At 43.2% G+C, this 72,089-nt stretch overlaps 2 protein-coding genes across 2 annotated transcripts; one reads left to right on the top strand and one right to left on the bottom strand.

The window, feature by feature from the left end:
- Positions 1 to 17,531: 17,531 nt before the first annotated feature.
- On the bottom strand, positions 17,532 to 56,507 carry DIPK2A (divergent protein kinase domain 2A). The gene is made up of 3 exons (XM_083178001.1): positions 55,614 to 56,507; positions 21,228 to 21,531; positions 17,532 to 18,718 (listed from the first exon to the last, which is right to left on the bottom strand). Exons 1-3 carry the CDS (start codon positions 56,265 to 56,267, stop codon positions 18,387 to 18,389), a joined length of 1,290 nt encoding a protein of 429 aa, XP_083034127.1. The 5' UTR covers positions 56,268 to 56,507; the 3' UTR covers positions 17,532 to 18,386.
- A 6,820-nt stretch (positions 56,508 to 63,327) lies between these two features.
- LOC146062716 (uncharacterized) lies at positions 63,328 to 66,211 on the top strand. Its single transcript, XM_083174766.1, has 2 exons — positions 63,328 to 64,463; positions 65,316 to 66,211. The coding sequence occupies exons 1-2, from the start codon at positions 64,047 to 64,049 to the stop codon at positions 65,886 to 65,888; spliced, it is 990 nt and encodes a 329-aa protein (XP_083030892.1). The 5' UTR covers positions 63,328 to 64,046; the 3' UTR covers positions 65,889 to 66,211.
- Positions 66,212 to 72,089: the final 5,878 nt, after the last annotated feature.

The raw sequence follows: 72,089 nt of genomic DNA, 5'->3' as shown, positions 1-72,089 counted from the left end.
ACCATTACACCCAGTAATTAAAGCTCCTGGCTGCAATTTGACAATCCTTGTAATCTGTACCTGCAGTCAACCCTGTGCTTCCTGTTCCTACATGGTTAATAAACCACCCACTGATTAAGTCATCTGCTGTGTGGGCTAATCTTTTGCATACCGCTGCCACCAACCACCAGTGTCTGCCGATCAGTGTGGCCTCTCCTCGGCTTCATCATGTTACGTTTTCCATGCTGCCTTCCTCCACCACATACTGCCACTACTCTGCTCCATCCTGCCACCTTGTCTATGCTGCCTTCCCCCCACTACATTCTCTCACCCCATTTCTGTGGTGCTGTCCCCCAATTTATGCCTTTCATCAAGGTATGTGCATTCAATAGTATCCATATAGGCAGTGTGGTCAATCAGGCATCGGCAGAGGGGAGGCATTGCAAGGCCCATTCTGCTCATTCACAGAACGGGCTTGTGCAACCACAGATTACCATTAATCAGGAATCTGTGTATCAGCTTCTAACCTAGCCTTTAAGCCATTACATTTAAACATTAAGGGATGTATTCAATGTGGGGTCCCATTCTCGGTCCGCTTGACCGAGAAATCACAGACGGGATTCAATGTCCCGTCTGCAGCAGGACGAGAAGGGGTGTGGCCTCGAGCTGCGGCCAGGAAGAGAGGAGCTGCAGCTGGGAGCTCGTTACTTCCCGGCTGTTCTCGGCAGAGCGAGCCCGACTGCTTGTGAAGTCGGGCTCGCTCTGCGAGATCCCCTATTCAATGCTGTTGGGGAAGACAGCATTGAATAGGGCCTTGCAGCCATCTCCCCAGTCAGGAGATGGCTGCGGGTGATTGAATACCCCCCTAAGAATAAAATCCAATATCACTGACCAGCTTTGTGTGGTCACATGTTTAGTCCTATGAAAGCAATGCTTATATAATTTTATTTCCAGAACAAACCAAGTGGCAGAAACTCAGTGAGCAAAACCTGCATGCGAAAAATCCCCAAAACGTATTTTTCTAAGTTTTTCTTTATTATTGTTCAATGTCAAATAACGATAATGAAAAGAACATTCCAAATATTTGAGACCACAGCAATTCAGTGAGCATTACAGCAAGGTTAGGCAGATGGCATGCTGCTGGAAAGATGATGCGCTCGAAAGTTCATAGTTACACAAAAAGAAAGAGAACATGCTAGTAAGTTAGAGCGGAATTGGCCAGATGGCATTTCTAAAGAAACTGATTGCATGCCAAGGCCAATTAACAGAGCAATCTCTTTACCAAAAAAGGCTGTGTACATTCATCACAACCGTAAATGCTAACGAGAAAATAAGACTACTGCTTCTATGCCAGACATTGTATTTTATATACAAGAATAAAATAGTAATTAGCCTAATGTAGAACAAATCACAAAAGTGTCTATATAGACAAAGGGTCACCAGTCATTACCAATGATAATTGTAGTACATTTTTTAGAAAGATATACATAGCAATTTTGGGGGGAGATGCGTTGGAGATGGGCGTTATCAGTGCTTTGTCCTATTTAACAAGAGGGATAACACAGAGAAAACATTGCTTTGCTGTCTTCCAGCTTTCTCTTCTTGTCCACAATGTAAGTGCAATTGATTTGGGAATGCGATGCTTTATGTAGTTTGTGTACAAAAAGAAAATCCCATAGCGCCACCTGAATCTGGTACCAGGAGGCCTACAGAGAGGAGATACAGCGGAGTATACTCATGTCTTCCTGCTTCCTCCATGGTATACTATGAGTCTATCTCCTCTCTGTCATTGCCAGCTTTGAATAGCAGAAGTGTGCACTTAAGAAGATGCGAAAAGTTTTATTGTTCCTCAGTGAGAAAAACAAAATAGCAATCTAGCAAATATGATACCTTTTAATGGCTAACAAAAATAAATGTTGTTAACAAAATTTATTTTTGTTAGCCATTAAAAGGTATCATATTTGCTAGATTGCTATTTTGTTTTTCTCACTGAGGAACAATAAAACTTTTCTTATCAACTGGCTAACACGGTACCAAACTTTTTTCTTTTGACTTAAGAAGATGCAGCATGGACACCTTATACTGTACATCCTTTCTGTAAAGCTTTACACTAGCAACATAAGCCAATTTCAGGCTTTGTATAAATCCCCCAGTCCTCAGTGTTAATAAATCCTGGCAGTACAACATCCCAAATACAGTTGCAATTAATGCAAAAGAGAATGTTAAGTACCACTGTCGACAGGTTCATGTTGATTAACAGATTTTTCAGACATAAATTACCTATTACAGTATTTGGGATACGGTCATTAGGTCTACAACAACTAGGGCAACGAGCATGGGTTGACACCACTAGGTCGACATGGGTTAAGGTCGACATGGGTCAATAACACAAGCATTAGGTCGACATGGGCTAGGTCGACAGTCAAAAGGTGTGCCGAGAGTAGCAAGGCACCGTGCCCGAAGCATCGCGAGCGATTTACACAGTCATCACTGATGCTGGATTTTTAACCCAAGCAAAAATTTGGCACATGGAATGAATGAGGTGAATTGAATTTGCCCTAAAAATGGGCAAAAAGTGCTGACGTTTGGCCAGGATTGAATACCCCCACAGTCCTAAAATACACAAGGACTTTATTCTATATTGGGGAAATTTCATTTTTTGCCATAATTCTATCCAAGCATTTAACATTGTTTTGATTTTGTATTGGTGCTCAAAATCGCCTTTTACCATCATTAATAATGAGTAATGTATTCAATTTATTTATATATCCTACATTAAGGATGTAGTTCTTAATTATATAATGATCTATAATTGTCCCTGACTTTTCTCACATTTAGATGAAAATAATGACCTAATTATTGTCTTCCATAGCGCTATGGAATGATATTTGTATTTGCTTACTGACATTGCACACAGTAAATGCATTGGGTTTGGTCAGATGAAATGATGTTTAGAAAAGCAATTGTTTAGCTTGGTTATATTATCTTAATAAGGTCATAACAGGGGTGCGTGTAATTGGCTAGGACTGTACAACACTTTGCATGCAGGCTATCACATCCGGTTGGCATTCTATAATTGGTTTTGAACAATCTGTAACAACAGTGGACATGTCTTTTGTGGAAATGAACAAGACCTTTTTGACCATGACCTCTGAACGCAATAAGTACAGGAATGGCTCATTTATCTTTTGCATTATCAGTTTTTGACAGCTGAATTGATTAGACACAGATATATCCCTGTCAGTGCTGAATCCAGGGTTCCAAGCAGCAATTTATTAGGGGCTCCTCACCCTTACACAAGACATTTTTCATGATTTATTCCAGAAGCATTAGTAACTTCAGCTGCACTGCAGACCACAGGTGTGATACCAATCGCAGACAACGTCAAGGTTAACATAAGTTTTTTATTCAAGTTTTCACGTCAATGAGTGACAGCTGAGCGCATGGCCTGCTTCACAGTGAACTGTCTCTGCCCGGGAGCCTACACTCTTTCCCGACCCCCACAGAGCTGTCTCTGCATCTCCCAATCCCCTTTCAAACACCACCCACTGGACCTTTCACCTCCACACCCAGCGGCCTCTCCTCACTCTTCCGTTTGGCGGTGCAGTCAAGGCCGTTTTTGCAGGGGGATATGCAGTGCTGCAGCACACGATGCCGCACGGCTTGTCCAACTGTTACTAGGCTTGCCAGAGAATAGGGACCGCCTCCTAATATAATAAGTCACCCGCCTGTGGTGCTGGGCTTAAGCAGGACCCGGCGGTGTGACTATTGGATGTGCTGCAGTGCTTGGGCATGCTCTTTACTACACCTCCCAGCAGCTGGGCCTGGCATACTCGCTGTTTCTCCTGGTTGGCTACATGCTGTGCTGCTGCAGACCCTGCAGTCCGACTTGCAATGGTGGTGGTGGTGCCATGTAAGTCCTCCTCCTGCGGCTGTAGGAGTAGTGTAGTATAGTGGGGTGTAGTGGGATATGTTGTAGAGTAGCAGAATATAGTTGTGTAGGGAGCTGTAGTGTAGTGTAAACTCCCCCCATAAGCCACCATGAAAGCCCCTGCTGCCATCCCTCACTCTCACCGTCCCTGATGTCACGCGCCCTGTCTCTGTCCCTACTTTCACTCTCCCTGTCTGTATCATTCCGTGTGCAATAATGTGTAAGGGGCACTAGTACTTGATAGTATCAGGATCCTACTATTGTGGTGTAGGAGGGGTATATGTACCATATACCCCTCCTACACCACAATAGTAGGATCCCGATAAGACACGCCTCATTTTCTAAAGCGCACACACAGAAATACATAACTAACTTCTCCATACCCCCACTTTAAAATTTCCACTTAGACCACTGCCTGAAAGGTAGAAAAACATTAAGATACTGTTGAAAAGAGAATGTTGTGCATTAGCTCTTAAATAATTGCAACTGGTTTACATAGTTGCTATTCCAAATGTTACTTCGAGCGACATTGTCGGTATCTAAAAAGGTTTTTACCTGCAAATATTGTAAATTTTTTAAACATAATAAGCAGCCCACGAGCCTTCCTAAAGTAGCAGCAACACAATTCTACTTGCAAATATATAAAAAAAGCTAAGGTACTAAATGACACTTATTTAACACTTTACTGTTAAACTGTCTGGTATTTGTTTCTGCCCCACTGTGGCTTTTAAACGGAATAAAGAAGTATTGCTTTTTACTTGGAATCTGGAGTTTTATATAAAAGATACCTTTATGGGGAGTACAAAACACCTATCTTATGTAAGTATACATGTGAGCACTTTTGACTTATGTGCATGAGTGAGGTGACCCCATAAGAATATCTTGGATCGTTTGGAAATTCTGGGAAATACCCTTTTCCATTTTTGCCTCTCACTCAAATGGGAGAATAGAATACATAGAATCTAGTAAATTTTTGTTATTCCTTTTATTCCCCCCCCCCATATATATACAAACGTGGGAGAGAAAGAATTGGAGTTCTGAGTGACGCACAGGAACATTGTTCATTTTTGGACTTTGAGCACGTGAGACTTTTCCATTTTTTTCTTTGACTATGCACACTGTCCATCTGCATATTAGATCTCAGGCATACGTATCGGTCAGGTAAGAGGGATGACTGGGAGAGGGGTATATACTGGAGTCATTTCGGGAGGATTTGCAGTTTTATAATAACAAATAGTGCTCACCACTTAGTAGGAGTGAACAAAATCAGAAGTACGCACTATTGCATGTGGCGTTCTGACATCCCTGCTGCACAACCATCCAGACTAAAATGCATGCGACCTGGTGTATGCTATGAAGTAACAGTGATTGTTCCATCCTTCATTAAATCGTTCTGGTGTGTACAGACACTCAGGCACAAGGGAATCCATCCTTTAAACAGTATGATTTCCCCATGCTTCAGTGTGTACCCAGTTTAGCGCATATCTCTAAAAGATTCACAGGTGGAGCTAATTATTTCACTTGAATTTGTGAGGAGACCTGCAAAATATGCAATGTGTGGGGTCCTGAGGACTGACTTTGAGCACCTGTGCTCTAGATCAATGTGATAAATGACCACCAGAATGGAGGTTGTTTCTTCATCGACTGCAACAGCTCAGATGTTAATACTGCTCTGCATTATTGTTTACTGCATCTGGTCAATAAAAGACGGGGCAGATTTAATGGAACAAAATGTCAAGAAGTCATTCAATTTAATGAGGTGTAGGACCAAACCACCAAGGGCATCCATAATCACCTTTGCATCATACAGTAACCATGCACTCCCATTGGTGTGGAGAAAATCGCATACTTGGGTAAATGTTTATACAGTTGAGGGTACACTACATTTAATTAAATTGACCACAGGAATTTGGTACTCACTGAGAATTCCATTTCTCCGATTCCACAGGGGACACTGCAGTCTTCATACATTTGAGGAGACAGTGGTGATAGGAGTCGGCACTTTAAAATTCTTACAGTGCAACAGGCTCCTTCCCCTCCCAGACATCACTCTAAAGCTGTGTACACACGGTGCAATATCGCTCATGATTTGTTTGCGCTGCAGTGATATTTTGCCGGGTGCGCACTCTCGTGTTCTGCCTCCTAATGGTCGCTGGTCACAGGAGCTTGCTCCTGTGATCAGCTGTTTCCCTCTGCGGCTTCTCCATCAGAGACCATCTCTGGTTGCTGATGAAAACTGGATCCTAGCAATATATTGCACCGTGTGTACACAGCTTTAAAAAAACTGTGCCTTATAGGAGAAGTGAGACCATGAGTAGGAGGAGCAGGAGAAGACAGTACAGGATCAAGCTAGAAGAAGCATAGAGACACAACACAAAAGGCATTCAGGACAAACCAGAAAGAGCAATGATGGATGGAAATCTGAGAAATGAAATTATCAGCAAGTACCAAAGTGGTGCACCAAAATTGTCTCATCTACAATTTGACACTGGAGAAATATACCAGTTGTTTCTATTTGAAAATTCTAATTTTTTTTATCGATCCCATACATGTAATTTTATATTCATGTATATATTTGTGTATATTTTATCTAATTCATCATTTGTAAGCAAAACCCAAGCGCTGTATATCTTTCATTCTCTAACCAAGGTGTTAACTGACTTTACTGGAGGCTCTAGCCCAGTGGTTCCCAACCCTGGTCCTCAAGTACCCCCAACAGTGCACATTTTCCAGGTCACTCGGCAGGTGCACTCATTATTCAGGCACACAGCGTATATTTCCTCAGCAGCATACCCAGGAGGCAGCACAGGGGACCTGACTCACTAAACATGATCCACAGAAAGCAGCACCTTTAGTATGTAGAGTAAACTGCACTGCTTGCAAGGAACAACTTCTAAGTGGAAGATGTACCTTTTGTCATTCTCACCCCATGGTCAGTCACACTCACTAATAGTGGGTACATACAGTGAGATTTTGCTTGCGATTCGATTGGAACGCAAAATGCATTCAATTTGACTATGTAGTACGGATCTGTACTATATAGTCTTGCCTGACAAGAATAGTTTTCTATTCAATTTACACTACATGAGAGCACACGTTGGGATTAAATCTGCATCGAGTGTAGAAAAACCATTTAGTGCCCATCTCACCCTTTGTATCCTCTATAGCTGGGGTAGCCAACCCTAGTCCTCGAGAGCTACCAACAGTGCATGTTTTGCAGGTCTCCTCACAGAATCACAAGTGAGCTAATTAGCTCCATCTGTGTATCTTTTAAAATGTGTCAGTAATTAATGAGTGCAGCTGTGCAGCAGCTAGGTTGTCTGGAAAATGTGAACTGTTGGTAGCTCTCGAGGGCTAGGGTTGGCTACCACTGCTCTGTAAGATATTCAAGGTGGATAGAGAAACAACACAATAAGGGGAGAGGAGCCACCAAACCCCGAATTGACACCCACAATATCTATATTGTCATACACCCCACCACAATGCAGTACAACTCACTGTCCTGTGAGAGAAAGTAAAGCTAAGGAGAAGCACTGAGACTGTGCATGTCAGCAGGGATCACGCCACAAACAGTTTCTGGAGTCTGTATGATGACTCCAGCTCTGCAGGGAGGAAGATGCTGGGTAGCAGCGCGTGCGCTCTGTACAGCAGCCTTACAGACTCCTCTGCCTGGCCAAACTGAACTGGCTGGGATACCACATGGCGCATTTGCGCCCTTCCCTGAGACCAGGACCCCTGGCACTGTGATATGGGCCACGGACCAGCAACATAAGCCGGGAGCAGCAGCAGGTCCCCGATGTGAGGCACACTGCAGGCAGTGATGACCCAACCATCCCCAGGGGTTCCACGTCACAGGCAGACAGTTGGCTTTCTCGGTCTGCATGTCCTCATTGTAAAATATTAATTAATATAAAGAAAAGTATTAAAAATGTAGTCCCCTAAGGAGACAAAGCCCAGTGATCTATCTCCAGGCACTTTTGGAGCCTGCCACACTAAGAATTTTAAAGTGCTGACTCCGATCACTACTCAATGTACCCAATGTATGAAGACTGCAGTGTCCCCTGGTGGATGAAGGAGAAATATAAAGTAATATATAGAAGAGTATTTGTAAACATTAAATGTTAAACTTGTCATTGAGCCTAGTTGAGACCAGGTTCAAACATGGGACCAACATAGAAATACCTTGGTGTGAAATTTGCAACCCAGGATATTTTACCACGGTCATGTCACCAAGCTGCTCATTGGAGGGTCAGTAGTGCATTGAGAGAACATCAGCCAGACATAGGTGCAGTATGAAAGTGGAAATCCAGGTCCAACATCAATTTGATTGAACCATCTGACAATCTTAAAACCTGGACCATAACCACACGTCGTAGTGCAGGGGTCCTCAAACTATTTTGCTCTGGGACCCCATCATACAATAAAATTAATTACAGGACCCCAGCAAGTTACTGCAGAAGGTCATCACATCACATATGTAGTCAGCAGACAGCACATACATGGCAGCATTATGGGGGCACAAAAGGATGGGAGGAGTCTAAAATAACAGACAATTCAACAGATTTCTCAGACTCTTTGAATCACTGACTGAGATCAGAAGTCATCAGCCTGATGTCAGCAACATGGAGTCACGACCCCATGCTGAGAAGGTTGGGACCCACAGTTTCAGAACTACTGTCTTAATGTATAAGCACATGGGGCAGCTGCATGGGGGCCCCATGCTTATTGGAGAAAGCGAGCTGGCATCAGACAATGAATGGCCATTAATATTCCTATTGATGGATGGTTGGAACTATGCACCAGAGTGCTGGAAGTCATTCACTGTATGGAAGAATGTGGAGATAAGGCATGGAACCACAGGAGTGCTAAAGAGTGTTTGGGTCATTGCTTTAGCCAGGGCCTAAATTTCTGTTAAGGCAGGGTTTGGGAAAATCTGAATGAGAAGGTTTTATATGACACAGTCTGTGCTATTTACTAAAAATAAATTATTCATGCATTCCAGTTAGGCATTTTAATCACAATCAAAATTACAGTATATGAAAAAAAAACCTCACCAAAACGGATTGAAATATGAATGCAGATTTGTACAGAAAATGGGGAGCCCAGTGCCTCTGCTGTGCCCAAGCTGTCCTTGAGTAGAACCACTTAGAACTCCAGTCACTTAAGGCCGGTTTCACACATTCCGGCTCCTGCCGGACGGTGAAATCCTGCACGGCCAGGGAGCCGTGCCGTGTCCATTCACACGGGACGGCCACAACCCGGCCGCACGGTTGCAGCCGGATCCCGCCACTGGAAGGGACGGCTGCCAGGCTGTGGCCATCCCTTCCATGATAAACTAGTGTGTGCTCCCTGGCCGTGCAGGATTTCACAGTCCGGCAGGAGCCGGAGTGTGTGAAACCGGCCTAACGCTCATACGTTAATAAAATGAGCAGGAATAGGACATATGTTAGACCTGAATTATACATACCATTCCCAACACTGCGATTTCATAGTGGTGAACAGAATAGATAATGCACATGCAGAGGACACTCCATGAAAAACATATGCCTAAGCAGCCACTAGGCTATTGGAGTAAGGCGATGATCACAATGCAGCTTTGACAGGAAAACTAGCACTTTGCACCTATATTTCTGGCACCAGATGTTCTCCTTGCAATTGCTTAACACACCTATCCTATCTGAAAAGTATAAATCCTAATTTGTCACTGTATAATACTTACCATTATCCCACTGCCCAGTTATTGCTCTCTTTACACCTTTGTAAGCGCGGAGCTGCATTATGCACTGTGATTAGAGGTTTATGAGACGCTAGCTACTTACCCACAATATTCAAGTTTTTAGGCCTCCCTACTAAGTGTTGTTGTCAAAACCAACACATTAGTGGCCATTTGGAACTCGTGTGCAATGGTATGGACTTATCCGTTCAGTTCCCTGGTTAGTACTTTCCAATCCCTAGATTGAAGTATCAAGCGAGTTCCATGGTGAGTTGCATTAATGCAATGACCGCTACACACATCAGTGACAAAAGATAAAGTGGATTTAGGGACCATCTGAAACACTGCAATGCTTATCAAACTCATACCTCCGGCTGGGCAGTCTATGATAATAAACTTTTTAAACTGTTAGTTCTTTCCAGCAAAATATTGGTTCCAGTGTGCTTCTAACCATTTTATACATTCAAACACGTCTACTGCAGGCGCAGGTGCCGGATGACGTGCCAACAGTCCAGATTCAGACAGTCAGTATACAGACATCAGAACCCCAACTGTCAGGGGTTATTCTCCCGTGTGGTGATCCATGACCACCACAGAGGGAGAATAGAACCAGCGGCAAGCCAGGAGCGTGGTCAGTGCAGCAAGCCTGCAAGGGCCATCTTAGCAATTGCCCCTGTTAAAGTACCGGCGGTCGGGATTCTGAAGTCCAAATCCCAACTGTCAGAGTATCATACCACACCCACAGGAGCACACCATTTCACTTGCACAGGGGTGTCCAATAACTTTTCTATGCATAGTCTACTAGCTTGTGCAAACATAAATGGAACCTTTCATGAAGACCTAAGTTGCTAACGATCACTCTAGATATTTACCAAGTATTACACCCCTTTATCCAAAGACTGATTTACATCATAGATTTGGATTGACAATAAATAAATAACTGAACACCCTTTGACTTCGTTTGATTACTGTATTGACAGTTGCCACCTTAGACCATTTACATAAGATATTAGAAAACAGAAGCAGGTTCCAAATGTGTTGGAATTGTAAGGCTACAAATTACTTGTAACACAATGTAATAATAACTCGTAAGTGTGAAATGTAATTGCAATTGATTTTCAGATGCCTTGGGAAAGTAGCTGATAAAACTTACAACTGGCGGTGCTGTCACTTTCAGACCTTCCAGCACAAACTGAACACAGAATAGTCGCCAACATTTTATAAATTAAATGGACAAGAAAAGAAAGAAATTAATCAAAGTGTTCTTTATTAATCAATTGCATTAAAAGCTGTAGAAATGGTTCTTATAATGTAAAGGCACAGAAGACCATTCTGATGAAATATTAAAATCAAATGGTAATTTACAAAAACAATGTCTGCACATACAAACCTTTTAAAATCGGTCAATCGGAAATATTCCACAGAAATTCTTAAACAATGTGAAGCTACTACAATTATGAAACCAGATCTTGCGTTGGAACAATTAACAATGTATTTATCTGGTACAAAGTGAAAAAAAAAATAAAATAAAATATATTGCTTTTTACAGACTCCCTGTAGGCATATATTACTGCCTGGAATTGCTTGCAGAAGCATTATAAGAATATGTGAATGTCTTCTATGCATACACATTGAATTTAGCTGAATGCCTAGCAGTAATAAACCTGCTTTGAGTAGTAATGAGAGTTGGCAGTATTTTCTCTTCTGTGGTTAGCAATCACACAAAATGTTCAAACCAGTTCATCAGAAAGAGAGCACATTTAATTTTCAATAAGCTGGCCATAAAACAAGGTTTCCGAGATATACTCTTATTGCTGGGTAAGGAGAACTCTCACATTATGAGCATATCAGGGCACCCACTTCGAGGGAAAAAATGCAGTTTCGCTCCGACAGCGATGATGGGGAAAATCGCTCAGTGCATACACACCGAGCACTTTTTGCCCATCTGAGCATTTTAGCAGGAGGCTATGGAAAGTTATCCACCACGTCGCTTATCCGTTGGTGATCCTAACAGATGAGTGTCAGCAGCTGGCGATGATGCGGGAGCGCACATCAGCGTAAACACTGAGCAGCTTTTGAGCTGAAGGCAGCTCTAACGACAAAACTGAGCTGCTTTCAGCTCAAAATCACCCAGTGTGTATGGGCCTTAACTGAAACAAATACACCAGCATAAGGAAAAAAAAATTCTAGCAACCAAATTTTAAATTAAGATTTTCAAGACTAATTAAGCTCATTAAATAGCAAAATAATTTGAGATCTCTGGCATATAAATACATTGGCATTTTGCTGGATATCTTTCCCCTAAGGTAATTTTCCCTCTTCCACACAACCGCGATGCACACCAAACAAATATACTCCAGTTCAGCTTACAAAATGTAACTATTTGTTTGTGGTTGTATTGGTTGTATATGAAAGACTGATTCAACACATGATCAATGCTTAAGGGGCATACACACAGAGCAATTTTGTGCTGTTTTCTAAGCAATCTGGCTAGATTGCTTAGAAAGTAAGCACAGATCTGTGTGTACGCCTCTGAGACAGGTTGATGAGCTTGTTAACCAAGTCGGTGCATGCAGTAAAATTGTTTAGCAGGTGAGTGTACAGAATGAGATACTGATCACAATCTCTCATTCTGAACCACTACCCTCAGCAAAATCACTTAGCACAAATGTCTGCATGTGTATGTGCTCTCCATGGAAGATCTGGACAAAGGGAAAGTCGCCTACCCTAAAGGGGTCTACACACATGCCGATATTAAGGCATTTTCTAAGTGATTTTGCTTAGTTTGGCAAAGTAGCTGAGAAAACGCCCCTACATCTTTGTGTGTAGGGGTTATAGCGACAACGATGCGCGTCGCTATCGCTGGCCGAGATTGATGAGCAGTGTCCATCAATCTCGCTGGTCGCCAGTGTTCTCCCCTGGAGAACACTGGCGCTGTCAGCTCGCTCAGCACACAGAGCTGACAGCTCGCTGTGTGTGTGTGTGTGTGTGGGCTGTCAGCTCTGTGTGCTGAGCAACAGATGTAGAACTGCCCGACTTAGCATAGCTTAAGTCGCTGGCAGAAATCGCCATGTGTGTAGGCCCCTTAAATAGCTTAGCAGAATTGCTTAGCACGCATCTTTAGAACATTACATAAGAAGCAGATGTTGGTCTGTGTTTTGAAAACACTATAGAAAGATGCAGCTCTATACATTGTACGTATAACGTTTTGGATTTTTCATATAATTACTGTACTTACAACTCTACTAAGTCCTAACAATAGAAAACTCCATGTGGTGACTACATGACCATGTATGGTCATGTACAGACCCTTCTGCCGTTTGTCCTAGAAGGACTCAGTCATGTATTTTACAGTCAAGGAAAAACTCTACTCTGAACACTTATTTATGTAGAAATAAAAAATAAAAAAAATTATATATATTTTTTTTTTTTCAAAATATGTTTCATTGATCCTCATAAATCACAAAGTGTATAGATGAAAAGGACATAAAACAATAGTATTAAGTGAGGAGCAATCCACCATTTTCAAATTTTCCAAACATGTAGAAATATTTGTAATAATATTACTAATTTTGTAAAGTTGAACAGAGATGAATGCTTTGAAAAAGTTGCAGGATGAGATATATAGGGCAACAAAGGAAGAAGATTCGAGGGACAAACTAAAAGCTCAGTTCTGTACACTCCACCATGTAAACTACTGATCTTCTGCATTTAACTCTGCTCCTGTAACTACATCTTTCCCTTTTCAGCTCCCTTGCCAGAGCAACTAAAGGCCCCCACACACAGCACAATTTTCAGGCATTTTCTGAGCGATTTTACTAAATCGCTCAGAAAATGCCTGAAAATGCATGTAAATCGCTGTGTATATAGCCCCCACAGCGATTTACATGCGCGCACCCGCCGTTCTGAATCTGTCAAAGATTCAGAACGGACGGGCTGTACAATTGAGAACAGTCGCTCAGAAAGCTCCTGCTCCTCTCCCATGTGTGTGGCCACGGGCAGATGAGCAGGGCTGTTCTGAGCGAACACTGAGCTGCCCGAAGCCTGCAATCACCCTACACTGCTGGGTTACCTGGTCAGTCACCCGGAGTAGTACTGCCCCCAGGTATGCTTCGCTTCTCTGAAGCGCTGCTGTCTGTGAGCTGCTGGGCTGATGCTTGACAGGCTGCCGCAAGGTGAAGGGGTGATTGGCGCCGCTATACGCTGGCTGGCTGCTGCTGGGAACACCAGAGACGCTGCGCGGGAGACCACGCAGCTCGAGCCTAGCCCCAAAGTGCAGAGACTCTGTCTGCAACTGCCTGGGGTTGATGAGCAGGAGACCCGGTGGCGCTGTGCAGGAGACCTTGCTGCTGCCTGCCGCTGATGAGCGGGAGACACAGCATCCAGCAGCGCTGCAGGAGACCTATCTGCGTCCGGGAGAACCAGTGCCTCCAGAGCCGGTAAATGCAGGGGGTGGGGGGATTAACATTCTCATCACCAGCGCGCTTCTGTCTGATCAGCTATTACTATTATTAACATTTATGTATATGGCCCCAGCAATGCTTTCAAGTGGGTAAGCAAACAAAGTAATAAACCAAGGCTGAGTCAGCCAGCTGACAGAGCCCTGAGAGCAAGCTTATATAAGGAGAATAGGAGGTTATGGAGGAGGGGGGGGGATTAGAAGGGACAAAATAATTAATATCAGAAACCTTTGAAACTTTTGCTTTCCACACCCCATCCCATCCCTCTATAACCCTCCCATCACCCCCTCTCTCTTAATCTCACCCCACCCACCCCATTTTTCCCCTTTCAGACATTTATTTTTCATTTTTAAATATTGTCACCCATGACAGTGGCTGCCCTGCCATCCTGTGCCCTACTTCAGCACCGATGAGCAGGAAAATCTGGTGCATTCATTGCCAGAACTACCCTGCAGAAGTGTACAGATTTGGGCATCTATGAATGTACATTTGTGCTGCAGATTTTGAAAGTTGTGTGCTCATGGGTCAAGTTTTGATAACCAGGTACTCAGTGGACAGTTCTGCATCCCAGCATTAATGATGGCTGTTTTTAATGAGAAGCCGTATTTCTGTGCAGTAGTGACAGATTTGAGATCTCCCGTGCTGAATCTCCCATTATGAATCTCTGACACTAATCTCTCTGTATGTGGCTCATTGTCTGAAATGAGTCACAAGAGTGAAATCTCTTGTGCTGAATCTCCTGTTATGTATCTCTGGCACACATCTCTGCGTATGTAGGGCCCATAAGTATGGAGCCCAATTTATTAACTAACAAATTATCTATTCACTAGTAAAGCCAATTATGTGATAAAATAGGAGTCGTGGTTCTATTTCGTATAAACTCTGCATTAGATTTTCTGCCACTGCTTAAAGCAAAATAAATGCATCTTTGCACAATCTATGCCCTATAAAATGGCAGCAGAGAAAGTGTATCCACGGTGCGATTTACGCTTCCGATATGGACTATATAGTCATAATCGGAAGAAAAGTTAGCACATACTACACTGTATACAGCTTGAGATGCAGATGCTCGGCCCCATAGGATCTGCATCGCAAGAGAAAAAAAACTGTGCAGGCAACAAAATGACTATTGTATATAATCTAATATTCTGGTATTGTCAAAATCAGCCATAAGTAGTCAATACAGTATAGTTCTGGGCTCAGGAGCGTTCAAGGAAAATCAGTCAAAAAATGTTAGAGTCAAAAAACGCACTGTGTGTGTATATACACACACCTTACAGTATTAAAAATAATTCTTTGTTTTATTTAGTCTAGCTCTGCATGGGAAAGAAAAAGTGTTATAAACTTTATTAGATGCTTCAGTAATATTCACAGTGCTTGTCCACCCCAGGGTGTAGGAAAGAAAGGTGATGGTGAGAAAGGGATGTCCTTACAAGAGCCACAACATATGTTGCAAACAATGTAATTTATGGTATAAAATCAATACATAACACAGGCTACTGTACCTGAAATGTAAATATCACAATACATTAGATCTAATCATTAAAATGTAATTCCAATTGCAAGTCTTGCACAAATGCGTTACATTGGAATGGCCAGGCGAATGACTAGATACCTGCAAACTGTTAAAATTGTAAATCCTGACCAGTCATCCAAATACAAAAACAAATTAAAATGTGGACCGTGTTCACATAGAAAGACAATTTGCTGAATGATTCTGCTGGTACCCCTTAAGACAGTGGTAGCCAACCCTAGCCTACGAGAGCTACCAACAGTTGACATTTTCCAGACAACCTAGCTGCTGCACAGCTGCACTCATTAACCACTGACACATTTTAAAAGATACACAGATGGAGCTAATTAGCTCACTTGTGATTCTGTGAGGAGACCTGCAAAACATGCACTGTTGGTAGCTCTCGAGGACTAGGGTTGTGTGTGCTGTATTTAAAAGTAAATAGGTGTTACCTAATTCCTTCATCAAACAGGAAATCTACTGTTAAAATGCCCTTTTGTTTTCTCCTCAATGGTGGTCCAGTTAGCAGCGCTATATGTCCTGCTTTGTGTTTCCTTGCCGCTGGAATGCACTGCCCAATGCTGCGCCACAGTTTCCAGTATTCAGGGGTTTTTGCTCAGTCCTCAATAGCTTAACACAAGGTACATTTTATATTTTGGACTTTATAATGAAGCACTTTCTTTCCCATGTTTCCCAGGGACACAAAGTGATGGCAAAATATGGGTAAAAAGCTCCTGTAAGGCTGTAACCAATTGCTTTCTCAGGACTTTTATGCCATACTTATTGATGGAACTCCAATTTTCCTGTTGCACATCCCTTTCAATTTGCTTGGAGGGAGGAGAGAGTCTAGACATGTTAAGCAGGTCTTATTTTTCTTATCATAGCTTTAAAAGATAATACATTTAGATTAAGGTCGAATACAAGAACATTGATTTTTTTTTTGTTAGCTAATAAGTGTTAAGTCAATGGTTTTATCTTTTTTTTTATAAAAAAGTACAAGTTACAAAAGCGGACCATAATAATTGGTTAGATCAACAATTCCAATTTACAAAAGCAGCCAAAGTACATTGATACAATCAGAAAAGCAAAAGGTCTGTTTCCTGTAGACTTAAGGTGTCCATACACTGCCTGCGAAGTCCCGCAGCAGTGTACGGACACCCGATGGACTGCAAGCAGCCGGGACCTTCCGGCGGCAGGGACACATTTGATCCGTTGTGATGGATCGCATGCGTCCCTGCTTAGCGCCCGTCCCAGAATGGGTGGTCGGACGGCCAGCCGGTCCGACCACCTAGTCGGGTCCGATGCTCACGGGACCGCGCATCGGACCCGACTACATGTCAGGGAGAGGCGTTTTGGGCCGATTTAACGGGCCGATTGGTCGCAATCGGCCAAAATCAGACCAAATCGCCTTGATGTATGCCCAGCTTTAGATTACAGTAGCTTATTAAAAAATATAGTGCAGCTAGAAGGCACATGGAAAAATAGGAGAAAATGAACTTTAATTTTCATGTGAACAATTTCCTTGGACCATGAAAAGATGCAGCTATTTCTGATCAGCCAAAACAAACAAACAAACATTGTGGTACCAGGTGAAAACACATACACTCGCAACATACGTAGTGACTTCTGATCTTCTCTCCCTCTTACTGCCACAGGCAAAACACATGCATCAGAACTTTCTAATTGAAGCTCAGCGAAGGGAGGCTATTCAATTAGTAGTGATAACCATGAGCCAGTGTTGAAACCGTTAACCTGGCACCTTGCAACCAAAAACATTGCAGAGATTTATTAAAAGGTTGTTACGGTAACCATACATAAATGCCCCTAAAAATGTTATTTTCACACTGTAATGATCTGACTGTATTGAGGAGTTTAAAAACATTTAAAAAGCAATTCAGATATGTATTTGGAAGCTGCATATTTGAAAAGAGGTAATAACTTAACAACCAAATTCCTTTATTTCTCCTCGTTAAAGCCCTTCCGATGAACATACAAGTGTGTTAAAGAGTAACAATCATGACCGCTGCAGACAGATCAGCAATTTTCTCTGTATGTAAAACTCACTAGAGAATAGCTTGGTAAGGGAAAAAAGGAAGTCAAGAAAAATAATCAGTTTTAAAAGAGGATAACAAAGAATGACTAAATTTTAATGTAGAACTGGGGTAACATATTTACAGCATAGATCAAGGCTTTATAAAAAAATATTAGGAATCCTGCCCTTTAAAAATAAAAATACAGTACTCTTTCCATGAACATCATTTGGAAATAGAACACAACAAAGACAAGATCCCAAACTTAAATCAAGAGCCAAAAACTGGTGTATTAACATACAAACATGAAAAAAGCCTTTAAAACAGGCCAGTGATCTTAACTTGAACTTTCCAAGTAAAGGCATCAGCGTCACAAAAATTGTGATACCAATGAAATATAGGTCATGTCAACTACTTTGACACATGATTAATCAATTAAGCTACAAAAGTCTATTATTCCCAAGTCACCTGGATGTCCTCATCTTATCTGCCTCTCAGATAATCAGAGAGAGAAATCAATAGTAGTTTCAGAAGTTTTAATTAGATAAGAACATGTACTGGCATGATTGCTAAGGATTGTATGCAGTGCTCTCTCGTGCTCTGCCACCAGGTTAATTCCATGGCATCCGCACGGCTTGTATAGAGAAAGCCTGACTGTACGGCCGCAATTTAAACCAATAACATAGTTGAATTAAACCTTTCCATTTGCTACAAAAGCAGAAAAATAAAATAAAAAAATGGACTCCAAACAGTATGGGGACTACCTTGCGTTATTACTCAGTTGTGCAAGGTATTCTCGGAGTTCCTTGGCAGCTTTAAATCTGCCATATCTTTTCTTTGGGTTTGCACATTCGTCCAGCAGTGCCCCAAGATGGCCGTCTTTGACAATTTCAGATGGAGGGTCATGAAGAAGACCCCCAGAAGTGCCACGCCAGGTAGCATGTCTGGATAGAAGATTCTGGCAAATCGCATAGTAATTATGGTCCACTGTAGTGCGAGAGCAAAGGGTCTCTTTTGAGAAAGACAGGCACGCTTCTTTGTCACAGTCATCAAATTTGCTTTCGTACCAAACATCCCAGTTTTCTGGTTTATCTGAAAGCAACAAAGAGGGAAAAAAAAATTCAGTATTTAGTTTAGCTCTTCAACATTGAACCCAAAAAATAGGAGCTGTATGTACCAAAGTGTGCGTGTTATTTTTTATTGAACTGTCTAAGTCACAAATAAATCCTTCATTGACTTCAATACTTCCTGAAGTATTTACCCAATTCAAACACATTCCCCGTTTGTATGCTTACATGTGTATCACTAACAGTAACGCTGGGTACACACTAGGAGATAAAAACTTCAATCCAGGGGATTGCCCCAACATATCATGCACATAGGGTAGCATGTGCGCTTTTGACCACCTACAATGGGTTTTTTGTTTATATAAGCAAAATCAAATCGAATGTACTTGGAATGGTTTTAGCAGCATTTGATGCAGATTCGATCCCAATGCACGGTCACGTTTAGTAGAAATCTAAAAAGAAACGAGAAAGCCTTGCCAGGCAATACTATATAGTAGAAATCAAGTCAAATGCTAGATCGAATTGAACGGCATACTGAATCGAATATCGAACCATGTGTAGCCACTAAGTGAATCATGCAAGGAACCCCATCCATAAGGATCGGTCACAGAATGCACCAGGAAACAAATACATTATTTGACCTGCATCATAGTCAGATCATATACATTCCTAAATTTCTAATGTACACATTTGTAACAAACATTTAAAAGGAAAAAAGGCTTTTGGTACAACATTCATATCGCATCACTGCACAAGCGGGCATGGTAATGGAACCACTATATCATCCACAACATGTGTGGGAGAGGCGGAATGATTGATTGAAGAGACCTCAATAATCAATCCTGTCTGTCTCAGATTAAAACATGTGTAGAAGGAAAAGATAAATAAGCCCACAAATTAGAAGCACGCTCACAGTCTAGTAACTGGCTGCCTAAGCTGAAACTTTGCTTAAGCACACTGCTGTATTTGAGCATTACATTATATTATTCCTTAGGCCATCTCTGCATCATAATAGTGCAATGATGAGTATTAATCATCTATGTTTACATAGGTTGTATTGTGACATGAAACATTTGTGCTATCCTGCGCCAACATAAACAGTGTGGTTTTATTAGGAATCAAAGTAATCTGTGAAAGTCAAGTAAGATTGAGGAACAATGAAATCAGAATATATAAAACTCACCGAGTTCTTACCATTATGCAAAAGTAAACTTAAAAAAAAGTAAAAAGCCAGAATTACATACTATAGTCAATGGGAAAGGTCAACATACAACTTTTGTTGACATGTTTGTGTATCCGACCAAGGGTCGTGCAATCCAGGATCACGGCTGTTAATCCCTTGCGACCGCCGTAATCCTGACCCGTTTGCGGTCTGATCAACTGCAGAACGACAGGTGGGATTCAATGTCCCGCCTGCCAATCGGCGCAAAGAGGGCATGGCCGCAAAAACGGCTGTGGATTGATGATCTGCGGCTGGCAGGCAGATTGCATAACACCCTCCCCCCAAGACTTACCGCAGTATTCATTGTCCAGTGCAATTTCCCATGTCGATTACTACAGGGGAAATAGCGCTCACCACCTACACAATGTGGTCCATTTATGACAGCATTGAAAGCGGATTTTGACAAAACTAATTTCACCCTTAAAACGAGTCGAATTGATTTTGTCAGAAACTGATGCGGATTGTCGAATTCACGGCCATATCTCGTCACACCACGGCCATTTTAGCTGACAAGCCCAGTTTTCTACACTGACAGACACATTGAATTCCACCTGTAGCGTTGCAGGCGAGCTGATCAAAAATGTCCCGGAATTATGACTTTTGCGACATTGACAGTCTGAATTTCACATTGAATACCCACCTTAAAGAGGCATTTAATGTTTCAAACCATTGGAATCACAGACAATCCGACATCAACTAAACCATCAATATTCAATGTTCTGACTGCCGGAAGCAGCCGGCCAGTTGGAATACAGGTGGAATGTCAAAATCCATGGTGTATTTGGTTGAAAACAGCTACAGATTCGACAACCTAGTAGCCATTTTTGACCATTCAGATTAGTCTTTTAGAAAGTCAAATCCGACAGGCTTCAATGTGGTCAGAAACAGATGCATTGAATAAATGTGTGCAGATATTTCAAACAGTCAGGAATATCACCACACCACAATCTATTCATCTATTGTTGAATCCATGGCTTTTTTTTTACAACATACACGTGCATTCAACAATCCGGGGGCATTGACTGTTTGAATTTTTCATCCGGTCAGAAAATTGAACTCCAACTGATGGAAATGTTCCAACAGTCAGAATCCACACTGAATACCCCCATAATCTTTAACGTACTAACAGTTAAACATTGACTACAGAGTGTGCTTCGTTAGAATAGTCCTTTAGATTGCAAATTGAACAAAAATTAGCCAAAGTATCGGGTTAATCATTAATGTGCAACAGTTTAATCTAAAAGGACTACTTTCTAGTTCTTGAAAGAAGAGGACAGAACAAAAAGCAAAAGGGAGAGAAAACTGCACTTACTTTGTTTAATTAATTTTTTATCCGCTACAAGGACATTTTCGGCATCAACAATGATGACTTTCCCGTCGCGGGATCCAACTGCAAAGTTGTCAAAGCTGACGTCTAAGAGGTAAAGTGCAAATTCAAAGTCATTGTTTGTGAGCTGTTCCGCAATCTCCATTAGTTGCCATGCAAGGTCCACACGTTTCTCCCACGGAGCATTAAAGTAACTCCATAGTTCTTCTCCGACATAGTTCACTGCCACCATTCTGCCGCATGCTCCCAGGTATTTAGCAAAAGGCCAGCCTTCGTCCGATGGGAAACTCTGTAAGGACAAAAAATATATATATTATTCTCCATTAAAAAATGTACTTCATAAATAAGACTCAAATTGTGAAGCTTACAGGAATACTTTAAAAAAAACCTAGAAATAACAATATTCCTAAAAAGTGCACAAAGCACAGGGGAAAACTGAAAATGAACTGCAAATAACCTTATTCACTAAAATAACTTTTCTACAAAACATTGATGATTGAGATGTACAGTAATGGTGCTCATGTGCAACACAGCAGAGATGTTTGCCAATACACTGGTGGCCAACTCTGGCCTTACTTTTGCACTTGCCTTATCAAATGAAATACCTGTAGTTACAAGCAGAGCATTTACAGCTGTGAAGCTCATTTAATAAATGTATATTGTATACAGTACTACATTAAGTGAAGAGTTTCTTCAGTATGATGCCTATTTAATATAAATAAAATAGAGTTGTGTGCAACCGATACTTAAGGTTGTGTTCTGTACTTCCCATGAGCAGAACATAATTGTTGACTCAATATTGAAAACAATAGAGTGAAGTGTGCAAACCAGACCAGTGTTTGGTGCAACATGAAAAGTACTGTTTCGGAGGCCAAACAAATTACTTTTTGCCCATTTCTTCTTGTCAGGAAATGTTGGCACTGGTGGCTAGTTGTACCAGAAAGGAGCAACAATTGAATTGCCATCATAGTTAGAAAAGCCTGTATAAACCTCATCTTTCATAATAGTACTGATGACCAAAAAAAAAATTATTCAGTTTCATATAAACTGTCCATATGCTCAAAGCACTAATTAGTTAGCATACCAAAAATGTATGAGAAAAAAAAAAATCGTACATGTCAAAACAAAACAAACCCACTTGCTGGAACAGATTTAGCTCTAGTGTTAACCTATTTAAACAACTTGTAAAGTTTAATAAATAAAACATAATTCATTTTTCTAGGACAAAAGATAGCTCACAGCATTAAATGTTTATTCAACCCTATTAAAACTACAGCATAAAAACAGCAAAATCTAGTCCAAGTACCCTTTTATGAATGTGTAATAACTGTAGGATTATTCTCACACAGTGAAGAGTGGGACATTCACATTTGTCATTACAAGTGATAAAAACCATATCACTTTGGTATGTCTACATTACATAAACTAAATGACTTTTCATGCAACAGGAATAAAGCGGCTTAAACATTTATCTGACTCAAAATATTAACTTCAATCATAAAGTCCATATTTAAGCTATTAAATACGAGCCTTTTGTGCTTTGCATGTCTATTTACTGCATTTGTCCATATTCAACTCTTTATTTAATCAGGAGCCACCAAAGGGTGTTCAGAGCTATTCAAATGCTCATTCAGGCGTATCAGGTTGTCGGAACTTCAGTTGGCACTTCTTGGAAGTGGCGAGCTGAAATCTACGAAATGTCACGTTTTGAAGCACTCATAGCAGAGACTTTTCACAGCGTGCTTTATTAGATATGTTGGGGTTTTGGCTATGCATGGCAAAACCTAAACTTAATCAGCACAAAAACAATCAATTGCATACTGCCCCGCATCCTTCCGTTGCTTCAGGTTGGGAAAACATGTGCGATATGACAATTTAATACGGCCCTTAGAGTAGAAAGATCACAACCAACAGAACTCCGGACAAGGTTGTCAATGACAAATCACAAATAGAGTGAAGGTTCGTTAAGGTTTAAGGGGGGGGGGGGGTTAATTATCGGAAGTGTTGAATGGCAGCAATTCAATTGTTCTACCACGATCGATGCTGTACACATATTCCTGGCGGCAACCTTCTTAAGGTGGTTAGCAGAAACATGTGAAAGGTGTCTTTTTACAAAGAGAGTTTAGATGGGATTAGCTACTACCTGCCGGATATTTGGGTGCTTAAGTAAAGGATGCCCATATTTGAAATCACCCCTAGACTGAGCTAAACATAATACAGTTAAATAAAATAAAGTCGTTAAAAGTAAATTGTGTTATAGTAAGAAACCAGAACCATAAAACTACCCAACTGAATTACTTAAACAAACTGTATCCGCTTAAGAATCTGATTCCACACATTTCACAACACAAAGAATGAGCAGACATATTTATGCTTTACCCCTTCGAGTCACTGCATACGTTTTTAGAAGCCAAGGAATGGAAGAAAACAGTTTTAAGGCTATGGAGCCAATTCAATGAGCCATGAAGTTTACTTTGTGGTCGTCAGCCAATGGAGATATTCATCTAGCACTAAATAACCTAAGTCTGCTTGCGGTGAGAAAAAAAAAAAAAAGAGATTCTGCAAGTTAATCAGAATCTGTGTGTCCACGCATGTCCCTATTTTACAGGGTGGAAAAAGGCTATTAAATACAATAGCCTTTGCCGACTGCCGGATTTTTAAAGGCAAATTGCCACAGAATAAATCCCTTTACTATCCTTTCTATAGATTAAATCTTGGAGGTAATTTGGAATTACATACATTTTATAGGGGGCTTGTGTTACGCTATTTAACCAGTGGCAAATTTGTAAGAACTTATAAAAGTCTCTATGTGGTAGGGAGAACCTAGATTGAAGTTGGCTAAAGGGTAGGAGATGGCCTTCGCTGGTTGCTTCGTTGAGTGAAACCATACCTCTAGATACCCAAGAGTCTAAATTCAGGTCCGGGATCAGGGACGCTAAACCTGCCATCGATTTTAGATACTAATTCCAGCCAGGCCCTCCGTGCCGAATGAACCACCACCGAACGCGACAACAGACTATGGCCCTCACATTCTGGGAGCCAAAGGACATCGGCTAGAGGGAGGAGTGAAATTAAACCTACTTCTAATCGAACCCATGTTTTGGGGTGCAAGCTTGTTTTAACAGGTACTGCATGGTAACTTAAAATACTGAGAATGTAAAGTGACCTGCGCAACAAGGTCTGTAACACCTTGCCTGGCACTAATGCATGGAATACTTCCACAGCCAAGAGTGCGATACAGGACCAGGTCGCATTCCACACATACAAAAATAATTAAATGTAATAAGTTCCTCCATATGAAGTACTTTACTACTCTGGGCTGCTTTTTTTATAAACAGAAATGGACTACCCTATTTTACAATAACAAGAATTTGTTTAATTTTTGCAGCTGGTAGTCACATTTGAGAAACATTCATATTTCCTCACCATGCATATCTCAAAAACTAAAAGACAACTGAAAAATAAGCATGACATGTGAATGATCAGGAGCACAACATCAATAAAAATCTGCTCTTAAATCCCTGGCAACAAATTGACTGTTCCCCCATGAATCATCCTTTTGCAAAGCTAATAAATCATCTTTTAAGTATGACAGCAACACGTGAGGTTTAAAGACAGCCTATCGCACGCCTTATATAACCACCAAGCCAACACACAACACAATTTATTGCAAATACGTCAAATGCAGGTGTGATCATAATGTGACTCAAACTGTCTTCCACTGTGGAGGTAATTTCTCATGACTTGTTCCTTTGATGCAGAGAAACAGCCAGAGAAGAAATCTAACATTTACACTAGCAATACTGTCTATTACACATAGAAAACAACACTATACATTCATCGGCTGAACGATCATATTCAGTTATTCAGCCCACCCCCTCACCACACCCACTTTAGTCCTCCATCACCTTATCCCCAGTCACCTCATAAACTCACCTCACCCCCTATTTCCCCCCATCACCTGAACTTCTCACCTAGTCACTTCTTCTCTCACCCTGTCACCTCACCCCCACCACCTCTACCCCTGTCATCTCAACCCTGTCTTTCCTCTCTTTCACACTCTACCGGGCCCCCTTTCTCTCTCTCCCAGCTCCCCTCTTTAACAGTCTCTGCCCTAGTCTCTTTCTCCACATTTTTCCTCATGCTTCCCTTTTTCTCTTCCTCCTCTCTACACCTGGTGCTGTCTCTCCCTCTGACACCCTCTCTCTCGCTGTCTCTAGGCCCTTTCTCTCCCTGACACTCTCACTCCCTGACATTTTTACTTTTGCTTGCACCACTCCTTCTCTTGCTCCTCCCCCGGTCTGACAGCCTAACACCACTTCCCCTCTTTTTCCAAGAAGCCCGCTCTCCCCCTTTCAATAATCTATTTTTGCTCTCTTTCTCAGTCACCCTCTTTCTATCACTCCACTCACTCCTTTACTCTGGTGAAGTTCAAAAGCATAATGTGAAGAGACCCAGACACAGTAGTAGGACCCCAACTTTATGAAGTGAGTGGTCCCCAGGACAGACTTTTTTTCACTGATTGCATTCACTGATATTTCATAGTGTACACATATTTAGATTAGACTGTTGTTTTCAGGTTCCATCCAGTAAGGAATAAGTATACCACTTACACACCACACCTTGGACCTGGGTAATTGTCAGGCTGCCGACCCGGGTCGAGGTGTTGTGTAAAAGCACCAAAGCATATAACTTGGGTCAACCAACCCAGCAATTCCACCCGGTTATAAGGAAGGGGGGGGGCTAAACCTGGGTCACTCTATATAACGGGCGACCCTTGGTGTAATGTGAAGGCATCAGACTTGTGTCGGATGAACCTCTCTAGGAGTGACAGCGGGCAGGGCGCCGGGGGGCGGACCGGGCACGCCGACGTCACAGCTGGGGGTGTGCCCGGCCCGCCGACTTCATGAAAGGGGCGTGCCCGACCCGCCGCCGCCATGAAAGGGGCGTGCCCGGGCCTGCCGCCGTCATGAAAGGGGGCGGGCTCGCCGCCGTCATGAAAGGGGGCGGGCTCGCCGCCGTCATGAAAGGGGGCGCGCCCGACGCCGTCATGAAAGGGGGCACGCCCGACGCCGTCATGAAAGGGGGCGCGCCCGACGCCGTCATGAAAGGGGGCGCGCCCGACACCTCCGAAGCCACTGTGCTGCCGGGGAAGCGCCGGGCATCGCCGTCTGCGGCGATGCTGGGCTTCCCAGTGAGGCTTTTTTAGCGGGGCGCTGCGAGAGGGGCAGGGCGCTAAAACAGCCTAGCGGGAACACTATGAAAGGGGTAGTACTGATATAGAGAAAAAGGGGTAACGATCTTTATACCCCTTTCACATTACAGCTGAAATCCGGTATATTGACGATTTTTAAGGGGTTTAAAACTGTTCTAGCTGTAATGTGAAAGGTCCATTCTGAATTTACCGGTTTTAGAAAACCGGTAATTCAAAACGGGTTAAAAGCAGGGTCCTACCCGTTTCAGTGTCTAGTGTGAACGGCACTGAAACTGTATTCTGAACACATGACTAATAAGGGAGGTGATAGGCTTTCTCCCTGCCTGATTACACTCAGGGACCATGCTAAGTATGGGAACTTGTATTGGTATCGGCTCCCAACCACATTGACGGGCAGTCCTGCAGCGGCTTCAGGGACTTTTTCTCCGGAACACACAGCAGCTCATCACCACCTTATGGCTGCCCACATTGGCCAGGCTGCAGGAAGGGGGACAGCTCCAGACTGGCCAGGCTAAGAGCCAGTATCAGACAGCTTGTGCCGCTCCACCAGGTACAAAGGGGCAGATTGCCCATCAGCTCGCTATCCATGTAGTACACGGTGCACAGCACACTGCACCTCTTCTTGGGCTTATGCCCCCCGGAGCTGCCAGTCACAGAGTACCTCCAGGGCCCCGTCTCCTTGCTCTCTGTGACCATGATCTGCACACAGCAGCTTTTAAGGCCGCCGCCAACTCGCTTTTGTGCTTCGGGGTCCATGCAGGGTCTGTGGGCAGGTGCTGCGCTTGCTCTGGCCGAGGTGTATGCTCTGAGTCTAGTGCCCCTAACTGCATCCTCTGGGGCAGCCATGCTCTTCCTCACTTGTATCAGTATTTGCCGGGCCAAGGGGGGGGGGGGGCTCCCTTTCCCATCATGCACAGTACACCTTTCAACCGTGTTCCCCCATCCATCCAAGTATCCCCACCACAGTATCCACTGTTTTCTATGGGTGAAACGGGTTGAATGTGAATGGTACTAAAAAATGGGTACTTATGTAGTATCTGGGTGCCCGATTTAGAAATCGGGTTGTATCGGGCACATCGCATCGCATGCGTCCAAATCGGATGCGATGGACCCGATTTTTCCATAGGATTCAATGTTAAAATGGTCTGAGTCCATTTTAACATAGAATTCAATGGGAAAAGGGGGTCCTGTTCCTTGCCCCACTATCCAAGTGGGCATGGAGTTGGATATAAACTTGTGGCGAGCGTAGCGAGCCACCGAGCCCGAAGCGTGGTGAGCCCCGCGAGGGGACACAGAATACCGTCCGTTCGCCACAGGTTTATATCCAACTCCATGCCCACTTGGATATTAGGGGTATGAAAAGGACCCCTTTTTCCCATTGAATTCCATGTTAAAATGAACTCAGTCCATTTTAACATTGAATCCTATGGGAAAATCGGGTCATCGCATCGCACTGATTTATGCCTTAAGTTAAGGCATACAATCAAAAAATCGGGCGCCCAGATACTACATAAGTACCAAAAAATGGTATTGAAACGGTAATATACCGGTTACAACATGCAATGTGAAAGGGATTTAACTGGGTTTAGACCCGTTTTAAGAAACCTTTACAAAAACATTACACTTCCAATTGTCCAACACTGGCTGAGGATAGGATTTCCTCTTATTTCAAGTGAAAAACATCAAAATACAACAGTGTAACATTGCTAAGAAACACAGAATCACACATGTGAAGGTGCAAAGGGAAACATAGTGGAACTAGTCGCATCTAAGAAAGCAGATTCACAAATTACATCTGAGCACCCAAAGCCTGATGTATGATATGCACGGTGTGAACGCTTACATATGCATACTTGAGAAAAGTTGGTGCAAAGCACATAAAGTCACTTGAATTAAGAGGAAATCATATCCTTATGCAGTTCGACAATTTGAAACGCAAGTGAGATTGTTACCCTTTTTCTCTATATTGGTAAATAAAAGATAAGTAACCAAAACTTAAGCAAACTATTTAAAAAAAAAAAAAAGATATTACCCATTTTGGCCATTCAGAGCGAACTTTTAAAAAAATCACTATGTATTGCTCAATATCGTTATTAGACTCCCATGCATAGTCAACGCACCCCCCTGAATCAGTCAGTCTAGACCGGTCCTATTACAGGCCCAGACTGCTGTACATTAGAATCTGTGATGTGGCTTTTTAAAGCGAGTATGCCAAAGACAAGTAAGAACCTTCTGAGCTTGTTGAATCATATCCGCTGGTAACTTAGAAACATTCACCGGTGTTCCACTATAGAATAAACACAGAGCAATCAAAAGGTAAAACATGCGGAATAGGAGGATGTGCCTTTACTCTTTCTACTCCAATTCAGTTTTGAGATGAGGGCAATAAATGTAATCCCCTGATACTAGAGAAAACTACAATACCGAACATGCAAATATTGCATTTTTGCATAATTAGCTTGTCATGCTATAGCATTCCAACCTACTATCACATACGTCACAGGTACAGAATCAGGCATGTGTGTTCAGTGCATATCAGATATTCTCCTATATACTCTACTATAGTACTGGACCAATAGATAGCCCTAAATAGGCAGCCCCATTTGAAAGACATTGGACAATTGAAGTTAAGAAAAATGTAACGTAAGAAATTAAATAGATTTCTCTCAATCAAAGCATTTCAAATAAGCCAGTAGGTCACAGGGATAACATCACCATGTTATCCCTTTGACCTACTGGCTTATTTGAAAAATAAATAACATCTGATTTTAATCAAAAACCTGACTGTTTTTGGATAAAGTGGCGAGTGCCTGTGTCTCTGTCTCAGAGAAACCACATTATATATATATATATATATATATATATATATATATATATATATATATATATATATATATATATATATATATATATATATATATATATATATATATATATATATATTTTATATTAAGGTTTTGACTGCCGCAAAAACTAAAATGTAGTTCGGTACATAAAGTACTACCAGTATTGACATCGCAAACCCGTCATGTTCCCTGTGAGAAGCGCTATTGCTTTCAATTCCTTATCTCTTGATTAATATTTAATTCTATCACTTCCCTGGATTTCATAGATTATCTTTAACTGGTGCTCCAGATCGAAAGGAGACCTGTTAAAACATGCAGTCAAATAGTCTTTACTCTTGTGTTCATTTTTATCTCCCTCCTTAAATGCTGAATACTGTGTTTCTCGATTCATGGGAATATTGATGAAATAAGGAAAGAAAAACATCAAAGAAATGTAATTTTCGAAAGACCTGCTTTAACATTCAGCCTTGATCACACGTTTCAAATTACTATTGAATTCTTTACTCAGTAAAACATTTTAGTAAGTGAACAGTAGATATTTTTATAGGATCATTTGAAAATACTAAATCTAAAAAAAAAAAAAGTAGCATTAAGTTAAATAAGGGAAAGGAGTAATTTAATTTTAGTAAACAATAACAATGTTATATAGCGCTGTCTCTCGAATAGGATGCAAGGCATTTATGCTGGTCAAAAGCTGCATATTTTTCAGGACGATCCAAGATATTGATCCGCTAAACAACTGCCTCCATACACTGAGCTACGTATGGCCACAATCTACAATCCGTTGCATGGAATTCGCATAACTATTGTCACCAGGACAAATCTAAATAGGTTCAGGATTAACATTTAGCTGCAGTTTTCAAGCATTGAATAATACAGTTTGAGTATCCCTTATCCAAATATCCATTATCCAAATTATTCCGAAAACCAGTCTCCAAAATGTACTTTTAGTTGTTGCTAATAACCTACTGGCTACATCTGTAACTGACACTACTTGGGAAGCACATAACTGGCACTAAATACATGCAATGACATGATCGCTTGCCATTCAAATTCAATGTCTGAGATAGTAAACCTACTTTGTTTCATTTTTTTTTTAAACCTGGTTTCATGCACAAATAAAATATATTTGTGTTTATTTCATGTGTTTATAGATCATAAATGCAAGATACATAATCGAAATATAAAAATACTCCAAAATACAGAATAATCCATTATCCAAAATTCTCCTGGTCCTGAGCATTTTGGATAAGGGATACTCAACCTGTAGTTTCAAGACATATACATGATGAAAACCACTCAGAACAGTCGTGCATGCAACGTAAGGACAACTGAAGCATGAGCGAGGGTCCTGTACAAACATATCTACAGGGGCTCTCTACTTTTTTCACATCTTTGCAAATAAACAGTAACAGAAAATCCTCAACTGTATAATAGGACATCATTAAAGAGTAACATTTGAGGACGTGTCATAACTGGGAGGGTAATGTGGGTACAGCGGTCACACAAACTTACAGAGAGAATCCACTGATTCAAATACAGTTCTATGATCAGCAGCTTTGGATATTTATTTTTCCGCATACCAAACCAGCTAATATATCAGAGCATAAGATCATTTTAACTGTACGAATGTTTACAGTTCAAAAGAAACCAGTTTAGAGAGAAACAATTATTGTAAGTGCAATCTGTGCTCAGAAGCCTTAAAGAAACACTGGAGCCAATGTTTCCCTTTCAGTCATATGAAACCTAGTACTATACACAGTACAGTACTGTAAGATAACTTATGTTGTTCTATCGCTTACACTGCACATACAAGAAGAGCATTGAAAGTTCTAAGCAGGCCTTGTATAATGTGCACCGCCCTGCACTGTGCTGCCCAGATCTCCGGCTGCTTCATGACAATGGGTACTTTGTACAGATACATTTCAATCATGTCCTCCAAAATATGAAATCAAATATTAATAAATGTAAAAATCAAAACTGTTCACTGGAATATGGAACGTCAAGTCAGAAACGGTTCTACAGAACAAGCAAAGGACACAAAGCAAATAGAACAAAAAATGGGTCCTTAGATGGAGTGCACTGTACACTTATATACTGACAGACAAAACATGACTATTCGTAGTTTAATTTCACGCAACATAATGCCCATATGCTACTATGGTGGGAGAAGTCACAGCCGATTGGCACTTGAGCCAACCAGGAGCTTCCCGGGTGGAAGAATCACATACGATATATTGTATGCAGTCCTTTTCCATGCAATATATTCCAGGCGTTCCCATTCCCCACTGCCAAGAGGAGGTCAGACGTGTATCTCGGTCTAAGACCCGCATGGTACAGCGCATCAGATCAGATAATAATGTTTTTAGGTTTGTGTTTAAATCCTCCCCTTGAAAAGTTTACACAGGATTCCCTTTGCTAAACTGATAGCTTTAATTCCTCCTCTTCTGGTAGAGGGGAAACTGATCAGATCCAGATCAGGCTGCTACAGACACAGAACGTTGCACACTGCTGTTATGTGACAAAATAACATCTTCTAAACATCAGTCAGGAAATTAGAAGCACGGACGCTTTGGATCTTTTAGCCGTATCCCATTCCAAGAACCACAACGTCAGTATTTCACTCTGTAGTGACTGTAGCAAAAGTAACTATAACCACCCCAGACAGCATAAAAACAGCAAGTATATTCAGCCATCCTAGGGCATAGTGTGGTAATAGCTGCAACAAAGAATTGGCCTCAATCCCGGCAATTTTAATGCAATTTAGACCAATTGTATGTAAACTGGGCATGTTTTAGATCAGATTCCGATCCGATGTGTGTCCTCACTGGTTGTTTTGGAGATCCTACATGCTACAGTCAGGATGAATTAAAAATCCCTTCAACTAAGTACAGATAGTGATAGAATCGTATGTAGATCATGTGCTCCAACAAATCGTGTTATCATCATACGATGATGATCGATCTGGTGTGTACCATGCATATGATCAGCATCACAAAAGTAATGTCATGAAAAGGATCACTGCATTGGGACGCTGCACTGAGGTAAAAACAGTCACCACAAGAGCACCAAAGCACACATTTTCATGTGCCAAACACAAAACATAATCATGTTTAATACATAATCTGTGCTTTTATGTAAAATATACATTATTTCCCATTGATCACTGCTGGGGACACACAGAGAGGCTTAGTCATATGAAGTAGGGTATATAAAGCAGATCATATATTAAACATAGAAGGGTTCTACATGCCGCAAGTATTACATAGCAGAGAGTTTACACAGCCGCTCATTAATAAGATAATAAAGTGCAGCAAGGAGACTGCCAACAGACTGAATGGAATTTCCCAACTATCAAGTACACTTTTAGCTCCTGTCAATGTAAAAATGGAAACCGTTCAAGAGCTGCCAGATTGCAGGGTGTGGAAAGGCTCTTAATCCATCTGGGCCAACAATCTGACAAGTAAATGCAATCTGCAAAGTTACGGATCAATTAGAATGGGCCTTATACTAAAAAGGAAAATACGTGCAGATTGGAAACAAAATTCTACATAGAACACAATATCATTCAGGAGTCTTCACCAAACAGGAAAAATAGAGAGCGAGAGAGGGGTGGGGTGGGGTACTTCACTATTCTATGCAAAATGAACAGTAGTGCCAACATGGAAAGTGACCTGCGGGAGACGGCATTTATATCCAATGAAATACCAATTGCTATTGCATTATGTTAATGCAGGGCTTGACAAACTCCGGGCGCCAGGTTGCCACAGCGACCAGAATTTGCTTCCTGGTGACCAGATTTGCCAGGAAGCAGATCTCCCCAGGCAGAGTGGCTTGTGTTAATGGCAGCAGCCGGCAGAGCGGTGGACAACTCTTCTGGCTGCCGCTGTATTAGAGCAGGACCACGGACAGGCTGCGCGGCTATTTCTAAATTCAAGGAGGGACAGTGGCCGCTTTCTGCGGGTGACCCAGGGATCACCAGGCAATGGCATCACTCCAGTGGGTGCCCCGATGAAGTGCACCCCCACCGTGACAGTGCCGGCCGCAACATTCACCCTCCTGTACACGGTCCTGCATGTGGAGCTGCCGGCACACAAACACACAGAGCGGATACGCAAGGTGACAACTCGCCCCCTGCTGGCTGCCGCTGTATCAGACGGATGCGGTCTGCGGCGTGGCTATTTCAATCTCAAGGCTTCAAGCGGAGCTCAATACTGAACCGAGCGCCAATTGAAGAGCTTGCGGTTCGGCAGCCAATCAGGTGCCGGCAGCGAGCTCCGATTAAAGTCATGAGATTTGAAATAGCCGCACCGCAGACCGGATCCATCTGATACAACGGCAGCCAGCGGGGGCGAGTTGTCATCTTGTGCTCTGTGTGTTTGTGTGCCGGCCGCTGCACATGCAGTAATGTGTACAGGAGGGGGGAATGGTGCAGCCGGCACACATGGTGGAGGAGCAGTTCATCGGGGTGATGCCTGGGGATTCCTGGGTCACCCGCACAAGGTGGCCACTGTCCCTCCTGGAGAGGTGTCAGATTCTGGAGGTATGCAGTGTGTTTGTACCACATTCTATATAAGTTCTGTATATGGGTGTTCTGGGGGACTCAGTGGTGCAATGTTATGTGTGTATCAATGTGCTGGGGGGACTCAGTGATGCAGTGCTGTGTGTGTGTGTCAGTGTGCTGGAGGGGGCTTAGTGGTGCAATGCTGTGTGTGTAAAGGCCCATACACATTGGGCGACTGAGCTGAAAGTTGCTCAAAACACCCAGGTTTGAGCGGCTTTCAGCTCAAAGCCGCCCAGTGTGTATGCTCCGGCAATGAGCGGTGAGCGCTGCTGCGCGCTCCCGCATCATCGCCGGGAAAGCCGTTCATCTGCTGGTTATACCAGCAGATGAGCGGCTTTCAGGACGGCTTTGCATAGCTCTGCACTATGCAAAACCGTCCTCCCCCCTCAGTCGGCGCCGGGCAGGGGGAAAGCCACTCAGTGTGTATGCACTGAGCGGCTTTCCCCGCAGCGATGATTGGCATCATCGCTGTCCATACAAGCTGGGCATAGTCGCCCAGTGTGTATGGACCTTAACAGTGTAAACATTTGGCTGGCACCTGGCTCCTACACTTTAACCCCGGCTCTTCGATTTAAAAAGAAAAATTGTCGATCCCTGTGTTAACGTGTTAAAAGTTTCTCTGCCACATATACGCAAACAAATGCCTTTCACCTTGATTTCTTGCCAGCCTTGTCCTTCTGTTTCCAGTCTCATCACCCACTGCTTCATAAAATTCTAGCCCTGTATCCGTCCTAATCTGAAGAAAAAGGAAAAAATCCGGATAATGTATCTCTTCCCCGTTAACATCTTCTCCAGTGTTTACGACCAGCAAAGTAACCAGAAGAGGGGGGTTGCTAGAACAAGGCACTTTGAGGGGTATTCAATCTCCCACCGATATTCCCGACGGGGGAAATAGTGGCGCGGCCCTATTCAATGCGGTCTTCCCCGACAACACTTAACAGGGATATCGGCAGAAAGTGCCCAACTTCACAAGCAGTGGACGGCAATTAACTGGCTCTTGGCCACAGCTCTGTAGTTTCCGGCCGCATCTCTCGGCCAACCCCCTTTTCGGCGCTCGGAGGTAGGACATTGAATCCTGCCTGTCATTTCAGTGTCGAGCCGGCCGAGAACAGGACAGCCTGACAGCCGTGACCCTGCATTGAATACCCCCCTAAGTGTACTTTCCATAATTGGAAATCTAATGCATGATCAAAGCCCCAAACACACTAAGCAATAGGGTCTCGAATATTTTGCATACACACTGAATGATATCTGTAAACTGCAACGTCACCAGGATTCCAGCTGAACATGCGGGTAGTTAGGATATATATAGCCACATTGACAGGTTAAAGTATAAGAAATAGAAAGGTCTAGGCCAACTACCAATGGTTGTCTGACTAGGTCGACGCCTGAAAATAGTCAACATACCATAGGTCGACATTGGCAGATCAACAAAAGCTTAAAGGTGGGCATGGCAGACACCCGCTTTCCAGTGTTTCCTGCATCTGTCAACATGGACACTGTATAAGTGTACCGCGTCGTGATTATTAAAGTATAAACCAAGTCGACCTACACAAAAAAAAAAATAAACACGATTTCACCTTAAGCTTGTGTTGACCTGTCAATGCCGACCTATGGTCTGTTAACAGTTTCAAAGTGTTTATCTAGTCACGGTCAACCTTCACATTGTTAGGACCCAAAGACTGCATACCAAATTGACCTGCATATTCAGAAAACACCAATTATCGTTAAGTATATTTAGTGCACACACTAGATCAGGGGTGGCCAAACCTGTCCTAAAGATCTACCAACGGTGCATGTTTTCCAGGCAACCTGTGGATCTATAGTAGGAATGAATGTATCAGGTTTTAAAATGTGACAGTTACTAATGACTACAGCTGTGCACCAGCTAGGTGACTTGGAAAACGTGGACCGTCGGTAGATCTCGAGGACCGGATTGGCCACCCCTGCACTAGATGATAGTGTTCCCGCTAGGCTGTTTTAACAGCCGGGTGCCTGCCCTGGCTGTGTGCATGGGGAAGCACAGCGCCGCCTTAGACGGCGATTCCCAGCGCTTCCCCGGCAGCACGGTAACTTCGGGGGGGCTGGGCATGCCCCCTTTAGTGAAGGCGGCTGCCGGGATTGCCCCCTTTAATGACGGCGGCGGCCGGGCCCGCCCCTTTTCATGACGTCACGCCCGGGCACGCCCCTTTCGTGACGTCGGCTGCCCGGGACCGCCCACAAGTGTGACGTTGGCAGGTCCGGTCCGCCCCCCTTGCACTGCCCCCCTGCCCGCCCTCATTTCTAGAGGGAACACTAGATGATATGGAAGATTTCGCTCAGAAGCCCCTTTCTTAGTGATAGCTTCACTATAACCTCTTGTATATGGGGCGTGACATTTCCTATATCATTGTGCAACACAAACATTAAACTACAACTCTGATCAGCCATTATTTCTGTAAAGCCAATAAGAAAAGTGGATACTAATACTAGGTGGAGTCTATATGATGCTTTATGGCCCACTGCGCTTTCCATTAAGTAACCCTTCTCTACCACTTATGTACATATGTGCCTTGGGTCCATGTATTGAGCTATATTAAATCTTACTTCATTAGACCTGGTTTAATTTGACTAGAAATTACGGAATAAACCGTAAATTGCTGTTGTATTTAGTCTATGTAAAACTGCAGTGTTTATTACTAGAGATGCATCTCAAACTAATTAAAATGTCTTTCTGTGCACATTAGAGTGAAACCTACGTGTCAGCTATTCTCCTCAGACAAGCTTATTTTTCTCCCATTTGTATAGATTACAAAGATAGAAAGCCAAAAATAATTGTTACAGACACCTCAAAATATGCTATAGCGGTGTTGCTACCCACAGCAAATGCAGATTACAGTACAGACTCAATTATGCGCTGCACACATATAGAAAAAAAATCCCTTTTAGGACCTTTTACGCAGAGATATACCAGCATAGAAATGCCGTCAACAGCACTGCAGTACGAGACTCAGTTTTTGTATACAGCTAAACCTATGAGCCCACTATATTCAAGGAAACCACCATCACCATCTAAGTCCCTTAATTTGTATAGTGTGCTCTATGAAATTAGGGTTGTTCGAATATCACTTTATTAAAATCATAAGATAAGAAAGTTATAGTACATTATTATTATTGCTGCACAGGCGTTATGGTCCGAAACCTTAGAGCAGGGGTGGCCGGACTTTCGTAACCCGGGATCTACTTTTTGTGAACTTACTTACCGGTTTCAGCTCCCAAAATAGATAATGCCCCCCACACCGAGCTAAGCAGCTCCTAGATGCTGCCATAACTTTCTGCCACCACACAGCTTTTTTTTTTTAGTTTTTGTTTTTTTTAACAGCTCCCAGAGTAAACTACACAGAACAGAGAGAGCCTGAAATAGTGTTCACTGCCGCTCAATCAGGTGACTGTCTCCACCTCAACAGAGCGTTGAGGCTTTTATTCAGGGGTGAGAGATTGCAGTCCTTTACCCCAAAGCCATCCTGTACTGTTATAGGCCATACGACGCCCCCTGCCACGCACAACACAGACCTTGCAGCCCCGTATTCAATCCCGACATTCTCACTAATCAGACCGTGTTGTAGGCGGACACGGATTCTGGATGGAGCACCCGGTGGGAAAATCATGTGCCTCTGACATAAGCGTAGCGTGGCCGTGTCACATGATCGCACATCGGTAGTGCCATCTGCAACAAGGTTTAATTGGTGCGAGAGCCAGACGGCATGGAGTTTCTTGCCAGGCGGATCACCTGACAATTTAAGCCTGGGAACATCACTGATAATTACCACCCAAACATATAGGAAGACTAGAAAATAAAATAGAGCAAATACGCATACCATATATCCTTATTTCCAAGTTACAAGCCAAACAAACCAGAATACTTGTGATGAGGACACTTGCATGGGTGATCACATCACCTCCGATTTCACACTTGTACTTGGCAGCAGAACTGCACGTCATCTCCAAGTACCTGCATGGCCATGCCAGTGTGGTGTGGCGGCCATCAAACTGGGAATCTTCCAGGTTGGCACTACAGTGGAAACCAAGTAAATCGGACCCAGCTTGGAATGGTGTTCCATATTCCAGGTCAGATCTGGAACTTTGGAGTAAAAAGGGTATTATATACCCCTTTTACACCAAAATCCCTGGTCGGACCCTGGTCTTTGAACATGGGAGTTTCCAGGGTTGGACTCCGCTTCATACCCCATTTACACAGCACTGTGACCCAGGTCTGCGCCGTTTACACTGAACCTGGGTCAGCACTGCTTTTCCCTATGGATGACATTAAAAATGTCCATTTTAGGACTGAAACTCCCAGCCAACCTTCCCTCAATGATTTAAAATAAAAAATTAAAAAAGACATGACAAGTTAGCATTGAAAAATGTTGGTTTGTTTATTTTGTCAAATATTTTAAAAAAAAGTTATATTCAGTGCTCAAGCATACATAGCGGTATATAAGTGCAGCATCACCCATGTGCTCCCCCCAGTCCCCTTCCCCTGCAGCAGCAGACTGAAACTCCCATGTGCTCCCCCCTGCCCCCCCCCCCCCCCCCCAAAAAATAATAATATAAATGATACTGCATCCAATTATGATTTCTGCGTGAACTGCCCGTATCCCTCCTGGCTGCTGCCACTGCAGCGCACTGTGGAAAGGCATCCAGTACTTCTGGTATGCTTTCAGCACTACCCGGATGTCCCAACCTGGGTTGGGACCATTTACATCGCCCACGACCCAGGTCCAATCAGTGTTCAACCCTGGTCAGGACCTGGGTAGGAGACCAGTGTTACTGGGCCTGGGTTGGCCCCTTTTACACCAACGCTGACCTGGGTCCAACCTGGGTTATTCCTTGGTGTAAAAGGGGTATTCGATAACTCACATTGTGGACTGTCTAAACATATGTTAAAAAGCCATAAAAAAAAAAATGCACTTCAAATGCAAGAGAAAACACTTCTATCTGGTATGCAATTGGGATACATGATCTATCTTGTAAAAAGGTGTTCAATTTCAGACCTAAGAAGCTGGAATAAATTACAAAATGGCTTTCAGCATTGTTTTTTATTCATATACCGTCATTTTAAAAATAATCTCTAAAAACAGGAGAAACATCTCTGTACAAACATACAGTATGTGTCCAAACACGTTGTGACTTTTTCATTACAGTTGTAACAATACACTGTACATAGGCCCTTATTCAGAAATGATTGCAGTACAAATTTGTTTGGAAAATGGGCAAAACCATGTGCACTGCAGGTGGGGCAAATGTAACATGTGCCAAGAGAGTTAAATTTGGAAAAAGTGTGGCAAAAAGCCACTTAGGAGCGCTGGTTTGATATATCGTGTAACCATAAATCTCTGGCTAATTGCCTTACTGTTTCCAATTGCATATAAAAGATAGTGCCAATCAAATTGCTTAAATAATTACAACAGTTGTACACCTTTTGCAGCCCCTTTTCTAAGAGGGAGTGGACCTTAGACCAAAAGTATATGTACAAGAAAAGGTCTATGGGTCACCCATAGGCATTTGTCAGAGGCGCAAAGATATTCAGTATAGTATTTAAATGATACGTAAAATTCTTTATAGAAAGTGTAAGAATTTATTAAAAAATAATTTCATAAAAAACATTTTTTTTGAAGTGCGCTTCTTATTACACAATGCACAGACAATACAAGACAGATAACATGCGTGCACCGCAACCCGGAAGCGCATCACATATAAACCGTGCAAATGAGGCTTGGAGCGCAAAATTAAAGATCATTGTTCCTGATTACTTTATTGCACTATAGAAGTATCTAGTAAACTAATATGAGCCATTATATATTACATGTTGTCTGTCTTGTATTGTCCATTGTGTAATATGAAATTTTTTTAATAAATTCTTACACTTTCTATAAAAAGAATTTACGTATCATTTAAATACTATACTGATTATCTTTGCGCCTCTGACAAATGCCTATGGCAGAGGTTCCCAATCTTTTTTGATTCACGGCACCCTAGAGAATCAGAATTTTTTTCACGGCACCCCTAGGACCAAAAAAATGAATGAGATTGGGTTTATATGCGATTCTTAGTGGCAGTTATGTGGTAAAGGGCAGGATTTGCTTCTGTTTGTACACATTCTATGATTGGCAGCCACCAGCACTGGTTTTGCTCCTAAATAATTAACCATTAATAATTTGAGTTGGTCCTGGACCACCAAGCCGCGGCACCCCTGCATGTGTCCCGAGGCACCCCAGGGAGCCACGGCACACAGTTTGGGAACCACTGGCCTATGGGTTACCCATAGACATTTTCTTGTACATAGAGTTAAATTTGGGTGGGGTGTGTTGAAACTGAAATCTAAATTGCAGTGTAAAAATAATGCAGCCAGTATTTACCCTGCACAGAAACAAAATACACAAATCTAACTCTCACTATACATGTTACATCTGCCCCACCTGCAGTGCACATGGTTTTGTCCATCTTGAAATTTGAAAACAAATTTGTACTGCGATCAGATCTGAATAAAGGCCATAGTGGATAAAAAGGCTAATCAGTCAGAATTGATCAGTTCTCTATCTCCCCCCCCCCCCTTCATCTCTAAAAGCAGCAGTATCAGTGCTTAGGTCTCAGTGTCCAAATACGACTTGAGAGAAAAAAAATAAATTATATTAAATATTAAAATATTTGTGAGAATCCAGTAGTTTCATATCGGTGTTACATTTCATACGTTATAACGGGGATTTACAAGAAAACATTTAAAAATCCTTTTAAAATGGAACATTATGCTGAGTTTATTTGTGGTGGGCAGGTCTTTTATTTTTTAGAAAGTGATATACGAAGCTGTGAAACACTGCAGACTAGTCCGTCAGCGAAGCAGATGTGACCCAATAAAACCTGTCTGGGCTGCTCAGCTCTAAGACTCCCTCTTCACAGCACAGACACTTCACTTACATTATTAGTTGTTTGTTCTCAGACATGTTGACAGTTTCCTCCCAAGCAGTCTTACACCTCAAAGCTGTACTCGGAGGCAGCCTTCCAGTGTCTGTGGTGTCCGAGTGGCCCTTAAAGATGTGACCAGCACTAGACAATTGAAACTTGATCAGGAGACCTCTACTGAAATTGCTACAAAAAAAAAAATAGAAACCCCAAGACAAAAAAAGTTATATAAAATACGCATAAAAAGAAATAGACCAGAAGAGCATTCTGTAAAACCTGCTAGTACAAGTAAGAGTGTCAAACTCAAACATACTATATGAGGTGGCGAGCAGCTCTACCTCACCTACATATGAATTAGATTAAAAAGTATAGCGCAACGCCAGAACCTCGCCTGCTGGGACTCAGACAGCGGGGAGAGCGCAATGAAGCCCCTTGTGGGCTCGCCACATATTCTGTTCTATGGGGGTCGTGGACACCCATGAGGAAGAATTGCCTCTGTCAGTCTGGATCACTGTATAGCCTTAGTGTTCCCTCTAGGAATTTTTTGGGGCAGGGCAGAGCAATGGGGGAGGACCGAACCCGCCGACGTCAGTTGTGGGTGGTCCCGGGCCACCGATGTCACAAAAGGGGCGTGCCCAGGCGCGACATCATGAAAAGGGGCCGTCCCGGCCGACTGTCACTAAAGGGGGCGGGCCCAGCCCCGCCGAAGTTGCTGAGCTGCCAGGGAAGCGCCGGTCAACGCAGTTGACAGCGGCGCTGGGCTTCCCCGTGCAAACCATCAGGGCCGGCACCAGGCTGTTTTAGCGGGGCGCTGCTAGAGGGGCAGGGTGCATTTTGCCCTTTAAAAATCTGTTTAGTCGGACCAAACTACCTGAGTTGTACATGCATCTGTGATTGTTCACCACTTGTATATTTGTGATAACCCAGTGTGGGTTTTTATGCGATTGTACATTATTAAATATCAACTGTCAATTTAAAATTGGTTTATTTCCTTGAGCGCCCTCTGAAACCCCATTTCTTTCTATACATGTCCGGCACTCTGTATTCAAATGGTACAACTACCCGGGTGCCGCCTGGAGGCTTTGAATAGCTTTGGCGCAAACACAGGCAGCGACACGCCCAGGGATTTTTCAAAGTGCTTTTATAAGTGTACCGACATTTCGGGGCTCTGGGACCCTGTTTTCAAGGTGAAAAACAATCACCTGTTTTTCACCTTGAAAACGGGGTCCCAGGGCCCCGAAACGTCGGTACACTTAAAAAAGCACTTTGAAAAATCCCTGGGAGTGCGGCTGCCTGTGTTTGCGCCAAAGATAGATAGATCGATATACACATACATACAGAGAAAGAGATGGATATATCCATCTTGTCCACAATTTAATAATCCAGAAGAAATACATGGGATTGCTGCAGTGTTTTAGCGGTTTTGCTCAGTGTGACCATGCACAGCCGCCAGCATTGACTTTACGGTATTTTGTTTGGTCAATTTGAACGCTTGGGAACTTTTTCATGATAAAAGATCATAGGCTTGTAACCAGCTACATTTAAGAAAATTTTAAAACTATAGCAATGCCTCATGTTCTGTAGCACAATTCCTTCAGCTTTAACAGCCATTCACATAAACATCCCTAACACAAACTTGCCTTACTAGGAGAAATTCAACTCTGCGTGAAGGACGTGGTGTGACTAAACATGTAGAACTACTATTAAGTTTTCCTTAGTACAGCAAGCCTATACTGGCTAGGAGGAAGATAAAAGGAGAGCGTCTAGAAGTGGTAATTAAAAATCACAAATAAAAATGCGACCACTCTACACATGCGTCTGGTATACAACTTATTATGAGGGGTTTGATGCAATTGTTTGCGGTGCCCTCCCCTTGAAGTTTAATAGGAGTCCAACCCAGGAAGTTAATAGTTGACCCTTCCGTGCCCATTAGGTGGGAAAAGAAATGTGTGCAAAGTCAGTGTTTAAGGCACCCTAACCAATGCTATAGACTGGTTTAGCCACTTTGGGTGACTAACCGGATGCTTTTGGGTGCCCAAACAGAGCAACAATTACATTTCTCCATAGGATACCTATTTGTAAAATTATCCATTTTTACCATTCTATGTTAGGTGAAAAAGGTACCCTCCCAACAGACAAATTTTCACTTCTGTCTAAACCCACATAACCTGCACCTGAACTTTGCCTACGTGGGAATACCCAGTTTAAACGCAGACGAGTGTAGATATGATCAGAATGCATGACTACATTGCAAATTAACTGAGCGTGTACAGATACACTTTGCAAACATGCCTACATTCAACGCTGCACAAGCCCCTTAATGAGTATACCTAGTTCTGATAGATGATATATTGTAGATTTGAGTTGGGCATGGTTTCCTTGCCCCATCACTTACTGTACTATAAAGAACTTTGCAGCAGACTCCCCTTTACCACAGAATTCTAACAGCTACATTTGTTATTTTACATCTCGACAGGAGGGAACCAGAATCTTAATTTACTTAACACAGAAGAAAAATACCTTTGACAGCTGTGTTTAGTTAGAGCTTACGTGAAACAAAACCTCTCAGAGCCTGTAATGTAAATGCAATCTGCATTTCTTTATTGCCAGGATACTGAAAGCAGAATCAATTAATCATAGGTTATGCAGACCCTTTTAACTCCGAAAGAGCACAGCTCACAGACCCGTAGATCTGCATTGCTGGACTTCCCCTCTGTGTGCTATGCCATCGCCTCATATTCTGAGCACAGGATAGCAGCACGAGTGCGCAGTTAAAATATCCATGGGTGTTCTTGAATCACTGTGCCCTAGAATAGCACCATTTTTTTTTATGACACCGCTTGGATAAAGAGGTTTTTCCTTTTTTTTTTTTTTTTTTGATAAATCTGAGGGGGGGGGGGGGGGGGGGGGAGCCAATTGTGCCTCCTACCTGTGATCTTTAGGTTAAGTGGTGGTGCACAGTTGTGCTTCTGATTGTCCAGATGTTTTAGGACTGTCAGCCACTAGCATTGGTGTTATCTATCACTTTGACCATACAATTGTTTTGACCCTGGTCCACCAACCAGAAGCACACATCCAAAAAGGTATGTGGAACCCCAGGGAGCCTAGGCACACCGTCTGGATACCACTGGACTAATGATGCATTTGGCCTTTCAATCAGTTTGTTATCATGAAGGCTCAATACAGAAATTGTAGAATAAACCCAAAAGAAAACAAGACACGATTAAGGAAAGACAAACAAGACAATTGTTAGCTACTCAACTTGTAAGGAAATGACAACTTCAGTTGCAAAATACAGTGCAGTCCTTAATCATGAATGGGGTTAATGAAATATGTTACGGATTAAGTGACAGCTGTACAGTGTATTAAAGAAGTTAGCTAGTAAACTGAAGGCAGGACACCCCATGCTTTAATTATTCCAGTCTGTCAAATATACAGAGGATAATCTCTTCTTAAAATGAGGAGATCTCAGACAGCAGATGTCAAAGATTTGTACATTAGCCATAAAAGCTGAATCAATCATTTCCTGATGCTGCCGAATTGTGAAGTGCTAGCAATTACACGCAATAAACTCTGGTAAATTATGTAGATTGCAGATATTCAGAAAGCTTGGTATACAACACCAAATCATCTTATCAGATATTTACTCTTTAGAAAACATGAAAAGAATCCCAACAATGTTACCACTCCAGAGAAAAAATAAAGATAACCTATAAATATACACGCAGAAGCTTCAGAGTAACACGCACAGTAAACTGGGCAAGATGGACCTCAACTTGTCACACTACAGCAGTGACTCTTCATGTGTATTATCTGCCCAAGAAAATCCTGAAATACTTATTTATAGTTTCTTATATAACGCAGCATAATCTGTTGCGCTTTACAATTGGAAACAGTGAGTAAACAAACTGGGTAGATACAAACCGACATGGGAGGTAGGAGGGCCCTGCTTGCAAGCTTACAATCTATAGGGATAATAGGAGGAATACATAAGGATACAATTCCATAGCATTGCAGTTGCATCAGATTACTAGACGGTCCTGATGGGATGCAATTAGATATGAATGCTACTGTAGGTTGTGTGGTGTTCCTGAATATGATAAGCTTGCCTGAAGAAGTGAGTTTTCAGGGAACGCTTGAAATTTGAAGCTAGAAGAGAGTCTTAGTGTGCGTGGTAGGGCATTCCATAAGGTGGGTGCTGCCCGAAAAAAATCCTGCAAGTGTAAGCGGGAGCGAGTAATGAGTGTGGATGAGAGACGCAGATCTTGTGCAGAGCGGAGAGGTCGGATGGGTATATATTTTGAGATAAGCAAAGAGATATAAAAGTCGGTGTAGTCAGAGTGATGGCTTTGTATGTAAGTAGAAGTATTTTATATTGAATGCGGTAACATACAGGTAACCAATCTAGGAACTGTCAGAGTGGATCAGCAGACAATGAACGTCTATCCGGAAGATCAACCTAGCAGCAGCATTCAAAATGGATTGTAGTCGTGAGTCTTTTCTTAGGAAGACCGGTAAGGAGGCCATTGCAATAATCAATGCGTGATATAATGAATGCATAGATTAGAGTTTTTGCAGTGTCTTGTGTAAGGTACGGACACATTTTGGATATGGTTTTTAGATGCATGTAACACGATTTAGAGAGATTGAATGTGAGGAATGAAGGACAGTTCAGAGTCGAGGATGACCCCTAGGCAGCGAGCTTGTGGAGTAGGATTAATTGTTGTGTTCTCAACAGTGATAGAGATATCAGCGTGGTAACTACTCTTGGCTGGTGGGAATATAATAAATTCTGTTTTGGAAATGTTGAGTTTGAGGTAGCGAGATGATATCCAAGATGAAATGGCAGAAAGACATTCAGACACAGGGGGCAATACAGATGGTGACAATTCCAGGGAGGATAGATAGATTCGAGTATCATCAGCGTACAGAGGATACAGAAATCCAAAAGTGTTTATTATTTATTTACAGTTTCTTATATAGCGCAGCAGATTCCGTTGCGCTTTACAATGGTAGACAGTGATAAAACAAACTGGGTAATTACAGACAGACTTGGGGGTTAGAGGGCCAGGGTTGGCTACCACTGGTCTAGATCAACCATGTTATGGTCAACTACCCTTAGTCTAACCGGTCTAGTTTGACGCCTAAATATAGTCCACTAACAGAAGTTAGACGCTAGTGTTTGAGTCATGGGAGCGTGTTCGACAGGAGTTTTTCCACAGTTATTTGGTGCCAAATGTCACAGGGGTCCTCTTGATATTCTGGTTTGGCACAATATTATAATCTCACTCTACATCCACTTGAATAGTAAAATATGAACCAAGTCGAACTGTAACATTTGGCACCAAAAATGTAAAAAAACCTCATGTCATCCACGCTCCCGCCTAGCTTCCATTACTGTCGATCTAGACATGGTCGACTATCTTTAGGTGTCTAACTCGACAGTTTTGACAGAAGTCGCAGTCAGCCATCACATAGTTGATCTACACAGCGTCGATCCGCCGACCGGATACCCACTGACCAGTTAATAACAGCATGCAGGAGTGATCCAATACACCTGCAAATGAATGAAGGGAAACTAGTAAAGCAAACTTTCCACAAACTATCACGTAACTCAGGGCTGGGCAACACCGGCCCTCCAGATGTTAGTGAACTACACATCCCAGGAGGCTTTGCATTAGTTTTGCTATGTGGCCATGCTGAAACTGGTGCAAGGCATGCTGGGATGTGTAGTTCATCAACATCTGGAGGGCTGGTGTTGCCCAGCCCTGACGTAACTGGTCAGTCAGGTAAAGAACATCTTGTTACTTTGCCTTGTCAGGACTTTTTTTTAAGTGTTACACTGACCAAACAAGAACTTTTATGTATTACTATAGCAGTCTAACCCCACAAAGGCTAGAGATGGCATCCCATTTTATACTAATATATGTTACTAGTTTATAAACATTGTCTGCCCAGTCTGTTAATATTAGGATCATGGTCTGGATCTACAAAATGTAATGAAACGTTATGCTGGTTAGAATACTACCAAAAACAAGTTATTTGATTTGAAGAGCGGCATTAATCAATGTTAGCCATAATTCACCTTAACATTAACAAGAGGTTGAACTTGATGGACTACTGTGGATTTTCTCCTGTGACATTATAGAAAATTCAGAGATAATCCTGACACCTAAATCTATTAAAACCCACTAGCAGGTCTCATTGGCACACAGGGAGATTAAATCAAATTGCAAACATCAATGGTGGGACTATTTTGTAAGCGTTGCTACTTTGCAATAATCCGCACTACAAATAGCTTACAAGATAAGCTGCAAATCGCTGAGGAATGTAGTTATCCCATACTGCATAGACACACTGGACTGTTCTGATCACTTTCTTTTACACAGCGGAAAGACCACACCATAAGAGATAAAATATAAGAGAACGCCTCTGCAAACATGTTACAAAACTGTAATCGCAGGAGCAACAATTGAAAGGCAAATCAGGTTTTGCTACATTCAAGATGTTCCAACTACATGTATGGTAACAAAAGCTACCCATTATTTAAATTGGGTTTCACACCAAAATTAATCTGCAGCAGCAAATGTCTGAAGTACTGGCATCCTCTGGTACAAATGACTCAAAAGTGTATGCAGTATAAAGTGATCATGAAAGTCTTTACAAGTGGGATCAATATCAATTTATCTATATGAATGGCACAAAAACAGTGATGTAATGTTCTTTTTATGACCTTGGAACTTGCCTATAATGAACACTAAACAGAGCAGCTTCTACATCGCTGGAAACTTTGCAGTGAAGAATCGTGACATGTAGCTGAAAAAGCCATTGTTGCACTAGAAGAGTGACCAATGAGCAATAAAAATCAATGGAACATTTCAAAACTTCAAAAAGAAATCTGGCATGATGGCTTAGAATACAAGATGTGTCTGTAACCTATGAGAACAGCCGTTATCTCCTGCTTCAACACACAATAATTGATTTAATTTACAGCTCTGAGAAGAGAGTGTTGACTTTTTATCAGCGCATAAAAAAAAAATGCATTTTATTGTTTAGGAAGTCACACTCTAACCACACAGGCTATGCACACGAACTATTTTGTGGTTATGCATTCCTTTTTCCATGAAACTTTCACGTTACGGCTGTAATACTGGAAACAAGCTCATTTATTTTATAGTGCCAGAGAAAACACATTACAATCCACCACTTTCTCTCTATATCTATCTATCGTAAATAAAGCTATACAGTAAATGGGGAGTGTGGAGAAATGAATAGACTGGACACACGACACGCACTGGTAATATGAGCAGATGCTACACGGACCCTTGATCAGGAAGACTTAGCGGCCATAGAAACAATGCTAGACACAGAATTAGGTGGGCACAGATGATTAACAATTATACCAGGATCAACTCTTCGTAACACACCATAACAAGCACATCCACAGAACACTTACAATTTTATAAAAACTTTATTTGCTGGGGAAATTCTCTAAAGCAGTTGTTTACAGCCCAGATTTTCTGGATTTATTCACAAATTAATTAAGCAATTTGGAGTTCTCAAACTTGGTCCTCAGGACCCCTTACAGTTCATGTTTTCCAGGACAACCGGTAGGTGCATTCATTGCTCACTGACACATTTTAAACGATCCACAGTTGGAGCTAATTATTTCACTTGTGATTCTGTGTGGAGACCTGTAAAACATGCACTGAGTGGGGTCCTGATTAAATAGAGTTTGAGAACCTGTGCTATAATGAGACCTGAAGCATGTGTTCTGTAATCCTTCATCTCCAACAAGATACCATTACCTAGAGAATGGGAGAAAGTCAAAAACGGTCACGGGAGGCGACATATATATTAAGTGGCTGGACAGCAAAACAAAACATTGCTCATGGAACAGTCTTGCCAGCAATGGGTTGGTTTTAAAATAGTTGGTATTCAAATGTGAAGCATTACAAGATCCATCGTGGTATAAGTACATATGCATTTACTGACAGAACTAGTGCTGCTAGATAGGGGTGGGTTAGTTATTTATTATTGCACAGCATATTCTGTTGGAATTTACAATGGGAAAACGTGATGGAGCAAGTTTACTATCTATAGAGAAATAGACATTGATATGTACAATATGGGTAGGTGCTACCTATTGCACAATGGTCCAGCCACATTGTATGAGCAACTCAAATACTAAAACATTCAATAATTAATTTTAAACTCCCAGAAGTGTCCTTGGACCAATGCACGGACAAACACTATACTCCCAAAATTCTAACACTATCAAAATGCACAAGAAAAGATGAACACTGACTAAAAACATAGAAACGTGTTAATTAAAAAAATAAAAAAACAACAAAAACGGTTGTCCACAAGAAAGAAAAAAAACCTGCTGCTAGGGAAAGTGTTCAGCATTATGCACTGACCTAAAGAATTTAAGTGCTACGCAGGCAAACCACAGCAGGGTTCGCAAATACTCGCTATAGCGAGTATTTTACCCACTTTGGAGCACCAGGGACTCATTTTTTATTAATGGCTGGGTCCCTGGGACCCAGCCATTTTGGCGTGCACGCTGTGTTAATATGTGTGACAAGGGCGAAGGGATCTGTTTCCCCCTCAAAGCTGCCTGTAGGAGAGGAGCCTATAGACTCTGCTGGGATTTCACTCACCCTATCCCTCCTGTTCCTGCTGCCATTACTTTTACAATCCTGATTGGTGCAGCACAGGTGTCGCTATTCCAACATTATGCCTTTTTCTAGTATATGTGTATCTTGCTTTGTGTGAGTGGGCAAATTGTCAATTGATTACCCCCCCCCCCCCCCAACCCACAATAGCCACAGTTTTGGGGTGCCCAAATCTATGTTTGCTTACCAAAAAATAGGTTCAGGCTGGCCATTGGCTCAGAGTATAGGCCATATGGAAGAGAGGAGGAGGCTTCTGTATGTGTCATGCTGTGGAAGGGGAGAGGAGGCTTTATTCCGTTGGGACCCAGAAAAGGTCAAGTGGGACCCCGATTTTTGTAAGTGAGGGGTCCCAGGGACCCATCATTTTTGGGGGTTTTCACGATCACTGCACAGTACCTTTTCTGCAGTAATTAAAAACAAAAAAAGCAGCTAAACTTCAAAGAGTGACAGGATTACAGTTCCCAAGGCTACAAAATAGAAAACTATGCAACTGGCATCACAAAAACTCTAATATCAGGTATGTTTATTAGCATAGGCATAGAAAGTAAACTTAACCCTTTATGTCCCATTGTATGCCAGTGAAGATAGTGGTCAAGTAAATGAATGAGGCCCCAAGTAACTCCTAAAAAAGAAGGTTTAGTAAATGTTGGTGTTTAGTACATTGTAGCTCATTCACCAAATTATTGAAATTGATTCTAATGTAATATTTTGATAGTCAAGAATAGGACATACATTTTTGTATCTAAATGGACTTAGGGATTTGAGTGGCAGCCGTCATCACAATACAGTCTATGCCAGAGGTTCCCAAACCATATCCATGGCTCCGCACAGATGGGTAAAACTAACTGACCGAGGTACTAGTAAAGTCACCTGTGGCCAAGCACGGCTATACTTAAAACATGGACCTTGAGAACTGTGTTTGGGAACCTGAGGTCTACACAAATTATTTTTTGCATAATGGGGTTGTTAAGTGGACTTGTCACCTAAGCATAAATCGTAATGCATTAGAAAACAAGTGGACAGGCATGTCATTTTTCTTAGTGCACGGTTTTGCATAACTACATGAAGTGCGGTCTTCCAGGAACATGTCATGTACTGGCAGGAGCATGCGCACTGCACTCCAGGGAACCTAAGGCTATGGAAAGAAAGGCTGAGCTTGGCCCAAGAAACAGAACCACAATCCAGTGCAATGATTCCCAAACGGTGTGCTGTGGCTCCCTGGGGTGCCTTGGGACACATGCAGGGGTGCCCTGGGTTGGTGGTCCAGGACCAACTCAAATTATTAATGGTTAGTTATTTATAAGAAAAACCAGTGCTGGTGGCTGCCAATCATAAAATGTGTACAAACAGAAGCAAATCCTGTACCACAAAACTGACCCTAAGAATCACATATAAACCCAATCTAATACATTTTTTGGCCCAGAGGTGCTGTGAAAAAAATCTGATACTCTAGTGTGCAGTGATACAAAAAGATCGGGAACCCCCTGGTCCAGTGTATGCACATATGCCGTAATCAATCTGGACATAAGCTCTTTAGAGGAACAGTCCTCTGCATACGTTGGTCCCATTAGCACTTTTACCAAGGTACCTAATGATCAGACATTGCGGTAGGTTTCAGCACATACTAATATCACCTGCGAAACTGGCAGCATGTGGCCCCAGCATCCCTGTGGGAAGTCTGTCAGCTTTTAGCACAGACTAAAGTGGTTACAAGAATAGTTTCACAGGATCATCACACTATACAACCAGCTAGCTGGACATTCTGAATGCATTAGAACAGTAAGCGCAGACAGGAAACAGCGTGACTTTGCAGCATATTCACTAAAACTGACATGACTACTTACAATTGTACTCTGCAAATAGACATTACATTGTCTATAAACTCTGTAAAAAGGAAAACTAACAGTGATGTCCGCAATCCAAAAAAAACATAAAAAAAAAAAAGAAGTCTCCTGATGTTCATTTCATAAGATGCATGTACTACAGACAGCCTACACTGCTCCAGACTTCAAATCAACTGTATTTTTATATTAAGGAGTTTCTATAAAAAATAAAATCACAGCTTAAGGATTCACTTTGCACTGAACCAATCACAAAGAAACTAAAGGGGCATACACACGCAGAGATCTGTGCTAAGCAATTTTGCTAAGCAATCTGTGCTTACTTTCTAAGCAATCTAGTCAGATTGCTTAGAAAATAGCACAAATTTGCTCCAGTGTATATGCCACTTAAAATGGAAATTTATATGATGAGAGGTTTGGTAAGAAACCTCCAGGTTTTGTTTTTTTAAAAGCGGCAATCATTTAAACGTCAAAATCAAACTGCTTTTGTAGTGTAAATGATTGCTGCTTTAAAAAAAAAAAAAAACCTGGAGATTTTACCCAATCTCTCATCCTATTACATTTCACCCAAAAGTTCATTAAATTGTCACTATTACCCTCTTCACTACCTTCAAAATCATGGGAGTTTGTGCATCAATGTGCAATTTTAGGTAGGTTTGTTCCGAGTCCCTGACCCTACTCTTTCCTAAGCTCATTGCCGAGACCCAGGAATTGCCAGCTTTAAGAATTTCATAGTTCCCAGCTCGTGTATCTGAAAGAGCCACCAAAATGTATTTTTGCATGTTAATATACAACATATGCTAACAATTACTTAAAATAAAAAACAAGGAAAAAAAAAACAATACAAGCTAGAAATAAACAAATACAACCTAACCAAGAAACATTAAACTGTTCTGTATCCATTTCGGCTATTGCACTGACGCGGAACGGGGTGCAGAACACCACATATCAAAAGTAGAACACAACTAGAAAGATATTTGGCAGTTACAGTAAAGTCGAGAATTAAGATACAGCGAGTATGGATCATAGCGGACGAACAGCACCCACTCTCTAAACAATACATCAAGCATCCCGCTATTACCAAAAGCTTGTACTAGCCATCTCCACAAATGGAGACTGATCAGCAGCAGACAGTAGCACCGTTGGGAATTTGTGGGGACTCTTGCAGAGATAGGCTTACCGTGCAGAATGTTTTCCCAGTGCAAGGTATTGTTTTATACAAACACTGCAGGGGATACCTAAAAAGCAGCCTGTTTGCATGTTATGTCTGTTTTTCTGTGGCATAATGCACAGATATAACATTAATTCATCAAATTAATATCCATATGCCAATTAAACATATATTCTCAAAATAAACTGATATATCAGCAGTTAGTCATTGTGTTGGCTTCACTTAACGCTTCTGCCAAGCTGTAAGCCGTATTTAAACATGAACATGAAAGCAGCAACTGTAGGCAAATATCTAGTAAAATGTGTGTGGTCTGATTATAAAGTTCCAACAAAGAAAAGTAATTGAATTGTTTTCTATGTGCAGGGATATATATGAGACGGGATAAAATCCTGATCCCATGGAATTAGGATGATATAAGTGCTTTATGGGTACGTGCCAAAGAAAAGAGGAGTAAAAGGAATTACTTTCCCATTCTTTGAGTGATAATTCATTGAAACTGAATAACTTTTTTAAATAAAAAAGAAATAAAAAATAAAAAGCTTGCGCTGTACAGTTGAGGGTTTTCTGTGTGAAATATTAGCTACAGCAAGTTTATAACAAAACATGAGGAACTAACGTAAAACGACCCAGTACTGCCACCTACTGCACTCACTACCACCAACCGGGCACGTTCGTTCATGCACTTCGATTAGTACAAGAATTCAGGAATATGCCTTTCTAAATAAGAAAAATCACTAATGTTAATAATTTAGAAACATTGAAATGATCCAACAGACAAGGTTGTAAATGCAAAGGAAAGATAAGCAAAATTTAATAAAACTTTATTCAATAACTTTTCAGGGCTCATTCACACTTATCCACTCTATATTGTTTGGATTTATAGAGTGAAAACAAGAATTCACATTGACCTCTGCGCTCAATGCTACTTACAGTATGCATTCCACAGAAACAAACATTCACAGATCAGCTTTGACAGAAGCCAATTAACCTGACATGTGGAAGTTTGACTGTTTGGGAACCTAATACACGAGTGAACATACATACATACGTACAGTCAAAATCACATGGCCCAGTGGTATAAAGGTGGCAATATCCACCCTTGATGGCATTGTTAGCTACACCAAATAAATGCATTCAAATTATTAAATATATATTACTAGTTTATAATTGGATAATCCCCACCAGTGTGATACATATGTAATTGTGTTACAGAATTTATGGTGTTATAAAGCTGCAAATATATAAATAAGTTGTAAAAATACAAATCGCACCTTCAACCAGAACACTAAAACAATCACTGCATATGCACAGCAAGTGTGAATGAGGCCTCGGGGTTATTACAAACACACACACAATCAGCAAAGTGGGCAATTAATGTATACAGAGGGTAGTACTGTATTTCTCACTACCAATTGACATTTGTATATAAACATCGTTACAGTTACTTAATTGTTTTTTAATGGCAAAACATGACACACAAATGAAGACATGCTAATGAACACAAAAAAAAAGTATTTTAAAAACAGAATTAAATTACGCTGTTGCACAACATGGAAAACAGTCATCTGGAGAACATAAACTTTAGACAAAACAGAATGTGGTTACAATTTTAAATGTGGTTACTATTCTAAACATTTAAAGAAATTTAAGACACACTTAGCTCAATTGATCAGTGTACTAAGAATAAAACAACTGATAATGGGAATGAAAACCACCTGGAATCCCAGAGAGCGAAAAGGCCTTATTGTGGCAGTGTTAAATCACATATCGATTAGTGGTCAATATACCATGCTTAACAAATGTTGCAATGTATCTGCTTTCTGTACTTAACAGAAGACCAGAGTAATGGAATAAACAGAAGATGCAAATAAGTTCCTTATTCCATGATGGAGTAAGGAACTCAAAAAGTACACTTATGACAAAAGATTAGACTGTCACAAGCAATGAACCTGGCCAAATATATAAAGTGTACAGAAGCCCTCTATGATAAATGTGTTCCTTTAACTGCAGAAATAAATCTAGCTGGGATTAGAATGTCAGTGAGGCCAATATTAATAAATCTAGCAGCAATAACATGTATTCTATACATAGTACAATACAAAAATTTAAGTATGTTCTGCTGGTATTGGGAATAATGTACAAGGCATGACATTCTGGGTCCGATCGTACAAGGAGAATGACACACCCACCACGGATACACAGGAGTAAACGCCACCAACATGTCAAAAAATCTATGATACAAAGGGAAGGCTAATATAGTTCTTGGAGTAAAATAAGCATTTAGGAAAATATAAGTTTCTGCAGAAAGTGGCATCTGGGGTTGCTAGCTGATTCACCAGACCTCGATACCACGGGACACAGCGACCATTACAGACTAGTGGAAGACCCCAATACACACCATAGGACACCAAGAGATAGTGACCATTACAGACTAGTGGAAGACCGCGGTACCCATGGTACACCGAGATAGTGACCCCGACACACCATGGGACACCAAGATAGTGACCATTACAGACTAGTGGAAAACAGCGATACCCTAATACACACCATGGGACACCAAGAGATCGTGACCATTACAGATCCCGATATCCTAATACACAACCTGGACATCATTAGGCAAATTTACGAAGATTGGAGTTCGGTAGAAGGTTCTACTTATTTAGCACATTCTAGTAGAAGATATTAGGATCAGATTGGTTGCTACGGGTAACATCCCATATTCAATAGAACTCCCATGTTAGCAAGCTTACAACCCATGGGAGAGTGACCATTACAGGGTAGTGGAAGACAATGACACCAAATTATGCACCCTGGACACCAAGATAAGAGAACCGTTACAGGTCAATGGAAGGCCCTGATACCCCACAGGTCAAAGGTGGAATGTGACATTATCCTAGCAAGATGCAGGCCACTGGGTCCACAACCCAACCTAAGTTTGCGAACTAACAGACACGGGACCCCGGCTGAGGAATGCAGTCCTGAGAACCCTGTTGCAGAACTACAGGCTCCAGCTTGCTCTGCAATGTCAGAGTGCTGTAGAGCAAGCTGGGACCGCGAGCAACAGGTACCTATCCTCCCACGGCGGTGCCCAGGTGAGCGGAAGGCTGCGGCACTCACCTGCAGGACCAGCGGCTCCGGGTTGAAGGCCAGGGTGAGCAGCAGCTGCATTCGCTCCGTGTCCTTCAGGTTCTTGAGCAGGAAGCTGCCAGAGTCCTTGGTCTCGGCGTAGCGCCGCACCAGCCGGTCCAGTAGCCGCTGCGAGGGGCAGTGCACCAGGTCCGACCAGCCTTCCACCACGTCCGGGGTGAGCAGCCGGACGTCCCCATTGAGGCGGGCGAAGTTGCTCTTGTAGATGGCCTGGAGGAGGTCGCAGCGCGGCCGGTTGGTGGCTTTCTTGCAGATGCGCTGGTCCAGCTCGGCCAGCTCCTGGTTGGAGCCCAGGCGCTTGAGCACGACGCGGCGGCTGCCCTCCCGGGGCTCCCCGTACTGCGCGAAGTGCACGTTCTTGACGTTGAAGAAGTCCAGCAGCCGCACTCTGCCCCAGCCCTCGAAGCTCAGCTGCCCGTTCATGAACTTACGGCACCAGCTGCTGCCGAAGCACGCCGGGCACTTGTTCAGGCTGAGGAAGCGGCGCTCGGTCAGCTCGTTGCGCTGGAAGGAGGCGAGCAGCGAGTGCGTGTTGAGCAGCATGATCAGCAGCAGGCTGGCCGCGAACAGCAGCTTCACGTAGCGGCACAGGCGGCCGAACTTCAGCGACACGAGGCGCAGCATGCTCCCGCTCTCCGCCCGGCCACCCTCCCTGCTGGGAAGGGGGAGCGGCGCTGTGTGACCGCCGGCGGGGCCAGCTCGTAGCCGAGGCCGCAACTGCGTGGGCGTCCGGGCCGGTGCGCTCTCCCCTCTTCTCCTCTTCCCCCTCTCGGTCCCCGCGCTCGGGCAGCTCTGAACTTACTGACTGGTTGGGTGGGGGGGATCCGGAGCCAACAGCCGATGGGAGGGGGCGTGGCCGATAGCAGGAACAAGGGGGAGGCTTGTTTGTGTCACGTGATGCCGAGGAGGATATGGGTGGGGGGGGGTGACGGGTCGGCGTCGCCATCTTGGGAAGGGCAAAGTTTGAAAACAACACTTTCTTTTGAACGGGATGCGTTTGCGCCTGTATTAGGGATGAATATCAGAAGTTCACCATGAAATAGGTGGGCATCCGCCATCGAATCTTCTGATGCGATGGTAACTGCCAATCGTGTCAAAATAATTCAATAAAAAAAACTCATATGATTTGTGCATGTACATTAAAAGCACTTTTTGCACATACACAAACATCTTCAGTGTGGCCACACATGCACATAACCACTGAATCTTGGGTTGTTGGGAGCAGGTCCATCAGAACACTATCAAATGTTTACCATGCAATGGTGGCAAACATCTAAATGCCACCGGCGAATGGTAAAACTACTACCATCGTTACAAAAACATCAATGGTAAGAGAACATAGCAAAGAAATGTCCATCACGTCTGTATGTAATGTTCATACTGTCTACTAATTCAGGGTGCTGTATCAAGCCTTGTAAAGAGGACACATAGCGATTTTGCCCATATGAGCCTTTCAGATTCCAGGGGCAATATTGACTAAAGTGCAGATTGGTAGAACTGGCATTATTGCCCATGTCCCATCGCATCTGATCGCACATATGTATGGGCAGCATTAGAGTTACCGGTTCTTGTGTAGTTTCACGGCGCCAGCATGGCGCCGTGCTACTTCCGGGTTGTACGCTCGCCAAACTATCTAAAATAAAGGCTCTTATTCTGGTCGGTGCTGTAATATCCGCGTGCGTTCGTGCCGCCGATGTTTTGTGTCTGCGCATGTGCAGAGGCGTCTCTGCGCATGTGCGAACGGAACGCACGTCCAAATTCCGCATGAAATGTGTACACTACGAACAGGGGGTGGAGAGGGGAGTGAAGGGCTGTTTGGGCTCATTACCATATGCATACGCCCCGCGTTTCATGGGCGTTCCCATGCAAACGCTGGGCGTACGTATGGTAATGCGGCCGTGACGCACGTGTAGGGGGCGGACATATGACATCGCCGGATGTCAGCTGCCCGCCCAGATCCCTGCTTTTGCACGGAAAAATGTCCGTGTGGTCTGAGGTTGCGGGAGCTGGTGGAGCACTCGGTCCTGCATTCGATAGTCTGCGACCATCGAATGATGGGGGAGGTTCCATGAGATGGAGGAGGCGTATTCCGTGAAAAATACACGTGCGGTCCGTTCGGCCAGCTTATTACCGCGTACGGACGGAGTTGGCGATCCGTATGGAAGGCGGGGTTTCACACGCACGGTCCTGGCCGCATAATCGGATCCGGCCGCACCGATCAGAATAAGGGCCAAAGTAACTTAACTCCATGCCAACGTGGATTGTTCATACCCCCACTATCCACGTTGGCATGGAGTTGATTTTAGATAGCTTGGCGAGCGTAGCGAGCCACGAGCCCGCACCCCTGTCCTAATCCCATGTGAGACACGGCATTTGCAGTCTGAAAGTAGTATGACCAAAGGTAATTTAAATTCAGAATGCTGCACATGAGCCAGGGACATGGTATGCGGCCTGATGACGTTCTCCCATATGACAAATCTAAAAGTGTGGGAGAGGTGTATCAAACCTGCCATTGACTGAGGCAACCAATCAAATCCTAGCTATGATTTATCTTGTAAAATTTTAAAAACAACAAGGGGTATATTCACTAAAGTGTGGGATTACAGGTAGGGAAGTGTTGGCCACAGCAACCAATCAAAGTTGTGCTGCTAACTTTTAGAATGTGCTAGATAAATAAATGTAATCATACTATCCCTTTAAATTTGGACGCACATGCATGACAGGTTCTGTGGCTGAATAAAACCAGATGAAATGCAGAATTGAAGTCAGCCAAAGAACCGGTGTAATTCATCAGCTTCACAGTTTAAAGGAATGGTTGGTAACTCGGTACTTGTGTAGTTTTGTTATGTGCTGGTTTAAGACCAATAACCATTTTTATATTTAAGGATAGAAGAATTCATTTAGTTTGTTTTGTGACAAAGATTTCTTCTTGTGGCCTTTTAGGATTATAAAAGTTATAGGTATGTGTATATTTCCATATGTACACATTTGCAAAATATAATCCTAAATGATCTTAAAAATAGTGCATAAAACATAGTTTATGTCCTTAATACCCCTTTTACACCAGAGGTTGGACCCATGATATTACTGCTCCAGTCCGGGGCGGGGCTCGGTGTAAATGGGCTGAAAAAAAATAACACGGGTACTGTTCCCCGGGAATCTGACCCGGCAAATGTTCAGGGTCGGACACGCGGCTTATACGGGGCTCAGGGTGGTGTAAATGGTCATTATCCGGGTTATTTGGCGGGGAGAAGGTCGCGAAGAGCTGATTGGTGCTTCTGCGGCTCTGGCAGATTATGTAATCTGCCGGAGATCCGCACAGGGCACATGACAGCGCATGAAGCATCACAGCAGCAGCAGAAGCAGCTTTACCACGCTGTGTGCAGCCTGTACCCTACACTACAGCAACCGTCTGTGCTGGAAGCACTCTGCCCAGTGTGTTTACAGCCTCATCTGTAGCAACACACGCTGGCTGTCACGCAGTGTGTCCCACAGCATCACCCTCAGCCTGACTATTTGGCAGAACCCACCCCCTCCCTTTTCCCTTTCTTTTGATCTCATCTAAAAAAGCCCAAAAGGTCAGTTTTTAATGACTCCAGCAAGGAAAGACAGGGCTGATCCGTTTTCAGTGTAAAAGGGCATTACGCGGGAATAACCCAGATTGAAGTGCAGTGTAAATGGGGTCTGAGGCAGGGCATGCCCTGGCAATTTCCCATGTTCAATTTCCCGGGTCCTACTCGGCATTCTGGTGTAAAAGTGGTATATCTGTGTGTATCCTATTTATGTTGATACTAAATAACCATAAATAACATTAGTTCAAAGAATGTTATGGGACAGGGGTAGGCAACATGCGGCTCTCCATCCCAGATTGCCTTTATGCACTTTTGAGGCATACAAAAACTGTGCCTGGGGATTCTTGGATTCATAAGTTCCACATCAGCTGGAATGCCAAGTATTGCCTTTCAGATGCTGGATTTAAGAGGGCAATCATCTTAAAATTTTCTTTTTTATTCAATATTAATGCTTGTTTCAATCCACTGTCCTAAACGTCTGCAAGAGGTGAGGACTGTGAAATGAGTTTAAAAAAAAAGGCTTAGTTCATATATATCCCGGAAATTGGGAAAGAAGAGTTTAAAAACAAAGTCAACAATACAGGGGCATACCTTCAAAGCCGGAATGGCCAGGAGGCTGCGGAAAATTGGGTTCCCCTCCTGGCCCCCCTGTAAGGGTGGGTGAGCCTCCTGCATTTACCCGGACCCCCACATAAGCCCCCTCAGCCCCCTCCTCTGCCTGCCAAATAGCGGCATTCCTAGCTCTACGGCATACTTGTCTACTTTTGAAAAACAGTTTAAGGGCGATCATAGTTGGTAGAAAAATGTTGCACAGCACCCCATTGAGGGGGCGTGTCATGCTCTGCCCAAAGGGTGTGTCTAGTTCCATATGTATGGAGAAATAGTGATAAGAGACTGTGAACGTGGCACCTAGAAGCGTGGGTGTGTACTGCAACATCTGAGAGGAATCTTTAAAAATATTTTCTATCAAAATGTAGATGAGCCCCAAAGCAGTTAGTAAGAGCCACTGTACTTGTAAAGTGCTGGGAAACGGTGCTGATGAGTCAATGTAAATGTATCTGTCTCTCATTCCTTTCTTTCCCAAAAATGTAACAGTGTAATGTGGGCTAGGTAACATGAGGGAGATTGCTAGACTAATGAGGGAGAGCGTGAGATTGCTGTTATTTCAGGGGGTCTCCTGCAGAATGCAGAAGGGCAGGCAACTATGCTCTACAGGGAGGGAATGGGGCTAAAATTACGCAAATCATGTCATTTTAGTCCCAACACTACCTGCAGAGCCGCGGATTGCAGCATTTACTGTAATTGGGATGGAGCTTTATCATTTATCATCACCACTGTATCATTAATGATGAGCTCTCATCTGAACATGCAGTCAAATCTGTCTATGTCATCAACTATTGCATGAATCGGCCCATAGTGCATACACAATGAGCGATTTTACAAACAATATCATTAGCGGCTACATTCCAGGCGGCGATGACAATCTTTGCGCTGAATTGTGCCATCATAGCCCCGCCCCTGCTTTACAATGGCAGTAATATGGTCATTGTATAGCAGAGCAGCAAAGACGTGATCACACATCCACACCCCTACACCTTTGACAATACTATGCCCTTGGTTGTGTCGACTGGACTGCTGGAATGTCAGCAAGTATACGCCTTGGAATACCTAAAGGTGCGGTCATTGCAATCTATCTTATAACTGCCATAAACAGTGTTTTATCAGGAGAGGGGGAGAGTGAGCATTCTCCCCTTGCGATAGTGGTGTGGGCTCCCAACTTTGAGGGCGATTCAGACCCACTCGTTGTGGGCCGAATTCATTACCCAAGCTGATTGTTGTGGTTTGCCCATGCATATGTGCAAATATGCACATGTGCAAATGCCCGGAGAAAACGCCTTCGGCAGGATTCGCGATTGCTGGGGCTTTCGCTCACCGGCAGGGGGCCGGTGCAGGAGACCACCCAGCATTTTATGGGTGCACCCATAGAAACATAGGCATGTTGATGCCTGCTTGGGGCAGGTGGCTGGGAAGAGGGAGCGGCACTGTGTGACCGCCGCCGGGGCCAGCTCGTAGCCGAGGCCGCAACTGCGTGGGCGTCCGGGCCGGTGTGCTCTCCCCTCAGCGCCCACCCTCATTTTGGCCATCTCCATCCAGGATAAGTACAGACTTACTTTCATCCACAAAGGAAGGAAAAATCATTCGACTGTGAGTGACCATTGAATGATTTTTCCTCCGGGCAGCCGCATGTGAGTAAGCGTACACATCTGCTCCCATGCTAGTGCGGGATTTGGTCAGCAGTAGGGACAGGTCTGAATCAGGCCCTTTGTAACAGTGCACACTGCAACCATTATAGATAAACCAATGGCATACAGTAGTATTTTCCATGAACAGTCCTGGGAGTTAAACGTTTGTCCCTGAAAATGTCCTTGTTTATTAATATCCACTAGATTACCCAATATAACATTTTCTTTTTACAGAATGAAAAATGCAAATATCACCATTCATTTCTTATTCTCACAAGTTATTGAGTAGTTGTAATTGAATGTATAATGTATAATGTGTATAGCACACGTGTTCAGTAAAGATGACAGTGGTTGTGGTCCTCCTACATCAGACAACACCATATTGCATGTAGTTGTGCTTTGCTTCACTAACGCAGCAGCTTAATGTCCCTTCATTCTGGGTTCATTATCCCTCTTGTACATGTCGGCATTCTGACTGTTAAGAAGCCTACTTTGGAGGTAATTTAGACCTGATCGCATGGCTGCGATAATCGATAGACTGCGTATGCATACAGCTTGTAGTACGTATGCAGAAAGGCCTACCTGCAATAAAATCCTGATCATTTTTTTATTGCTGGCCATACGCAGGGTGACTGACAGGAAGTCAGCATTTGGGGGGTGGTAAATGAACGTTTTCTGGGAGTGTCAGGGAAAACGCAGGCGTTGGGCTAGCACACAGGCTTGCACGAGACATGATTTTACTCTGGATGGGCAACAATTACCTGATCGCAGAGCTCTGCAATTTGGCAGCCGTGCCATCAGGTCTGAATAACCCCCTATATCCCAAAATCACATTTGCTCTGCTGCCAATTTCATTATTTTCAGGGAACAAAACTCAGCCACCGCAAGACAGTGTTGGATATTTACCTATCTTCTTAAAAATGAATGTTCCTTGTAAGACGCTTAATAAAAAGCATAACGTTGACTTTACACCTTTCTATTTATTAAATAACAAAAATCATAGAGGCAACTTTGAAACAGTCATGGCCATAGATGAAATGTATTAGATCAGTAATCAACAGAGAACTGCTAGCTACTAAAGAGCTCATTTGTCTACAGGAGCATTGGAAAGTGAGCTAAATAAAAGGTACGGACCTCAGAATAAAGATCACCAGCAATGAGAGATCTCTGCTAATGATAACAGCTGTTCACAGATGGAAGCAGTCGGCTATGACACTGACTTCATTTGACATCTATAGACAAACCAGTTGTCATACAGTAAAAACAGAGTACTTCTTATGCTGCCATGTACAGCTACAGTAATGCTGGGTACACACCAGGACGACTAGGGCACGATTCTGTCAATTTAGATCCAATTCCGACCGGTTGTATGCAGATTGTATGTACTATCGTGTGTTTTTGACATTTATTTGATCCGATTCCGATCAAATGCGCGTTCACGCCGCTCGTTTGGTCGCATCTTTGGTCCTACGTGCTGCAGGTAGGATCCGTCAATCCCAGGCCGACCGACCGTCAATCGTATGCAGATCGTGAGTGTTTTTTGCCGCCTCCGTCGTCCGTCCGTCGGTGCGTCCGTCGTTTGATCCAGCCTATTTGAGTGGCATTTCCTAAACACTCCCCCGGCGCCATGTTTTTCCACATAGCAAACAGCGCTGGCGCAGCAGTTGGACTCTCCTTCTTGTCTCATCTCCCAGAACAACAACCTGGTATGTTTGCACTCCCAATGCTCTTCTATGCATGCCCACTGTTGCCACCAATGTATATAGTGTGTATAAAGCACTGGTTTGGCAACCGTGCACCCGACCATGTCACTGTTTTTTTTGGGTGGGCCCCATGTCTGTGTGTATACATATAACCAATGTCCACCATTGCAGTATTCCAAGCACTCCTCTCTGCTAGGCCCCATTCACCTGTGTGTGTGTGTTTGTGTATATATAGATATATATACATAAACCATTGTCCACCATTGCAGTATTCCAAGCACTCCTCTCTGCTAGGCCCCATTCACCTGTGTGTGTGTGTTTGTGTATATATAGATATATATACATAAACCATTGTCCACCATTGCAGTATTCCAAGCACTCCTCTCTGCTAGGCCCCATTCACCTGTGTGTGTGTGTTTGTGTATATATAGATATATATACATAAACCATTGTCCACCATTGCAGTATTCCAAGCACTCCTCTCTGCTAGGCCCCATTCACCTGTGTGTGTGTGTTTGTGTATATATAGATATATATACATAAACCATTGTCCACCATTGCAGTATTCCAAGCACTCCTCTCTGCTAGGCCCCATTCACCTGTGTGTGTGTGTTTGTGTATATATAGATATATATACATAAACCATTGTCCACCATTGCAGTATTCCATGCACTCCTCTCTGCTAGGCCCCATTCACCTGTGTGTGTGAATAGCAATCTGCACAATAAAATGTATAGTGGTTTTCATAAAAGTTTATTAACATTTTAAATACTTAAAACATAAGAACTAGGTAAACTGGTAACTATAACTATAAAAATTTAAATATGAAACAAAACATGGGTATAACTATAACAACTAAAATGGTTTTATCTTTTTACAGTCCCAATGTCCAACGCAAAGGAACAAGAGTTTTTGGAAGGGTTTATTGAAAAATATCGTACACACGAATGCCTGTGGAGAACCAAATCCAAGGAGTATTCAAACAAAATTAAAAGAAACCAAGCCTTGGAGGAGTTGGCACGCTACAGTCTTCCATTTCACCCAGAGGCCAATGTTGAATGGGTGAGGAAACGCATCCAGAATATGCGCACGGTGTTCTTAAAGGAACACAAGAAGATGGAGGCTGCAAAGAAGTCTGGTGCTGGAGTCGACGAGATGTATCAAACATCGCTCTGGTACTATGACCGGTTGACATTCACCCTCAGCCAGGAGTCGATGAGGACAGGAGTAGTCCTTATGGTCGAACAGGAAAACCAAGAAGTCGCGGCGCAGGAGGAGGAGGAGAATTCGCAGTCTGCATCGGTGAGTCTATTTTTTTGGCTATCTAATTGATTCCTCCTGCCAATCCACAGCGCCCTCCCCATTAAAGTAGGCCATGTACTCTGCCCTCACCTGTTTGGCTCGTGCACTCCCTGTGTAGCGTTGTGTTGGGGTTTGCAAGGAGGATATCTGCACTACCTCCTCTGGCAGTTCTTGGTCTTCTTGGAGTGCTGTGCCTGTAGCCCTTTGCTGTGTGGCTTTTCTGCGGAGCAAATTGTGCAGGACACAGCACGCCGTGACAACCCAGTCAATTTTGTCCACCCTCAGGTTAATGGCAGTGTGAAAAATGCGAAACCGGCTTGCCAGGATGCCAAAAGCATTTTCCACAACACGCCGTGCCCTGGATAGCCTGTAGTTAAAGATCCTTTTGTCATGGTTCAGGCCCCTTTGCGCATATGGCTTCATGACATGCTCGTGCAGGCCAAAAGCCTCGTCAGCCACAAAAACAAAGTTAAGCCCCTGTTTAGTTTCCTGGACAGACGGCAAGTGAAGGGTGTTCGCTATGAGCCTTTCGTAGAACTTTGTGTCCTTGAAAGTGCCACCATCCGATGCACGGCCATTCCTTCCTACATCCAGGAAGATAAACTCATAGTTGGCATTCACCACAGCCATTAGTACAATGCTAAAATAGCCCTTGTAATTAAAATAGTAGGAACCACTATTGATAGGCTGGGCTATGCGGACATGTTTGCCATCAATGGCTCCACCGCAATTTGGGAAGTTCCATCGCTGTTCAAACTCCTCTGCGATGACTTTCCATTCATTCACGCTGGTAGGGAACTGAAATTAGAAGTAAATAGAATTGATTAGTAAACATGTTCAATTTTTTTACAGCTTGGTGACTACCCACCTGCAACCCCAGACCTATCTGTCCTATCTGATAATGCATGCACATCTAACGAAGTTCCTACTCCGGCACGCACTCCGCCACCCACCCTGGAACCCACTCCACCACTCCCCCGTGCCAAAAAAATGCGTGGCAAAGGAAAAAAAGGAGAAGCAGCGGCACATGAAGAATTTATGATGCGGGCACATCAAGTCCTGCAAAGAAACCCGGACAAACATGACAACTACTTCACTTATGTGGCAGAGTGTGTTCGCAACATGGCTCCTGACCAGCAACTTACTTTTGAAAAGTTATGCATGGAGTTGGTGTATAATGGCAGTTTAGGGTATCTCAACAGTGGCACTAAAATAGTTGGCATTGGTAGTGCACCAGACACACCACTGTCATTAGAATCACCAGTGCCTACTCCGCCTGCCACCGTAGCAGGCCAGTCGAGCACAATTCCAACACATACCCAGTCAACACCTACACAGCCTTCTCAACCCCCCCAGTACCGTCAATTCTACAGTTCTTTACTGATAGAAGATCCAGAGTGTCCTGTTTTTGAGGATCTGTCTTAAAAAATAGGCTACTTTATCATTTACCATCGACATGGTCTCAGCTGCAGGTATGTGATGGCCACTGCTCACATGGCGTATGGCGCACATCAATGGGGCCGGGACCATTGCATCTGCGCCATGCGCCATGTGGGCCGCAGCCTTTACATATCTGCAGCAGACATCCTCTGCCACACAAGGGCCACAGTGTGTATTTTTGTTTATTTATATGCTGCTACCTGTACCTGCATTACCAGAGGGAGAACAGGATTCTCCTCAATCTGGATAGCAAACTCCATTTATTGCCCTTTTTTCTTTGCCAATAGTATGGGGTACTGTGCGGCAGACATGGTCTCGGCTGCAGGTATGTGATGGCCACTGCTCACATGGCGTATGGCGCACATCAATGGGGCGGGGGCCATTGCATCTGCGCCATGCGCCATGTGGGCCGCAGCCTTTACATATCTGCAGCAGACATCCTCTGCCGCACAGTACCTTATCCCTACTGTTGTAAGGGCATGTTCCAGAAGTTACCAGAGTGTCTTTTGTCTTGGTTTTCTACATATATGCTGCTACCTGTACCTGCATTACCAGAGGGAGAACAGGATTCTCCTCAATCTGGATAGCAAACTCCATTTATTGCCCTTTTTTCTTTGCCAATAGTATGGGGTACTGTGCCGAAGACATGGTCTCAGCTGCAGGTATGTGATGGCCACTGCTCACATGGTGTATGGCGCACATCAATGGGGCGGGGGCCATTGCATCTGCGCCATGCGCCATGTGGGCCGCAGCCTTTACATATCTGCAGCAGACATCCTCTGCCACACAGTACCTTATCCCTACTGTTGTAAGTGCCTGTTCCAGAAGTTACCAGAGTGTGTTTTTTGTTTTTTTATATGCTGCTACCTGTACCTGCATTACCAGAGGGAGAACAGGATTCTCCTCAATCTGGATAGCAAACTCCATTTATTGCCCTTTTGTCTTTACCAATAGTATGGGGTACTGTGCGGCAGACATGGTCTCAGCTGCAGGTATGTGATGGCCACTGCTCACATGGCGTATGGCGCACATCAATGGGGCCGGGACCATTGCATCTGCGCCATGCGCCATGTGGGCCGCAGCCTTTACTTATCTGCGGCAGACATCCTCTGCCACACAGTAGCCCGTACTTATTGGGAAAGTTTAAACTGGGTCATACATACTTAAATCTTTATATATAGTGTGTGTTTTTGTACAATATCTTTTATATATGGTATTATAATATATTTTTGTTGACACAATCTATTTACTATTTTACATGTTTTAACCATGAAAGGCCTAAAAAACCTGTTTCTGTCCTAGGCCTAAATTATAAATAAAAATATTTTGTTTGCACAATAAAGTGCACAGTGTATATTTCATCCTTACCTTGCAATACTGGTACTGCAGCACCTTCACAATGGCTTTGCAGGTCTCCGGGATGATGAGGCCCAAAGCTTGCGGGGAGATGAGGGATCCAAACTTTAGGTCAGCAAGAGACCGTCCTGTCGCCAGAAACCTCAGGGTGACCACCAGCCGTTCCTCAGCAGGGATAGCCATGCGATACTTGGTATCCTGCTTCTCGATGTGGGGAGTCACCAGACGCAGCAATTCCTGGAATGTGGCATCATCCATCCTCAAGAAGTTACGGAAATCGTCTGGGTTATTCTCCCTGATGTCCCTGAGCAGTGGCATGTGCGAACGAGTCTGACGCTGAAGTAGCCACTGCTTTGTCCAGCATGATCTTTCTCTCCTGCGCTGGGCTCTCTGACGCCTGAGCTTCAAAACTGCATAATAGAGCAGGTACTGTTGCTGGTGACTACCCATCACTGCATTCTCCATAGTGCAGGGTTAAAAGACACTTTGTAATGGCAGGCAAAACAAAGTAATGTGTAAATAGCTATGTCCAGCGTTCAGCAGGTATAAACCAAGCCTCACTAGTAACAAAGCAGAAATACACTGGTTTAAAATGGCTGCTGCTATTCCTATCCCCCTCTGCTAGTCCTCCCCCTCTGCTAGTCCAGCCCCTTCAAATTTCAAAGGCCCATCTGACGACGGTCGCATGTGTTCTTGCAAAAAAAACAAAAACCAGCGATCCGACCGTCTTAACGACCATCGCGGGCGCATCGGGATCGGATCTAGATCGTTCCGCAAAAAAACACAATTTTTGCTAATCGTTTGCTGGGGACTGCCTGGGAGCTCCCGGGAAGTCCAAGGGAAATCGTTCCATGGTCGTCTATCGGTCGTGAACGACGGTGGTCGTCCTGGTGTGTACCCCACATAAGTGGCTCCACTTATCCATCTGTATTGCCAGTGTTGGACTGAGACATTATATACCCACCAGAGCAATGCAATGACAGGGGCCCACTGAAGCGGCTTGACCAGCAGTTGGATAGGTGCGGTCATCAACTGGAGGAGCATGGCCAACTGGAGGAGCATGATCACTGAATAGATGCTGTGCGCATGCAAGTTATTCAGCATTCTGAAGGGGGAGGGGAACCGGGGCTGCTCAGGGAGTGGCTCAAAATTCAAAAATTATAAAAATGGGGGTTGCGGTACTCAGCCAAACCCCAATCCCCCAGATGCCATGTCCCAATTCGACTAAGGAAAAAGCTATGAAGTATGTTATTGTAGGAGAGGAGGGGCCTGGACTGCACACCCTAGCTACTAATAATGAGTGCCACCGGGGAAGTGCATGTGACGGGGGTCTCAGTGGAACATGGGTGTGCTCCGAGCATGACTAATAGGATGAAGGAATCTGAAGAGCAGAGTAGCCAAAGTCATCCCTCCATGTCCACTGCAGCTATGGGTTCTACTGCCACCGCCTGGCCTGTGCCACGGTGCTGATGCCTGAGATAATAGACCTCTTCCTGCAGGGGCCACTGTTCAACCAGGAGAGTACCCAGGCAAACCAGTCCCTGCTGCTCTTTATGGACAACACCTACCTGCTGACAATCATAGCTCTGCCCCCCTCAATGACAGGCCTGATGCCATTAAGTTATCATTAGACCTGATGCTAGAACAGGTAGTGCTCTCTCTCCTCTGTCTTTCTATGTCACTCTACCTCTCTAATGACCTGGCTCTTTTTTCTCTGTCCACCCTTTATCACTACCTGGCATTCTACTCTATCTATCTATCTATCTATCTATCTATCTATCTATCTATCTATCTATCTATCTCCCCAGCAGTCATTTATAAAGCATGGTTTTGCCTTGTAAATGATAGCTGCTCTATATCTCCCTGTTGTGGACACCTACAGTAAGCTATTGTCTGCTCATGATAAGTGATTGTGTGAGTGCTAATAAAACACTTGTGGTTTGTTTTCAAACTAAGCAATACTGTATCAAAACAGTTACATACTGTATTCTGAATTTCCTCCTACTGAAATAGCCTGGTTGCTCTTTTATGGTTGAGAACATTTTCACATGATGTTTATATCAATACTTCAGGTACTTGATATTAATAGGGCATGTCACATTAAGTGTATCTGTAGCCTATGCCTGGGTTGTAAGCCGGACTATCTATTTACTAGCAACTAGTGATGTAACTGAAGCTGAGTAATGGTTCATCTTACCAAATAGCTGCATCCCTGTGTAAGCAAGAGGTGCAAAGTGAAAATTTGTGTTGTATTGGTGAATACCTCTCCCCTGATTCTTATTTGGCAGCATACTAATCAATTTAATGAGCAACTTGGACGGTTTTATCTCTGCACTAAATTATCTTTCTTCTGCTGTTGCAGCCATGATATCACATCCGTCCTGCTATTTGAAAACTGGCCCTTATTCAAATCTGATCGCAGTACAAATTTGTTCTCAAAATGGGCAAAACCATGTGCACTGCAGATGGGGCAGATGTAACAGGTGCAGAGAGAGTTACATTTGGGTGAGTTATTTTGTTTCTGTGCAGGGTAAATACTGGCTGCATTATTTTTTTACACTGCAATTTAGATTTCAACACACCCCACCCAAATGTAACTCTCTCTGCACTCGTTACATCTGCCCCACCTGCAGTGCACATGGTTTTGTCCATGTTGAGAACACATTTGCACTGCGATCAGCTCTGAATAAGGGCCACTGTCCAGTGTCCTGCGGGGGAAAGGAGGTTGGGGAGTCTGATCACCGCTGCTCTGTACAGAAAAGCAGTGGTTGATCCCTGAATAGATGCTGCGCATGGCATTTAAACAGAGAGCTCTTGGGCCACTGGACACACCTCCAAATTGACATTAACGCCCTCCCACTATACCCCATATCCTATTACATGCTCCCTTTCCAGAGTCCTACTATCAACTGCTGAAGAGTTTTGAGGTGTGATATCAGTACGTTAGGTGTTTTTTTTTTTTACAAAATAATTTCTGTAGAAACATATTTAAGGGCAGATTGGATGAGCCAAATGGTTCTTATCTGCTGTTAAAAAATTTTGTGAGTTTTTGCAAAAGTGCAGATGCGCAAAAGAAAAATAATACATTCATTAGAAAACAATCTTAAAACGTAATTCATTTAAGCCTTTTTTTTTTAAATAAACCTATTTTAAATTGCTCTATATTATTACATAGAAATAGTCCAGACATCAGGAATGCAAATACCTCATAGTGCTATAGATCCCGTTAAGTCTAGATCTACCTCCAGGTATGGGCACCTTGATAAATAGTAAATACGGCTATTGCATGAAGGATAATGTACCAGATTATTAAGAGCAATGGACTGTAACATACAGATGGAGCCGCTCTCATTAAAGCAGCTCCTGGCAAAGCTATCGCCATCCGCCACCTCACGCCAGGAAGGGGGGGGGGGCGCGTGCACGTGATACGAGCGCTCCCAATACGGATGGTGTGAATGGTTAGCATTACTGCCTCACAGTGCTGAGGTCATGGGTTCAATACCCACCATGGCCCTAACTGTGCGGAGTTTGTTTATTCTCCCCATACTTGCGTGGGTTTCCTCCGGGTACTCCGGTTTCCTCCCAAAATCCAAAAATATACTGGTAGGCTAATTGGCTCCCAACAAATGAACCCTGCACTGGAACAACCTCCCGCCACCCATCAGGCTTTCTGATTCCCTTACCTCCTTCAAGCGCTCCCTCAAAACCCACTTTTTTCGACTAGCCTATCCCTCCTCCTAACCTCTTTTGATCCTCCTATCCTGCCTCCGTTCCCCTCCGTTCCTACTTATCCTATTGTATTTCGTTCATCCACCCACCTATTTTTAGTATGTTAACTCTTATGAGTAGGGTCCTCCTGCCTCACGTACTCACCCTACCTCTTTACCTCACCTGTCCTCCTGTCCTGTTCTTCCCTTCCTATACTTCATCTTCAGTCTCCTCGACAATTTTGACACCTACTTCTGAACTGATGCTGATTTTATTTCTACCAGCTATACCCCTATTTATACTGTATTTTTCAACACACCCTGTATGTTACCTTGTCATTTGTTTTTTGTTTGCTATGTACGGCACTGCAGACACTTTGCGGCGCCTTATAAATAAACGTACTACTACTACTACTAGAATGTCTGTGTGTGCGTGTGCATGTGGTAGGGAACATAGATTGTAAGCTCCACTGGGGCAGGGACTGATGTGAATGGACAAATACTCTCTGTAAAGCGCTGCGGAATATGTGTGCGCTATATAAATAACTGGTAATAAATAAATACAATTACATAAAGCCCTGTGCAGCACTGTCCCCGTCTCCCCGCTGCTGCCTGCTGTCTCCACACTCACTACCTCATACTTGCCTACTTTCAATTTCACCTCTCCGGGAGAAGCCCGGAGAGGCAACACATGAGGGGGGCGGGAGCAAGTCTGACATCACTTGGCCCCGCCGCCCCATGCCGGAAAACTCTGTGATTCGTGGGCCACAGATAGGGTCGGGGTTTAAATGACACGAAATACAGAGATCGTGTCATTTTAGCCTCGCCCCTCTCCGCGGACCCGCGATTTCAGGTAATTACACCAGCGGGCAAGGGGGATCGGGGGCAATTAGCAGAATGCGGGACACTTGCCCACCTTCCCGGGGGGGCGGGAGAAGGACCCGATTTCCGGGAGGCTCCCGGCCATTCCGGGAGGGTAGGCAATCCTGCACTACCTGCTCCCTGAAGTGGAGACAGGCAGGGAAGCACCGTGTCCCTGCTCCCTACCGACCAGCAAGTGGGACGCGCAAGCTAGTGAGACACTCGCATGTCCCCACCATTCACCAGATCCAGAAGCATCGCC

This window comes from Crinia signifera, chromosome 3 (assembly GCF_055691185.1).
Source record: "Crinia signifera chromosome 3, ASM5569118v1, whole genome shotgun sequence".
NCBI classification, from domain to species: Eukaryota; Metazoa; Chordata; class Amphibia; order Anura; family Myobatrachidae; genus Crinia; species Crinia signifera.
Note: the sequence above shows the minus strand (reverse complement) of the source record. Positions and strands in the feature narration are given on the sequence as shown.

What these genes read in the sequence shown, in the direction of transcription:
- DIPK2A (XM_083178001.1), bottom strand. Translation starts at nt 56,267, where the DNA reads ATGCTGCGCCTCGTGTCGCTGAAGTTCGGCCGCCTGTGCCGCTACGTG. An exon ending in CGGAGCCGCTGGTCCTGCAG is followed by an intron (nt 21,532 to 55,613) that starts GTGAGTGCCGCA and finishes TTGTCCTTACAG; the next exon opens with AGTTTCCCATCGGACGAAGG. An exon ending in TAAAAAATTAATTAAACAAA is followed by an intron (nt 18,719 to 21,227) that starts GTAAGTGCAGTT and finishes TGTTGCTTTCAG; the next exon opens with ATAAACCAGAAAACTGGGAT.
- LOC146062716 (XM_083174766.1), top strand. Translation starts at nt 64,047, where the DNA reads ATGTCCAACGCAAAGGAACAAGAGTTTTTGGAAGGGTTTATTGAAAAA. An exon ending in AGAATTCGCAGTCTGCATCG is followed by an intron (nt 64,464 to 65,315) that starts GTGAGTCTATTT and finishes ATTTTTTTACAG; the next exon opens with CTTGGTGACTACCCACCTGC.